The sequence below is a fragment of the Centruroides sculpturatus genome, unplaced genomic scaffold, assembly GCF_000671375.1.
Source record: "Centruroides sculpturatus isolate CEXI.00-Female unplaced genomic scaffold, Cexi_2.0 scaffold744, whole genome shotgun sequence".
NCBI lineage: Eukaryota > Metazoa > Arthropoda > Arachnida > Scorpiones > Buthidae > Centruroides > Centruroides sculpturatus.
Window position 1 is genome coordinate 224,357 of NW_019385145.1, and position 72,089 is coordinate 296,445.

The 72,089-nt window shown below is 33.5% G+C and overlaps 2 protein-coding genes across 3 annotated transcripts; both read right to left on the reverse strand.

Moving 5' to 3' along the window:
• Nucleotides 1-4,468: 4,468 nt before the first annotated feature.
• Nucleotides 4,469-39,686, reverse strand: LOC111635389 (3-hydroxy-3-methylglutaryl-coenzyme A reductase-like). The gene is made up of 10 exons (XM_023380343.1): nucleotides 39,533-39,686; nucleotides 33,188-33,362; nucleotides 28,314-28,425; nucleotides 27,989-28,076; nucleotides 24,496-24,580; nucleotides 20,234-20,339; nucleotides 16,187-16,293; nucleotides 12,423-12,542; nucleotides 8,191-8,345; nucleotides 4,469-4,718 (listed from the first exon to the last, which is right to left on the reverse strand). Exons 2-10 carry the CDS (start codon nucleotides 33,347-33,349, stop codon nucleotides 4,484-4,486), a joined length of 1,170 nt encoding a protein of 389 aa, XP_023236111.1. The 5' UTR covers nucleotides 33,350-33,362; nucleotides 39,533-39,686; the 3' UTR covers nucleotides 4,469-4,483.
• Nucleotides 39,687-47,162: 7,476 nt separating this feature from the next.
• Nucleotides 47,163-50,997, reverse strand: LOC111635391. 2 transcript variants are annotated; one of them, XM_023380345.1, is made up of 4 exons: nucleotides 50,764-50,997; nucleotides 49,592-50,237; nucleotides 49,067-49,152; nucleotides 47,163-47,535 (listed from the first exon to the last, which is right to left on the reverse strand). In XM_023380345.1, the coding sequence occupies exons 2-4, from the start codon at nucleotides 50,140-50,142 to the stop codon at nucleotides 47,297-47,299; spliced, it is 876 nt and encodes a 291-aa protein (XP_023236113.1). In that variant the 5' UTR covers nucleotides 50,143-50,237; nucleotides 50,764-50,997; the 3' UTR covers nucleotides 47,163-47,296. The 2 variants fall into 2 exon arrangements, with proteins under 2 accessions (XP_023236113.1, XP_023236114.1); XM_023380346.1 differs by lacking the exon at nucleotides 50,764-50,997 and adding an exon at nucleotides 50,317-50,737.
• Between the last annotated feature and the right edge of the window lie 21,092 nt (nucleotides 50,998-72,089).

The window sequence follows — 72,089 nt, forward strand, 5'->3', positions numbered from 1 at the left end:
AACTACTGTTCCCCTAGAGATTTGTATTAACACAAGTTGACTGTATATATGCCTATCATCATTTTTAAATTCTCAAAACTAATTAACCTAACTCATTAAATATTTTACTAGTAATTAATAAGAATTAAATTCAAATACAAAATTATCAAAAATTACAGAATCATATGCCACAATACCTTTTATAAATTACTAAATAAAATTTAAGCTGTACCAAATTAATTTTCTACTAACAAAAAAAATAGCAAACAATAATTTTTTGCATTGTTCCAAACAATACAAAAAAATAATAATGATGATGAATATCTCAATATAGGAAATATATTTTAAAGAGCTAAAGATGAGTGGAGCAAGTGCACCTCAATTCCAAAGTTTGAAAGTTTCAACTAATGAAGCAGAACAAAAATTAGCTGATTTCAAAAATAGTTACCGGAATAACTCACCTGTTCTATAGCGAAAATTACTAGGGTTACCGTAACAGTTGAAGGCAAAATACAAACATATTAACATTAAAAGTACTCAGACGGCGAGGCAAAATAAATGGAATTTATTCATATTTTTCAATTTAGTAAATGTATGCATATAATATAAAGTTTCAATTTCACTTTCCTTAGAAGCAGAGAATGCAATTTTAAATATAAGAAAACTATTTACAACTTAGACAACAAGTACTATTGAATTAAAAAAACCATTAAGAACATGCACATGTTCTCTAATAGATAGAGTAGTTGTTTGCTTGTACTGTAGTTTTGCAAAATGACCAGCTTGCAGTTCTATCCAGGAAAGACCAGGAAATAAAATATTTCCATATGGTAAAAACCAGCATGCTGGTTCAAGTGAATGTATACATTCATCTCTAGAGGGTGCATTCAAAAAAATTAACATTTTACGTTGCATAAAAAAAATAAGTGTTTTTATTCTAAAATTGTAAAACTGTCTGCATTACATTGAAAATCATGATTATGGGTTTAATTTCTTCATTTTGTCTTCTTTCTAACAATGTAAAACACTCTTGGAATTCCAAAAGTGCTTTTTTTTAATGTGTATTTTATTGTTATTTGATTCAAAAATACAAAAATAAACATATTAAATTAAAGCAGCTGTAAATTATCTCAGCTTACACCAATTAACATCTGTTTTGTGTGAGATCTGAAAGGAAGGTGTTATTTTTAAGGTTGGAGTGGATAATCAGTGTAATTTACACTAACTAACTAATACTATTACTACTGTCAATAAGTCATTTTAATTGTTGTCCTGTAAACAAAAACTCTCTTCTTGATTTTAAGTTGGTCAAATTACAATATTATTATTTTATAGTACTCAAAAAAATGTTTTCTTTAACATTTAATTAACAACTAGTTTTGTTAGATCTGATCAATTTTATATTTTAGTTGCAGTTTAACCAGCATGCCAGTAACCTCAGGGCTTCTGGAATGCTGGTCTCCCCCATTTTTATGCAGCATACCAGTCATTCCACAAAAATACAATAAAATGTTGCCATGTAGCCAACAAATGCAATAGTAATCATCAAAAATTTAGCACCTTTTGTCAGATTTAAATCTAAGTGGTTATGATTTAACTAATAACTGCACCATTGGTTGAAAAGTATGTACATTTTGTTTATTTTCTCTAAGTACAATATGGACATGGACAGATTCTTTAAAGTATGGACATATGGTAACCCTACTACAGTAGAGCATCGATTATCCGACTCAATTGGAGACTCAGGTTGATCGGATAACTGAAAAAATCAGATAACCGAAAAGAAGGGAAAATATACATTATTAGTATAGTATATTAGGATATTAGTATATCCCATGTAATTAGTTTATTAGTATATCGCTATTAACCAACTTCGCGTTGAATTTTCGTCGATGTTTAGCCTAACAAATTTTTTTAAAAATAGTAATCGTCGCTATTGTATCGTTAAAAATTATTTTTAAATTATTTTATTGTTCACGAAACAAACAACCACTCATAATTAGAAAATTAAGTCTCGTTTAAATATTGGTCTCTCTTCAATGGTCGAGCCGTTGATGTCAGCTAAAACACGCAAAAATTTAACAAAAATAATATTGAAGTAGCCAAGACATAGCTAAATATTGTAGTGCCACATCACTAGCAGACATTTGAAATTTGCCAACTAGAACAGTCGGTTAACCGATGTGACAATTAATCGGGGGTCGGATAATCGATGCTCTACTGTATTACTAAAGGAAGACAGCAAGGAAATTTTTTAAAAGACAATTGCACGTTTATTCAGAAAGTAATGTAAAAAAGCAAGATTTTAATATTTTTTTAATATAAAAACCTAAATTAATTTGTGTGTTCTCTATAACACCTATTTTTTTGTAATATTCCAGCCAAAATTTTGTTTTGCTGCTCTTTATGTTACAACAGATAATATTTCTACAAATTTAGTAGTTTATACTATCATCTCTTCTTAAATTTCTTTAAAATCTCTACTTTCTTATAAAAAGTATTCCATCATGCTTGACACGGAAATTTCTAGTTTTGATATTTACAAAAATTGGGTTTATGAAGTGGTTATGTATATATTTTTCTTGTTTCCATATTCTGTGTATTTTTTCCTGGTCTCGTGTTTTTTTCAAATTTCTTGTACAGTCGACCCCTCTATAACACTGTTGATAATTCCGTTTTATATGAATTCCATGTTGTACGAGTCACTTAGATTTTACAAATATGTGTGCCGGGCTGTGAACGGCTCACGTATTTTTAAAATCTAAGTGACTTTATTTTGTTTATTAAATATTTCTTGTTATATCCTTTAAAAAATGGCCTCATTCTTGACTGAATCAAAAGGAGATTCCCTTCTCTCAATTTTAACGCACCTTCTCCATAAAAATAATTAGAAGTAATCGCGTGATAGTCCGCAAAATTCACTATCTGGTGTCAACAATCTGACATGGATCTAGACCTAACCATCCAGATCTTTAACAATTTCTTTAAAGCCCTCCCAAATAAAGTGAGCCAATCTAACGATTGTGTGTCAGTAAGTGACATAGAACAATTCTATGCCCTTGGCTTCTCACAGATACCTCACATCTTTTTTCTTTTCCAATATCCATATTAAATCAGAGACCAAGATTTTTTAAAACACAGCTATTTTATTTTTTTCATTTATAAACTGCAATACATTTTGGATTAAATTTTTCTTAATCCCTCCTAGGGCTTCTGATAAATTGGTCATCCAACTTATTTTCTCCATTATTGGGAAAGAAAAAAAATGTGAGGTTTCAATAGTTTTGTTTTACAACTGAATTTTTAAATTTTTTTTTTAAAAAAATCATTTTTATTTACAAATATTTTTGGTCATTTTGTGGTTGATATTTTTCTTACATAGCCGTTTGCTAGGACTTAAAACAAATACAAAGGGTGTAAAATACAAATTTAAATAGATTTCTTAAGTTTTGGATAGAGTTTAGAATAAAAAATAACACTAAAATTCACATCAAAAACATTAAAGTAAATTCATAATTTTCCAACAGCCAGAGCAATGTTTCATTGATATTATAACCTTTGTATACTTTAATTAACAACATGGGATGGCTGAAAATATGTTAAATTATATTTTTATTTAGAAATGTGATTTTTTTCAAAAAATGAAGGTTTTGCTATTTGATTTATTTTAGTTATTCCTTCTGTTTCATTTTCTTTCATTCAATAAAGAATAAATATATAAATGCATTTTTCATAAAGCCGATCTTATAATGAAACAGATTATTGGAACAATTCAGAATATGCATGAGAACTTGTGCTGACTTTTCCTTTTGTTTTGTAATTAATCTGGAACTATCATTCATAATCAATGTGTCCAAAACATGGATTTATTCTAAACTTTTTAATTTAATTCTGAAGTTGCACTTATTTACTAGAACATTAAACATTCTTTGTTCATTATATGCTGGAATTCACAGTTAGACGTCTAGTAGTTGTATATTTACTAGCCTATTAAAGTCTAAAAAAATTTTGACAAATATAAATTACTCATAAAATTTTATAATATATTCAATACTATAAATTATTATAATAATTTGTCTGTTATTTAGAACAAATATGACAGTTTATCTATTTTTTGTCTGCAATCAATTTAACAATTTTTTTAAATAAGTATCTTCACATTCAAGCATATTTTATTTCACAATGCTTTGCCACTTTTATCATCTTTCTTTCATTATAATTATTAAAAGTTGTATTGTTTTATTTTAAAAAAATCACTTTTAGGATTTTATAAAATTACAGTAAATTTGATCCTCATCAAAACAATAATACTTTTTGAATAAAAATATCGCTTTTCAATTAAATACTTTTTCATCAAAGAAAGAATTGTAAATATAACTGATTTCAATAGGCATTTTAATAACTAGTTATTATTTATCTGTTAAATTAATAGTTAATGCATTAAAAATGTATGGTTATGAAATTATTTACCAATAAACATGTTTCAAAACTACATTAACTTATACTAAGAATTACCTTTTCGAATGGGAGAAAATGGTTGATATTCTAATTTTGAAGGATAGTCATTTATTGAAAACATTGTTTGGTTGTTTTGGTTTCGAATATTCCTATTTGACGAAGTTACTGCCGATGACGAAAGATGTTCTAATAATTCGTGATTTTCAAAAAATACATATTTCACAGCTAAGGCACCAGCAATTATTACCATAACCATTTGTTCAGGACTGACAGATAACCATCTATATTAAAAAAATCATCATAATTTTAAATTAATACACACTAATATAGAAATCATTCATATATATACCTCTATACCACAAAACATATAAATATAATTTGAAAAATATCATGTATAGTCATTGTTTAGTTAATGTTAAGGACAAAAATCAGTGTTAACAATTATATCAGTCTGTTAAATTGATGCTTTTTCCTATTGAGCACTATTGCCAATAACATTTTTGTAATCTAAGGAAATCACAAGGTTTACTTTAGTATAAATTTGTTAAAATAAATCATTATGCATTAGAAATAAACACCAAGTTTAAAAGCCAAAGGTAATTTTAGAATACACGTGTCTTCCAAAATTTCAGATTTTTATATTGTACAAATTATAAGAAGATTTAATACAATGCAAAAACTTATTGACAATTTTTACTTTCTAAATGCAGATGAGTTCTTAATATTTAGTAATAAAATCCTAAAATGTACAGATAATCTACAAAAAATATATAAGATTAAGAATAAAAATTGTTCAATAAAAGTACACACTAATACCTGTAATCCAGTTAAAAGGAACCACTTTATTATAAGAACAAACATAATGAACACCTCAAGAATGGGTATATATCATCTAACAATAACCAGTACACCAAATCAGTTAAACAAACACCAAAAATATTTAATATAACAAATGTTTTCATCTGTATGAATTGGACACTTTTAAGTTACATAAGCTTAAAGAACACGATACCAAATCAAATACAAAACACCAACTGAATTTTTAAGCAGCCAAGATTTGAGCATGTGTCTTATAAGGAAACTATCCTTTGTATGATGAACATTATTCAATAACCCCTAAAAAAGGAGGGTAACAAACACATCACATAAAAACCATGGTGTTGTCATAGCCAGTAAGATTATTTTCATTTCATTATTATTTTTACTTTATTTTTAATTGTAGCCCTTATATCTTTGCTAGCAATTCAGAATGTAATTGCGATATGAAAAATACATTTAGAAGTTTATGGTTTTTACTGGCTTATCAAACAAACGAATATGAATGGACCCTACACCATCACGCACAATTAACTGATTGCCCCTGGAAGTTGGCTTCTTACAGAAACACAGCTTCCCTATCATCAAATGTCACAGCATGCCACTGCTCTGTACCATTCTTTATAACATTCCACATGCAAACCCATGCAGTGGTGACAAGTGATCATGTATAACATTGTATTTGAGTACTTGAACAATGTTTGAACATCAGTGTTAATGAGTATTGTGGTGTACAACACTCCATACTCACACTAGTCTCAACCTGATTGTCATACAGACTGCATTAAATGTCATTAAAGTCACTTAGTGTCTTCCAACTGTAATTTGCAATCTCCTTCCCTATTTGGCAAGGGACTTTTTATCTACACTGTATAAGAAATTTTCTTAAGTACTAAATATTTGAACACACTTTTTTGATTAAAATAATCTTATTTGATTAATNTCCCAATTGTGTCCACCATTCAGAGGTTATACTGTATATATGAGGTCTGATGACTGGACCTTTGTCTTAGTACATAAACCATCAAACTTATCAAACTCTTGATTTTCATTTCATTATTATTTTTACTTTATTTTTAATTGTATTCTATTTTCTTTTTTATATTTAAATGTATTTTATTTTGTTATAATTTTTTGGTTATATTGGATAATCAAAACACATGTTATGATTTAAAAAGCATAATTTATGTCGAAGAATATTTTATTCCAAAAATAAAAGACCATTACTTTTAACAGGGTTCTCTATGGTTAGCCAACATTAGTATTGCATTTAAGAGAAGTTCAGCAGTTTTTTACTTGTTGACTGATAAAAAGACACACAATCAATCTTTACGAACTGGCATTTACGAACTGGCATTTACACGATTCCTATTTTTGATAATAAGGTAAATCAACAATATGAGTACCGTACATTGGAGTTTACTGCAGGAAACTGAATATTAGACTCAAGGAACATTAATTACCACACAGTTTGTGCACGACTGCCCTTGCAGCCTTTGCTTACGACAATGACATCCAACTGGCTTTTGATAATACACATCTCACACATAGCATGTCTGTTCCTGCACAGCTCAAGTATCTCAAACCTTCAAATTTACAAAGTGATTAAGAAAGATTTCACAATTAATTTTAAGGACACATCTTCAATATTGCATGCTTGAAAAGCTATTTTTATTTTTTTTTAATATTTATTACTTTTATTTATATGTACTTTATTTAACTCTTGTTTCACTGTTTCATAATTTATTTTAATTTTTCTTTACCATTCTTCCACGTATGCAACCACCATCATGAATTTAAAGAAATCCATTTTATTTAAATTTTGTTTTATGTAAGACTGTAACCTGATGATGATGCTAAAGACATTTGAAAATGTTTGTTATAATAAATTGGTTCCTTTTAACTGGTTTACAGATATTGATGTGTGCTTTTATTGTAATCTCATCCATCTTTGTGGTATCTTTTTAAAAATTCATTTCAACTTTTACAAATTGTGAAAAATAGTTTTATGAAATTGCAAATACATACAATAAAAACAATTTTGCCAATGAAAATTTGCCAAATTATTAATCATAAAATTGAATAATTTATTGTGCAATTTTCCTGGACTTTTATATTTAACTTTGCTAATGATGGTGGCAACAATAGAAATGTCTTTTAGTAACTTAAAAATTATTAAAACTACTTATGAAATTTAATATACCACACACATTTGTATTATCTATCTTTAATTGCAATTGAAGAAGAAGCTGAAAAATTAGATAGAATAGAGTTAATTAAAATTTTTGAGGTTGAAATAGTAGAAAATATTTTTGAAATTTTAATTTGGTGGATGTGGAACATATATTTATTATTTATCTATTAATCTAATTATTTAATCAAAATATTGGCTGTAATCTTATGCAACTGCTGCGATTATTTTTGTAATTTATTTGTGTTTTTGTTTTTGCAAATTTATAATTTTTATTATCTTTCTTACTTTTTGTTATAACTAATAATTTATATTTTGGTTATAGATCTTTTCTTGATTACCTTTGAAATGTTTTTCCTTTTTTTGTTTGATTTTAAATTTATTTACAACAGAAGAAAGTTTCAATGTAATTACCTACTGGATAATATTTTGTTACAGTTTGACATTTTAAAATTGGTAACTTTCCTAAATTAAGTAAACTTCCTATACCATCATAAATGTAGAAGGACTAGGCCCAAAGCATCAAAAACCCCTTTAGTATATTTTGTTAAGAAGACTAAAATTTCTAGTTACATCATTGCATATAATTCAGTCACTTTATTTAACACTTTAAATTAGAACAGAATCAAAAACAAAAAATTTATTGTAATAAATATAAGGAAAATATTAAATAAATGCAATAATCATGAAACACATAAATAATGATTAAAGATCTTTAAAACAGTGCAAATTTTAAAAAAAAGTACCTGTAAAAAAAGAAACACCAGCTTGATAAATCCTGAAACGAATTTACATCTTTCTCTGACGACGTAGATAATGAAGAAGGTGATTCAAAACCCGCTCCAGTGTCTATAGTTACAGTCCACCTGCTATGAGCATGCACGATTACTAAACCAGCAGACTGGAAAAAAAAAATCATTTACTTAAACATTCAATATCTATAAAGGCGTAAGGTAATTAGAATGACTGTTTTTATCATATCATGTATACCAGCAGAGAATCAAATCGCCTTCGTAAATAAACAAATTCTCACCACCTAATTTGTCCACCCTTCTTGTTCATAACAATAGTTTCATATTTTTTCATTACTTCAGCTCGGGTTGTTTTTGATGAATTAATAATTAATCAACATTTATGTTCCACTTAAAGTATGCTGTTCACTATTTAGAATTCAATTAAAATGTGATTTTTACAGCTGAAAAGATAAATAACATACTGTATATACATTTTAATTACATATGCTATGTATACTTTTCAGTATTTTAACATTCCTTATGCAAATTTGATGTTTTCATAATCCATCGTATTCTTTACTGTATAATGACTGCATTAAAATACTGTATGGCTGCCAACATCTACGGTACCTCCCAATAGTGGAAACCTCTAAATAGCATACAAACTTCTCGGTCCCAATTGTGTCCACCATTCAGAGGTTATACTGTATATATGAGGTCTGATGACTGGACCTTTGTCTTAGTACATAAACCATCAAACTTATCAAACTCTGGCAAGTGGTGCCACGTGGCCAAAAACTTTTGCAACATAATGCCACTTAACACATTGTAGTACTCTGATTGACTGACAATCTAGAGTTGTCAAAGTAAACATGTGCAGTGACCACTCTATGAAGTGAAGATAAAAGCCTAAGGAGTAACATGTTTGGGTGAAATTTTGTTTTAAGACCAGCAAAACTTTTACTGAAACATGGGCTTCAATTTGGAAGGCCTAAGAAGACTGAGTTGTTCGTAGTGTCATGAGTGGTTTATAAATTGTGCAGAATATTGATTGAGGAAGATTCAAGATCAGGATGATTGATGTTAATTATTTTGTTACTATAGAGGTATAATCCATTATGAGTTTATGCCACAAGGTCGGACACTGTTAACGAGGAGTTCTACATAGAAGTTTTAAGGTGTTTGAGAGAAGATGTGGGCCAGAAAAGAACTGAGCTGTGGGAAAAGAAGAGCTAAGTACTGCATCACAACATGTCACATATCCCTGCTTGTCGGCCAATTTTTGGCCACTAAGAACATGGCCATCTTTCCCATAAGGGCAAGACACTTTTATTTGAGGTGGAGAGTATATATTTTAAATTAAAAAATTATTAAAGATATGATTAAAAATTGCAGCCCAGCATTGTGGCAATATCATAATAAATAATTGTTTTAAATTTAGAATATTGTGGAAGAAAAGAATTGGCCTACAGTGGAGTGGGACTCTAACCCATAAATTCCACTTATGCTATCAGGACTTCTGTCCAATCTACACTTCTGTAACTATTAATTAATTTAGATGTCACATAAAGCACAGATATGGCTTAGTACCTATGGTCTTCTGTGGCTCTCAGCCAGCTTATGAAGAATAAGTCAGCCAAGTGAAAAACTTTAGATCTACAGTTTTAATCTAACCAATGTTCAAAGTTTTCTCCATTGTGTGTGATGCCATGTTGAATTTTTGTCAATGTTAAGCCTAATGAAAATTACACATGTTTGAAAAGATTAATTGTGGCTATTGTATCAGCTAAAATTATATTTTTATTCTGTACAAACAAAATAGATATAATATAAATGTAATAACCAAAAAAATATATTTTCTTTACATCTAGTTTCAAAAACAATCTGATGCTAAAACAAGATATCTCGGGTCAACCGGTCGAGGTCAGAGGTCATAACCCTCAGATATGTCAGGAATAACACAGAACAGGTTAAAGAAAAATTATAATTTGTTGCTCACATCATAATCTTACATAATCCACTTTTACATAAAATTTCCATAACACTCAATGTCTTTAATGTTTTAGCCAAATCTCTTATCAAAACAGTGTCATGTTAATTTTTACTACAGAAAGGTTGTTTATACCTGGAATATAATAAAAGTCTTTAACTATTGAAAGGTAATTACATCAATATGATCATATTCAAATTTTAATATTTAAATCATAATAATTTTGTTCTAATATTTCATTTATTTATTTACATTTGCAAGGTAATGCTATATAGCATGCAATAACTATCACCAACAAAACAAATAATTTTCCCATAAAAATGTAAATAACAAAAGACATTGAAATAATAAAATCCTTGTAAATAGTTAAAAATTTAAGAGTAAAATATAAAATTTACAAAATGCATAAAAGTTTATTAATTAAAACATTAAAAAATATTAAATATTTTTTAATGTTCAGTTCAAATCATTCAATAATCATTCAAACAATTTTTTAAAATAAATGTGTATCAAAACACAAGGATAAGTACAATTCACCTCCAAAAAAACAACCAGGGCTGTGGAGTTGCGTAAAAATCTACCTACTCCAACTAAGACTTTTCCTTACCATCCGACTCTGACCAGGAGCGAACTTGTTACTGAAAGAGACCCGGAAATTCTGATGTCATCACGTGACCTCAAAATAAAAGATTCAATAAATAGACTTCTAATAATGATAGAACATAGAAACTTTTTATTCCAAAGCTATAAGACTCTAAGTAATATATAAATATGTATTCGATAATTTTTACTTTTTCGGCTGTTATATTTAACAGAGGAAAAGTGTAGCGCTGGGTCAAAAAATAACCCCTTCCAAATTTTTACATTTTTGGATTCAGGACACCTTGAAATTTCGAGATATGCAAAAGATTCAAGGGTTTTTTTCTATATGTGTGGATGTTAGACTGTGTGTGGGGGGCATGATTTTTGTTCACCCTGTTTGAAGCCTAATAATTTCTGTGGTCAGAGTGGACAGAATCGGAGTCAGATGGTTTAACACAGAAGTTAGTTATTAAGCATCAAAGTGGTTGAACTAAATCGTGTCCCCATGCACATTCTAACATCTTAGGCGAGAACATCTTAACGGGTTTTACTCTACTATTATAAAATGCCAAAAAAAAAGCTTACTTTGAGGGTAGAGATGAGTTTTAGTTTTTTTTAAATTTTGAACGCTAATAACGAGTAAAATATTGATTAAAAACCTACTACTGTGAGGTAGGAATAAGGACTTATCACACCAGTGATAATAAGCACAAACACTCAAAATATCAATGGGATACATTTAATAAAACGAGAATGGGTGTACATTACAAACTATTAAATTAATAATTGACATGAAATAACCAAAATGCATTTCGGACTATCGGAATAGTCCCTCTTCAGTTGGTATACATATATAAAAAAGGTGAGATACTTAGAATTATACAAGACAAAGAAACCGTTATAAAAGTATGATTATTGAGTAATAATTGGGTGTAGAGGAACAGGCTTAAGGTGGCTTCATTATGTTAAATGGTAGCTTGACGTGAGGGATACTATTATGAACAGTATTAAAAATTAGTGAGATAATATGATGATTGTTTTACAAAATAAGTTAAATCTACATACCATAACAGTAGTAAGCTGGAGTTTGAAGGTGGTATTGCTACAAGATGTAGAACAGTTATGAGAGAGGTGCCATATTTTGTTTCTTAAACTTTACCCATTCTGAGATATTATTTAATATCTCAGAACAGAAAATAAAGAAATTAAACAAATTAGACGCCAACACACACGGGCACAAATTTTTCCCCTTTTATTGACTTTTTTGAGGGGTTCAAGAGGTCTCCAAACATGTAGATTTGCAAAAGAAACTTGGAGGGTCAAATTTGACACGATTCCAATACTTTTCCATTTTATATATATTACAAGTCGGGAAGTAAAAAGGAGTCAGAGTCGGCAGATTTTTTGATGACTTTGACTCATGCTAAAGCACCAAAACTCCACGACTCCAACTCCGACTCCACAGCCCTGAAAACAACTAATACTTATTAAAATTTAAAACTTGCCAAATTTTATAAAAAATGTATTTAAAATCAGATTTCTATCTTTGTGTTTATTTAATACTAACATTTAGTTTTAAGCATTAATTATCTCATTTGGAACAGCGAGCATGATAAAATCTTTTGCTCACATAAAAATGATAAGAGTTTATTTTTTACAATAATTTTCTTACCATTATAACTTTAACTCTCTGAAGTACAGGATTAGGTTTCTGTTCCTCCTCTTGTTGAAGTACTTTAGTCAAAGAACTGAGATGCCAAACTGGTCTACTTTCTTGTCTATCTCTTGATAACTATAACAAAAAGACAAATTAATAATAATATCAAACTCTACAACAAATCCTAAGTATTTTACTATAATTATATTTGGTTCAATGAATTCTATGTTATGTAAACAAATAATGTGAAAATGACGAAGGTCGGACATCCAAGCAGTTAAGATGTTGACCTGCCACTATTGAGAAACTGGGAACCGAATCCAGATGGGTCGAAAAACCCTGGAAATTTTTCTGAGGGTAGCCAGTCTTGGATATGTTGGATTTTGTCCCTCACCACCTAACCTTTCCCATTGTGGTGTGTCTTGTCTTTAGTATTGGCAACACCCCTGTCTGGTCTAAGTGGAAGAACCTGTGGAGGACAACCCTCATGTTCTCAGGAGTGGAAAACTCCCAAAGATATGAGGGTGAAGGGAAGTGTGTGGAGGACTGGGAGCTTTAGGTTTTTGTGGAGTCCACATGGTAAAAAAATGGAGGATAGTGCTGCAGACTGGAATCAAAAATAGTAGCCAAAGTATGTTCAAACTAGTATCCACTCTCAGTGAGGCAGTAGTAAAGCCTGTGCTCAAATGATAAAATCATTTAAGTCAAGATTTCATTTGAGAACACAGGCTTTACCAGTGCATTACTAAGAACAGATACCAGTTTGAAGTTGTAATGATATTTAAACCTGTAATCTGTACTCTATCTTATTAAATTCTTGCCATTTGTATTACCCTTTAATTACTGTTTAACTTTGTTTCATTTTTCAATTGTCAACACTGAATTCTGGTATTAACAAATTAACTGATAGGTTTGCTCTATTCATACAACAAAACCCACTCCCTGATCACATGTGGCAAGAACTTTCCAGCATTGCTCTCCTGTGGACAGTTATTTTTGGCACTGTGTGTGTGTAAATCAAGTCTTTGCTAAACCCTGTTTTGTTCAACATTGTTTTACTATAATGTTATCAAGAAAAGATACAAATATATTTATAATCATTTACACTCATTGCTATTGAACAGTTTTTATAAACAGTAAAATTAATTCTGTAACGTGGTAAATAAATGACAGAAGTTGAAAACATGATACAATTAGAATAATATTAACTAAATTGTATCTTGTTTATACAATTTAGCCTAGAGTAAAATTTTCTTCCTTGCCCTTGCTTTTCTATCAACCAGGCCATTGTCATCGTCAGATTTTAGCCTTTAAGACTGTCACTGTGTTTTGATTTTATATAAACTTAGTATATTTTAAATAAACTTACCTAAAAATGTTTAAACTTTGTATTTAGTAAAGTGTTATTTTTTTAACTGTGGGTAAATAATCATTCATAAAAACTGACAAACAAAATACAGTAGTATGTCATACTCAAACTGTTTCCAACTCAAACAATTCAGTATTCAAACACAAGTTCTTAAAAAAATTGCTCGGTCCTGAACTGAATAAATGTGACTCTCTAGAACAACATTTGTTGATTAACAACATATTTTTATTTTGTTGTCCATAAAAATTTTTTTAATATGAAAATGTTATTAATATTTCTGATCGAGATTGATAAAAAGGCTCAGGAGACAACAATACTTTGTAAAAAGAAAATGCCCTCATTAACAAAAATTAATATTAATGCATAATATAATATTTTTCATTGTGTTAGCTAATTCTTGATTGAAAATTATCGATTGCTTTAATAAATGTAATAAAAAACAATAGTATACTTTTATTAACTTTTGGAACCTAACCCTGTTTTGCACTAGTCCCTTGTTTCATATAGCACAGATTCATATAACATGGCACTTTTTCAAAATGTAACTACAATGTTATATAAAAAATAAAAAGATACCTGTTATATATAAAATAATAAGCTTGAAATTGACATGATACATTTTTCATCATAAAAAGTAGCACCAGGAATCTACAAACCTTTACAAAATTTTTGAATAAGTGAGTGAAGTGAGCAGAATTGAGTGAAGTAAAGGGGGAACAAAGCAAGGTAGGGAGGTTGGACTGAGATGGGAGCAAAGATAGTGGATGACAAGAGTTGGGGCCAACTGTTTCATGGGATATAAAGCCAAGGGAGTGGAGTGAGGGAAGAAGCAAAGCAAGTGCAAGATGGTCCAAGCAGGGTTGGTCCCTCATGGGAGGTTGAACTGTCACAAATTTTTTGTTATGAACAATCTATAAGTAACAGATAAATGTATATGTTTATGGTCTGTTTTTTATATATTTTTAAAAAAAAATCAATCCTTTAATAAAAGCTAACGGATGTAATCCTTAGCAGTTTTGTCTCTGATAAAATGCAGTTATAGATAAAAAACGATGGTTGTCTTCTGCATTAACTTTGAAGTTTTTTAATCTTTTAAGAAGTTTTTTAAAAGATTGATTTTTTTAAATTGTGAGGATCCGAATCCAGACTTTCCATGTGTTTACATCATTTGTTCATAACATCACATCGTAACTATAAACTTGATACATAACTGTCAACTTTTACACCTGGGAGCTAAACATCTGTTAAGTTCTCAGGCCTGACAACGACGCTTTCTCATCACCTCTCGACCTAATAACTCAATTTCATCGGTTCAACAGTGAAAAAATCAAGAAATTAAGGCAGTCGTCGCCTTTCCCTCTTGGATTAAAGTCATCGAAATTTTCTGTGTATCAGTGACAATTTCTGTGCTCAATCAGTACCCCGTCGGATTTTTCCCATTACTTTCCATTGTGCCTAGAAGAACTTTCTTGATCCAGACCAAGCCAGCGATCAAAATCCTCACCCTCAAGATCCTAATCTCAACCCCAAGTCAAGAATCTCAATCAAGATATCATAAAAGGTATTTATTGCCATGCGCAACTTCTGTAAACTCTCTCTCTCAGGAATCACAAAAACGTTAATATCTGACATATATATCTAATATCTATCAATCATAGAAATGTATCTAAAAGCTAGCATATTTAAAATTGAAATGTTGTATGACCTATTGTTACCCATTAATTAAATAGTTGTTACATTAACCCGTCTTTAAGTGAGTCACTTCTGATGCACTGTCTCTCCCTCCATCCCGAATCCGTTCGCTCACACACATGATCGTTCGCACGAGAACATAAGGATTTCTGTGTCTGTCCATAAAGACACAGTGGTGTCAGCCCTGACAGAACTTGTCATTGCAATCTTCACTGATGTGATGTCGACCCTTCGGTCACGTGGTGTCAAAGTATAGGGAGGCCCTTCAGCACTGTCAGAAAATGAATAATCTATACTGAGAACAAATGGGCAAAGCCCAGGGACAAGTGAGAATAACAAATCCCGTAACCACAGAACTGGAACATTTTTTGATGGGACATTCTAACGTATTGTGACATTTGCTGATTTGAAATAAAAAATTTTTTTAATTCTGTAATCTAAAAGTTGGTCTATGTTCAATTTTGATGCAGAAAACCTGAAAGTTTATGCAATTTATATAATAACTGTGATTTTCCAACTAATTTGAGTGTGGAGATGCATTTCAAAGAAAATCTGAACTTAGTTTACATTACAAAATCCTTACTCAGAATTAGACAGATGAAGATATACTTATTGAAATTTTTGTTAAAAATAATCTATATTAGGAACAAATGGGCAAAGCCCCTAGTTCCATTATAAAAATTATACTTTTATTTAATAAATTGATGTATCAACTTACCTCTAATACAAGAGATAAACATGCAGGAAAAAATGTCATAAACACAATATAATTAACCACAGCTGATAAACATGCAAAGCAGCACATTTCTTCTAATCTTTTCACCCCTATAAAATTATGGTAATTTGTTTAATAAGATAAAACAAGAATATAACTTTTCAAAAATATAGTACATTTATACATACAAATTCTATCACATAAAATATTAAAAATATATAGATTTAAAAGTTAAAGATATTCTGTCTCTTTGGATTACTTTAAAGTATATGTATCTTGCAATGTTTTGTTTTTATAAAGTTTCTTTTTTTTTATCATCACATACAAAGGTTATGAATATTTATTATTTTAAGTTACATTATTTACAGAAATAATTTTGACATTCACTAGAATTAAGATCTATCTTAATTTCCTCACACACCAGGTTGAATATAAAAACGACTTACTTAAACCAAATAACTGGAGCATTTATGTTCTATTATTCCCAGAAGGGGAGTCAAAAACGTTTGCAATAATAGAACATAAACGCTCCAGTTATTTGGTTTAAGAAAATCGTTTTTATATTAAGATCTATCATTGAATTGACAGTTTTATTATTTTTTTTTACCTTTTATTATTTTATTCTTTTGGTTTAAAAGTTTTTCATTTTAACAAGTAAAACAGCAAGGCCGTATTTGGGACAAGACTATGTCTCAGAGACTCACAACTAAGCGGGATCACTGACGCTCAAGGTGGGTCTCGTTTTCATTATCAAATCTTCTTTGGTATCGCTGGTTTTGAGCATAATCATTCAAACTTTGCTGGCCTCAGCCAGAAGGTCACCCACAATGCATTTTCGGTAAAATCAACCTATCCAATTTCGAAATTTCTCTCCATAGCGTGTTGCCCGGGTAGAACTTTTGTCAATGCCTAACAAAAATTTCCCGTTTTTGAAAATAATAATCCTGGTTATTGTATCATCCAAAATTATTTTTTTATTTTGCACAAACAATATATATGTTATATATATTAATAAATGTAAAAAGAAAAATATATTTCGGAAGTTAGTTTTAATATAAAATTATAACTAACGCACCATCTAGTTTCAAAAATGTTCAGATGATGAAATGAGATATGTCTGGTCAACCGGTCAAGGTTAGCATGTGGAGACCAGATATGTGAGGAATAACACAGGACAGGTAAATGGGTTTTTTCAAAGATTTGTTTGTCAAAATTTGATTTATCAACATTTGCTTTTCGCAACATTCAAACTTCCCAATGCATGCGTTTTTCAAAATTTGATTTCACAGTGTTCGTATTTCCAACTTCCCAAAGAGCAACACATGTGCTCTTTGGGACATAACAAATATCACACTACTGCCTGTATGTAGAGTGTCCCCATTTTATATTTTATTTTGACTTGGTTCTTGGTCCCGAGTGCCTACAAGTCTGGTTTTTTATGCATGCATGATTTGGGCACTAATACTCTGTGCCAAATTGCAACTCCTGATATGTACTCCTTCATACCTCTAAGCTGGTAACTCAGTTCGCACTGCAATTTTATAAACTAGACATAGTCTTGTCAAATAACAATAATTATTATTACAACTATTATTAGCTATTATAATAACATAATAATTGCTTTAAAAATTTTAATTTATAATTTGATTTTATTGTACTATAATTGCTTGACTAATTTGGTAATTATTTTTGATTGAGGTGATATTTGAACTAAATATTCCAAAACTTTGAGTATATCGTAGAATTTATATTTCAATATATACTCAGATTCTTTAAATACTATGACACACACACACGATTGCAAGATAAGGTGTATTAGTAAGTTTTCTGATACACACTCTTTATATCTTGTTGAAATATCAAATATATCAAAAATGTAACAAATAGTATAAATATGTTAAATTAAACTAATTAAAATAAATGGAATAAAATAAAATACAAATATACTAACACAATATACATAATTATATTCAGTGGTGATATTCGAAATATTTAACAAAGGGTTCGCTAACAGAAAATTTTTCCTTAACAATTTTTTTTCGCTCAAATGGTGCATTAGCAACATTAGCGCAAAAACTGACCTTAATTTGATAATGGACAGCACGCTAATCGTTTATTACAAAAACTTTAAAAATTTTGTATTCAAAAAAGGTTCTAATGACCTGAAGAAGACAAAAGTGTATATCGTCGAAAGCGCTCGTCAATTTAGTGACATAGGTGTCTAATTTAACGCTTATATGTTAAAAGTTTTTGTAAAACTGACCTTAAGATATCCATATAAATAAAAAAGATGCGTTCGCAAAATTAAGTCAGTTAAAATTTAACATTGTTTATGCCAGAACTATATATTTTTTTTTGATAAATAATAAAAAAGTGTGTTCAAAATGGTTTATTTTGTACATATTTTAATATTTTTCATTCAAAATATTTTATAAACATAAAAATTGGCTTTTTTTAATCAGAAAAAGTCATAGGGAAAGCAGTTAAACAAGAAAAACTTTTCTAAATCATTTATTTTATCGTTAGGTATTATTATAAAAATAGACAGATGTCATCGTCTCTCGAAATACAATATCTTTCTTACTTCGCTGTTGATAGCCCGACACGTGCTCCGCAGCCATCTTGTATTTTCTCGCGCGCGTGGGATTGTGGGATCTCTTATGACTGGATCTAGTTTCGAGAATTCTCTCGAGTCGATCACGATTGAACCTCGTTTTTAGTTGAGATTGAAACGGTCGATGGAGGTTGCACTAGGCGAACAGGGTATAAGGCTCTAGTTTAGTAGTGTTACAGAGTATAATACGTATATTTTAATATATTTTTTAAAAGAAACAAAATCACTGAGAAATGTTACATGTGTTTAAAACGGGTTCGAAAAACTTTGAAAATGTTAACAACGGGTTCAGCCGAACCTGTGCAAACCCGCTGAATATCACCACTGATTATATTGCCCAAGTGCACATTACGTATTATATTTTACTGTGTTATTTTTTTATCATAAATTTCCATGCTGATGGTAATCCTGTGGCATCTTGTGGTTTAAACACTTGCCAGTAAGGCTGGATCTATATATTTCAAACTTTTCTACAGTCATTGCTAAAGACGGTAAATGCACCAGTTTAACAATCCTAGCCTCATTCCATTCAACAACCGAACCCTCTGTGCTACTCTGGATAGTGCCATAGTATAGTGCCCTTTGTTTACATTGCATATGTGCTCTTTAAGTCTTTTGATGAAATGTCTGGTGGTGACACCTATATATTCTTTGTTCAGGCCTAATTGATCATTTTTATATGGTATCTTGTATACATCAGATTGTTCCTCCTTTTTGATCGTATCTTTGTCATTCTAAGCAAATTATAAACCATGGGAGCCCTTTTGTATAATAATCTTGTATTCTTGTAGGCTGCAATTTCTTTCATGATATTATATTATCATGTTGTTCTTTCATGATATAGTTCAATTTAACATATATATACTATTTGTTACATTTTTGATATATTTGATATTTCAAGATGTTTGAAACAGTTATAAAAAATTTGAATTTCTTTCACATAATCATTCGAACCTGGAACAAATACAAAAAACGTTCCAGAGAATTCAAAATATCTGATGATGGCCTGTACTATACATCAGGTTGAAAACATTTGTAAAACAATAAATATTAGTTCTCAGAGGCATAAGGTGTATGTGTCATTGTAGAATTTAAAAAAATGTCATGATTTTAAGATAAAATTGTTTAGAAAATTCTTAAAATAATTTACACTTTGAAAGAACTGTTTTTTAATTTTGTGGAACTTAAAACAACAAATCAAGTATTTCTTTTGTAATAGAAAAATCACGCAAGTGTCAGTGTATTCATAGGATTATAAATTATAAATACGAACTTATTAACAAAAAATATAATGCTAGTTTAATTATCTTTCTATTCAATTTCAAAACTTTAAACTTACAATTTGTGTGTGACCAAGCAAAATTTGATAAAATATAAAAACTCTATTATTATTCTCAAACTTAAAGCAACTTGATAATATTTATTTTATAATTTACCTGATAAAGTTCCAACACCAATGACCAATGTTTCTACAATTGTATCTAATGTTATTGTAGGTCCAAGAATTGCCATTCCCTGTGCAATATTTTCTTGTACTTCAGCCTGAAATGCAAAATATCAATTATTGTTAATGAAGAAAAACTAATAATTAACTATAGAAGTGTGTTATAAAAATGACAAAAAACTAAATATTCAATTGGAATTTCATATAAATTTTTAAAATTTCACATTATATAAAAAGTCTTTACAACTAACTACAGTGAAAGCACGATATTACAGACTTTGTGTTATTACAGATGGCAGTCAAGCCAAAAGTATAAAAAATTATGAGAAAATTAATTTGTCATAACAGACTACTGCTATTACATATTATTTTTCAGGTTCCACAGACAACCATCCTCCTGTTGTTATGAACTTTTTAGTTTCTGTTTTATTTTGTCAGTCATCATTTTATTTATTTTGTCATAGTTGTCATCATATTTACTTTATTTGCAAAAAAATAAATACAAAAGTAATATAAAACTTACATTTTAATCATTTTTTCAGCATAGACTTTCAATTATATTTAGTTTTTGCTTTATTTCTGATCAACTACTTTTGTTCAGTTTTGGTTCTGTTTTCTCTATAAGCAATGATTATTGTATTTTTTGTGTAAAGCAAAGCCATAGATCATAAAACAAAATGAAAAGAAGCTGTAAAGTAGTAACCTTTTAGCACAGCGGGGACAAAGGGGGTACGGCTTTGTTAATTGGACCCACCTGCAGTGAGACGGTAGTACAATTGCCATATTGTAAACGAACGAACATAAACAAGTGGCGGACGTTTGTGTGAGCTTCACTCTCGTCGGGTGACGGCGGACCCGAGTGTAAGCTGTTCGGGCAAAGAAAAGGGATTGTGATTGGTCGGAAGTCCCCGTCCAAAAACCCTTAAATTGCGGGCCGAACGAGAGGAAAGCAGAGAAGGGCAAGAGACTGGTACACGGTAGTCTCAGGCACTTGGGAAGCCCGCTGAGCGTAAAGAGAGAGTGTTCTCCTCTGTTAATCTTCTCAGGGACGGGTTAGTGCTGAGACCGGACCGACCGTGCAGTTGAGCCGACTCCGAAAGCTGACTGAGGTCTCTCCCAAGAGTATTAGTTTCCAGACGCCAATCTGGCACGTGAATTCACCACGCATGATCTTCCTGTACATATGCTACGTTTATAACTTGTACAACTGTAAATAAACTATATATATATTCAATTTGAGTGTGGAGGTGTACTTTCCGATGAACCTGATTCACTACATCGAGTCGTGATATACAAGAAACCAACTCAACGAGGCGGAGTTGGGAAGGAACATTTTTCCATAAGATCTTCACTGAAGCTTTAGATTTATATTTTAGATTTACTGATAGATTGATATATTCTCTTTACAAGTTTAATAAAAATCTGATTCACATGTGTAACAACCCAAATCAGATGTCAGACATGATCAGATGTCGAGAAATGGATGAATAATTTCCAGTTTGTGCAACCTATCCATGATTTCCAAGATGGTCAGGTGACATTCTGATTTGATGATGTTCTTCAATTCTGATTTTTGAGATTTGTATTCCCAGAATGAAATTTTTTAAACCAATGCCTGGTAGTGTGCTCACTCACAGAACCTTCACCAAAAGTTTTATTGGTATTTCGGTTTTCTTCAGCTGTATTACGTCACTGCTTATATTTGTAAAAGAAATTTATTCAATTTCCTTTTTATCCTATGATGTCAGAAAAAAGTACTCTTAAACATGTGGAACTCACAACATAAATGAGATTACATTTTTAAATTCATAAGTTATATGTGTGCTCTTCCATTTGCAAACAATACAACACTGTTCACAAAGCTAAACTACAAGGCTGAAAAATTTAAATTTTAAAAAATGGCCATTTCATTTGCAATGACCTAATAATTGAATGCTGTGAAAGAATAAAGTACGTATCTGATTTTTGTGAACATGTTAGCAAGTCTCTTTCGTTTGCTAATATTCTTCTTAAATTAAGTTATGGTTGAATTAGTTAAGAATATAAATAAATTTATGAAACAAATAATTAATCTTAATGCTATGTTTCTTAAGAATAAAAGAATAAATAAAAAATAATATATATACTATTTTTTATTTATATATATAATATATAAGGTAAATATGACTTAATTATAATTTATTATTATGATTTAATAAGAAATCTAGAGAAAAAATGCATTAATCACATATGTCTGTGAATAAAATCAAATTTATTCTTCAAGTAATCTGTGACAACCGAGGCTGATTTAATGCAAAGTAATCCTTTCTTCCAAAATTCAGTTCTTAACATTTTTGTGCTAAAATCACAATATTTTGCTTTAAAAAAAACTGGATGTTCATTCATATTATTGTATTTCTGCAATTCTAAGATGCACTTTTTTAACCTTAAAATACTAACCACAAGTAAAATTTACTCACTTCATCTAATTTCCCTTTGGTACTCCTTTACCCCACTTTCCAGATTTCCATTTACACAGGCTGTTGTGCTTTTGTAAAAGAAACACATCTGTCACCAACTCCTGGTGTTTTAGTGGCAACCTAATATAACTAAATGAGTACATTTTACTTGTGCTTAGTGTCTGTAGCTGTTTGGCCTTAGTTTCCGATTAGGTACACATATAACAACTCTTATATTTGAAACAAAAAACATGATTGTCTGATGATTAATATATTCTTCAATGTCTATATGAATAGATGAAAAAGCAAACAATAATAGAAATAATGATGTTATTAACAGATTTTTGGAGATTCTGATTATAGTCATTTATATCATGATTATTACAAGTGATGATGAGCATTGGCAAATTGAAGAAATCTAGTGAATTGAGAAAAAGGAAGAGTCCTCATGTCCAAAAAATAAGAAGAAAAAAACAAAGGGTTGTGCAAGAGAGAAAGCCATATACAGCATCCAGAGGAAAAAAACAAGTAGTTGTTCCCTATATTTTAGTCCCTGAAGTTGAGAAAATGTAGGGAAGAAAAGGATATTTCCAAATAACAAAAAGAAATGAAACAATGCAAAAATAAATGCAGAGAAAACAGACAAATAAGAATATTCATTAAAATTTTCAAGAAATTTTAAAATTGTGTTTGAATTATCAGACATACAGATGGCATTTATAAAGTATAACATTAATTCTTGTCATCTCAAAATAAAAAATGAAACATGATATAGATTTCTGATGACATCATGAAAATGGGCCTTGAAACATTAGTTTGAACATATGATGTTTTATACTTCAAAAAGATTCACAAAGCTTCACTGAACTTAACTTTTAAACTTTTCTTTTAATAATAACTTTTAATAATTTGAAGCATTTGATATAAATAAACTCGTAATTACAAACAAATTTTTAAATAGATTTTTTATTAAATCAAAAACATATAAATGGAAACTGAATGGTCATTAATACTTTCAAATAACATTCAGAAAAATTAAGTTATAGTGATTTGAAAGTGTTTTTATTATTTTTTCATATAAATATATCATCAATCTATAGTGAAATCTTAATTAGTATGGCTAGGAAATATCTACTTAAGAGGTAACCAATTATGTAAAGGAAATTGAAACTGATAAAAAAAATACGGGAGTTTTGATAAGGAAAAAAAATTTTGTATTTGCTTAAAATATTTTGATTTACCAATTACAATTATTTTATTTTATAAATTCTTGTTTATGTTACTTTTTCATTTTTCAATTAAACAATTAAAGATTATCATCTTAATATTTAAACTCTATTTTAAATTAAATATGAATGTCAACTTTATTACTTTAAAATATCTTTGAAATTAAAAATTTATCATCCTAGGAAAACTATTTAAATGTGTTCAAATGACAAATTTTTGAGTTTATTAAAATATTTATTGTATTTTATAAATCAGAGAATAGTAGATGTGATCATCTACCCATGATTGATTTCTTACTTCTATGAACAAAATTATCATCTTAGCAATTATTATTCAACAAAATGATTGAATTTGCTTTTGTTAAGCTGTAGTTGTGACATTCAGTTTTAATCATCATCATAATATTAATCTTAATTTCATTTGTTAATGTGGCTTTAAAAGTTCTTTTTCTTCTCCAAAATTACAATGGAGATAGTTTATTACTGTGACAACAATAAATTTTAGTAATTATAAATAAATAACAGAATCTTATAAATTAAAATATAATCAGACTTCATAACCATAGAGAAAATGTTGATTATTATTTTACCTGTGAAACAGAGCTGAGTGCAAATTGTGTCAGAAGACCAGCTTTTGAAAAATCGATTAAAAGTAGAAATACTGGAAGGGCTTCACTATAAATAAATATTTTATTTAAGAATTGCTAAGTTTGTATTTTAAATACCTTATCAGAGTAATAAATATATGACAAAACAATTTTAACAATCATAAAGAAAAAAATTAATTGATAAATTATTTAATTTTCTATATCTACTGAGATTCAAATTTGATAGGTAAAATTATATACAGTAATTCCTCATGAACACAATTAATGATCCCACTAAAAGTGGATGCTAATCAAAATAACAGAAAATCCAATACCATTTATTTAATCCAAGACTTTCAAACTCTTATTAACTTTTCAGTCATGTAAGAACAGGTAACTAGTGAAAATACAAATTTTATTTGATAACACATGTTATCAAATATCTGAGTAGCTTTTTATAGCTATGCTTTTTTTGGCTTTACTATTAATTGAATTATTATTTAAATTAATAAATTTAAAAATTTGTTTTTCTAAAAAAATATGGAATTCCCTTACACAATAAAGAAAAATATGGAATTAGACCCTTGAGCTTAATTTTTATGTGAATATCCTTCATAACCCAATTTAATAAATTAAATCTAAATGATCTGTTGAATTACAGTGGTACCTCAGGTTACAAACGCCCTAGCATACGAAATTTTCAGGATACAATATGAAATTCGAACATATTTTTGCTCCACGATACGAACAAAAACTCACCATACGACGTTACATTAGTTCGCATTTTTCATTTGTTTTTCTTACTACAGTTATTTTTTTAAATGTATTACTTGGCTTTAATTTGAGTATGTTTTTCGCGTTGGAACGAATTATTTGGTTTTACATGTAATCGTATGGGAAAAGATGATCCACCTTACGACATTTTCATGATACAATCTCAGTTTCGGAACGGATTAATTTCGTATCCTGAGGTACCACTGTATCAAGCTATTTTTAAGCTAATTTAATAATTGTTACTAATTATTAATTTTATTATTAATTATTTAATCTAGTAAATTATAAAATATTAATTTATCATAAAAATATTGGAAAAAATTTATTACTATAAAAACATGAAATTACAAAAATATGATAATTTTACCAAGTATGATCAAAATTCTGTCATGTTTGGCCACAGCAATAAAATTTTTTTATAGCCAATTAATTTTCCTTATAACTAGTTTAAGAGAAATTTGGTCATAAACTCAGCCTGATAGCAACCCTGTTCATTATGCAAGTATTCAAATCAAATGCCATGCTTGAACATGTAAATCTACTTTCAAAAAATAACAGTGTTAATTAAATTTTTTCCTGTGCTATTTGAAACTTGTTAATTTCTGAAACATGTTATTCAAAAAATGCACTAATCAAATGTGTGTTAAGTGAGCAATTACTGTATTAAACTTTATCAATAAAACAGTAATAAAGCTTACATACTGAAACAAAAAACTTAATACGTTTTCATAATTAAACTACATAAAATCACTTTCAGTCATAGATATATTGCACATTCTTAAATACATAAGACAACTGCCTAATTTCCATATGTAATATATACCATATTTTATGGCTTATAAAATGTAAGTTTTGTTAACTAAAGGAGAAATCAAAAATTCCCATCGTACCATATATATGAAATTTCAATCTCTCATAGGCTAATAAATTCCCCAAATGGCTTTCAATAGGCTACAGGTACCTCTACCTAACTCAAACCTTTGAAAAAATTATAACTATAATATGTTTAATTAAACAATATTATTTGTAATAATAATGAAAAAATGGGTAGTCTGTATTTATGTGATATGTTTGTTATGCTTAACAACAAAGATCTTCGTAAAATCTTTAAAAAAAGGGAAACATTTAAATAATTCTCGACGTGACGTAGAAGATTTGACGTTCGGAGCTAGTGATCACGTGATTCCTTTCTATCTTTCAATATTTAAAAATCGTTCCAAAAGAATGTTTTTTCGTATTTAATAACGTTTCAAACGATTTTTTATCTGAAGGACCCAGGAGGGGTCTGAAAACGTTTGTAGTATTAAATTTTATTTTATTTCGCATTGGTTAAAGGTTTTTCTAAGGTACGTGATGTTTAATTATTTGTTTTTTGTTATAGCTAAAAGCTGCTTTTGATTGTATTCATGTTGAATATTTTAACAGTAAATGACTTTTACTATTAAAATATTCAAAATGAATACAATCAAAAGCAGCTTTTGCGGGATGACTTAAATACATTAAATACTTTTTCCTAAATAATTTGTGCCAAAATGAAAGTGCATCTTATATGCCATAAAATATGGTATATGAAAAAGTAATATTATTATTCTAAAAGTGATCTTGCAGTTATTGAACGTATTTAATGTTTTACTACAACTAACAAAAACCTATGTTAATTATTAATCCAAATTATGTTAACATACTAAAAACAAACTACAAATGCACAAAAAATATAAAATTTGAGTACAGTAATACCCTGAACTTACACGATAGGTGGGACCGAGTGATAACCGCATAAGTCAAATTCGCGTAAGTCAGAGTATAATTTCGCATATAAATACATACAAATAATTTTTAATTGGGACTGAAGACTAAAGTAAAATATAATTCAGAAAAAAGTGATTAATAAAATCTTAGATAATACATGTGTAGCCTATAACAAATTATATTATTATACAATTTTTCACATTTACTTGATTATCACACCATAATTTTAACATTGTTTCCATCTCAGCGATAATACTGTGACGTTTACGAATGATGCTTGAATTTAAAGATTGAGCATTTTTTACAGCTTCGTGAATTCTTTCTTTATCTTTTATAATTGTTCTAACCGTCGATTCCGGTAAATCAAACTTCTTTGCCAATTCACAAATTTTCATTTTTGTATTGAAGTCTTTAATAATTTTAACTTTACATCCCAAAGATAAAGTTTTTCTTTTCTTGTCTGATGCAGGAGAATCAGTTCTACTTTGTTTGGATGACATAGTAGAGTTTCTCGAGTCTCCGTAGATATAACAAACACAGAAATAAATAACACAAAATAAATTGTAGCTATATGTGGATTCCGCGCGACACGTCCGAACATGTAAGCCAAACAATAGTGTGGAAAGAGTGAGTAATCGAGAGTTGCATGGTGCTCAAATTCGATGAGATTTGAAAATCACATAACTCCAGGTTTGCGTAAGTCGGGGTATTACTGTATTGTAAATCAGTAATTATGAATATTCTTTCAGTAAAGCTTCTCTTTGCTGAAATTCTAAAATAGCAAGCATTTTTTTTCATTTTATTATAAAAAAAAATTTCAGCTTTTTGTATCATATAAGCTAAACCTAGAAGAATAAAAATCATTAATCTTCAAAGCAAACAAAACAAAAATGATGATTTAATCAAAGAATCTCTCACTTAACTGAAAATTTGCACTCAAGTGTCTAATTATAAAATATTGAAATTAATATACCTCAGTTCTGCAAAATTTCCACGAAAAAAATTTACAACACTACTGCTGAAGACAAAACTGGAAAAGACAGTAAAAAGTCCTGCTATACCTGCAAAACAAATTTCAGAATTAAATTACTACATTTAAAAAAATATATAAAAATTTTGAATATCCATTGCTACCAAATATGATTTAATTAAAAACAAGTTTAACAAAAAAAATATATAAAACTTTAATAAAATTCTATGGTATAAAATTGTTAGGTATCACTTGTCTCATTAATGTATTGTTCTAAAATTTAAAATAATCAGATTTTAATAAAAAAAATATATCTATAAATATTTACCTATTAAATATTTGGATCCAAGTTTATAAAGATTTCTAAATTGATGATAAATATATAACAAAGCCATACAACGAGTAATTGTCAAAGATATTACTTCAATTCCTTTTTCCTCCTAAAAATATTTTGCAATTAACATTAATTATTATTTAATATTATATTTAATTTTAATTATAATATCTAATTTTATTTAATATAAATAGTTAAAATTATAAATTAAATACAGCATATTAATAAATTTAAATATTATATTTGTTAGCTATTTAATATTATTTTTCATTTTTTGAATGCTTCAAGTTAGATCTTTTCCATAACTGCACAAAATATTTATAACTTAAAAAAAATTAAGCCACTATAAGATCACTAAAACAGAAGATCAAGCAACAAATACAGTAGAGCATCGATTATCTGAATGCCGATCAACCGAAACATTGGTAACCAAAAGTGTTCCAGTCAGCAAATTCAAATTTCCACTAGTGCTGTGGCGCTGCAATATTTGGCTATGTCTTGGGCTACTCCAATATTATTTTTGTTGGTGTGCGTGTTTTAGCTGGCAACACTGGCACGACTATATTGTATCATTAAAAATTATTTCTTTATCTTACACAAACAAAATAAATATATTGAAAAATATAAAACAAAAAAATTACATTTTGGAAGTTAATCTATTATTAAAAACGTTCCGATTCAGCACGACACACATCAAGAGGGTACTTAAGGACGCGCCAGAATTTAAACGAGGCTTTTTTCCCCATCGTGAGTGGTGTGTTTTGCTTCAGCTCATCAGAGAATATAGCCCAAGCAGCCGACATCTCCAGATAAACCCAAGAAAGAGTTTTGCTTGTTTTGTGTGGTGTTTTTCTGAAAACTGTGTGCCGGGACATGTGTCATGCTGAATTGGAACGTTTTTGATACTAGATTAACTTCTGAAATATAATTTTTTTGTTTTTATATTTTTCAATATATTTATTTCGTTTGTGCAAAATGAAGAAATAATTTTTAACGATACAATAACCACAATTATTATTTTAAAAAAATTTTTGTTAGGCTTAACATTGATAAAAATTCAACACAAAGCGACATGCAATGGAGAAAAATTTCAACATGGGATAGGTTAATATATTTTTTCATACATGATCAGTTATCTGAACAACCTCAGTCCTGAATTGTTCTGGATAATCGATGCTCTACTGTAATTATATTAAATCTACAATACAAATTAATAACTACATTCAATAAAATTTTCATAATCTTTGTGAAATCCAATATCATCTTGTGTGTTTCTGGCTTCATATTTTATCTATATTAAATGTTAATCTCAAGTAACCAACTATTTAACATTATCATAAAAAAATGTTTTTGTCATGTTTTTGGACAGCTTCAGCTTCCTAACAATATAAATCACTGTTTAAACCAAATTTGTACTTTTATACCATTTTTAATGATCGAACTATATTTAAAACTACACATTTGTATTCCAAGTTGTTAAAACAAACTACATATATGCACATTATTAACTTCACTTTCCAGTTCAGTCAAAAGTATTAAATTTGAACATTTTTCTTATATCAAACTATGTCCTATATTATTCTGTCCCGCATGCATTTAACTACATTCCTCCAATCTCTTATTTCTAGTATTCCAGTCCATCTAACATCCAGTTTTCTTAAGTCCTGTGCATTAGTGATGTTCGTAATGCTTTTTTAATATGTAAATGAAATATTGCTCCAGAATTCTGATGTTCTTAATGTTATACCAGCCTCTAAAAACCATGGGTTTTTCAAAGTCCATATCAAGTTAGACATAATACTATATATATTGTCAGATGGCATTAAAATCCTTTTTATAACTTAAGTACTTTCAATGTTGTTACAAAATCGTTATCATCAGGCTAACAAATTTAGAATGGAATGTCACTACATGCAGTAGGCCTGTAACAATTTAAATATTCTAAACATTAAACTTTGAGATTTCAGGCTTGTAAATAGGAGAAAGAACAAAATTTAAAATAAAACACAAATGAAAAGGCACAACAAAACTCTCAATTTTTACGGCATGAACAGAAGTTTGTTTCCAACAAACTTCTGTTTGTTTCCATACAACAGAAGTTTGTTTCCAACAAACTTCTGTTCATGCCATAAAAATTGAGAGTTTTGTCATGCCAAAAAAATTTCATTAAAATCATGCCATTCATGGGGATATCAGATAATGAATTCAAAATGCTCTTTGACACTGAAATTCATAGATCTGTAGACCATACATAGAAAAATTTGTTATTCCATTTTCTTAAGGGCCTAGATGTCCGCTGTCTAGTTATGACTTATTAAATTCCATTAAAAATAGTATATAAGATTGCTTTTACTTGAACATAATAAATAAGTTACACACACAAACATTTTCATTGTTTATAGATATGAAACACAAAATTTTTACAGATATATTTTTCACTGAACCTAGCATAAGCATAAAAAACAAGACCAGGTTGTAATTAATGCAGTTTGTATGCAAAGGTTCTGCAAAAAGTGATACAGAACTGGTTAATTATATATAAATTAGTTACTGTATATATAATTATATATTAATTTATTTTAACTTTATTATAATTATATATATACTTTCCGCCATCCAGCGCCACACTACGGAGAGTTTAGGCGAGTAACTTGAGTTTACTATCGTCTGTACAGTATGTAAATTAGGTACCGTAAGTCTAATACAGCACTAATTTTATACATTTCTTGTGAAAGAAAGAAAGATTTCTTATTCAACGGCCATAAAAATTATTTATATTAATGATGTCTCCAAAATTCAACAAAGTTCTCGCAGAAANTAATGAGACTAAAGAAGAAACCAAGAACGTAGTATATGAAATCCCATGTACTTGTAAAGATACTAATATTTATACAGGTGAAACCAAACGAAAATTAAACATAAAATTAAAACAACACATTGCTGATATGAAATATCACAGATTAAATTCAGTTTTTCATGAGCATTGCCTATTAAACAACTGTAACATAGATGAAACTAATACAAAAATCTTATATAAAGAAAAGAATACGTATACAGTAGAACCCCCAATAACGCTTAGATACGTTCCACTTAATTTTACGTTGTAGGAATGATTAAATACATGAGCCAATCGCAGCCCGATAGGTGGAAGTTTACGGACTAAGGATGTTCGAAAAATTTTCTTCTATAAAATTAACCGATTCTGGACTAATTCCACTCAACATTTCCAAAACACGTATAATTTTTTGGGAATAATCCGTATAAACTATGCTATAAACAAAAAATTATAGGATTACTTACCGAGTGTGCACCGTTCGACTACGCCGTTGCTCAAAGCTTGTTTTCGTCGCGGAACAGCACACGAAACGACGGCCGCGATTTCTGATAACGAATTTTTTGCAGAAAAATAACTTGATCTTTGGAGACATCATTAAAATAAATTGTTTTTATGGCCGTTGAATAAGAAGTGTTTCTTTCACAAGAAATGTATAAAATTAGTGCTGTATTAGACTTACGGTACCTAATTTACATACTGTACAGACGATAATAAACTCAACTTACTAGCCTAAAATCTCCGTAGCGTGTTGCCAGGCGGCAGAAAGCATATATATAATTATAATAAAGTTACAATAAATTAAGTTAATATATAATTATATATACAGTACCTAATTTATATATAATTAATATATAATTATATGTACAGTACCTAATTTATATATAATTTTGTACAGACGATAGCAAACTCAATTTAGCCGCTCCGTAGCGTGGCGCAGGGCGGAGGAAAGTAGTTCGGCTGCTCATCTACTATTGGTCCAGATTCTATCAATCTTGTCGCGAAACGATGTTATAGGAGGTACTTTATACGAATGTTGCTACAATTTTTTCGCTACATTATAGGAATTGTCGTTATAGGAACAAGCGTTATGGGGGGGGTCGACTGTATATAATTTAATCACAAGAAATAAGAATATAGAAAAATAAAGAAGCTGGACTAGATAAAGATACATACTGTGATTATTTATTTATTTATGAAGTCCAGTTTTGTGAACTATTTGCTTTTCAATCAATTACTAAATACTTTATTGGAAAATGCATTTTTAGCATTTTAATGCTTTTTTTGAAAACCACCATATATATTTATCTATAAAATTCAGTTAATCTCTATATATAAAAAAGTTATTCCAAAAAAATCTTAGAATGTTTATATGAATTTTTAAAAAAATACATAAAATTAAACTTCTAGCTTGGATTTTTATGCCAATTTAGTAACAAGTTACAAATTCCTTGAGGACAAAAAAACAATTTTACTATTTTGTTTTGTTTGGTTCAATGTCATGACTTGGTGAATTTATTGACACTTAACAAATATTTTCATCATCAACTTTTAATCCTATATATAGATACACATTTCGAGCTTTCGCCCCTCTTCAGTCTGTTACATAGATAGGTTGTATCTTGTGTACATCTGTCAGGCACCTTCTGCAGGGACAAAAGCCCGAAACGTGTATCTATATGGATTAAAAGTTGATGATAAAAAATATTTGCCAAGTATCAATAAATTCACCAAGTTGTGACATTGAACCAAACAAAACAAAAAGACACAGTTTTAACAAATAAATAAAACAATTTTACTATTTATTAAAAGAATATAATGTTTTTTTAATAAAATGAATTTCTTATTTAGTAAACATACAATAATACTTGATAACACACACAAAAAAACAATGAATAAGAAAATTATTGAAATCTATAAAAAACTATCAAAATCATTAATATTTCTATAAAGTATAATTAAATTTTATCTAAAAATTAACCCTATACTAAACATCTCATGCATACATAAAATGTATAGACTAAACCAAAGTTACCTGCATCATAGATGCTTTGCAGTTCCAGTCCATTTTATGATGATTAAATACAGCACCATCCATAAATAACATACTAATTGTAACAGTTATAAAAGCAAGTATGACTTCCCAAGGATGTGAAGCACACATGTGGCCATGAGAATAAAATATATGAGAAAGCATACTGATGTTTCTACTGTAAAAAAAGAAAAAATCTATGTATATATGCATTTTTACACAACAATCATTTTAAAACATCATTGCATAATATAATGTTTAAAAATGATATACTGTATAATATGATGAACATTCAATCTCAAATGAGTTTTAAGTTATAAATTATCATGTTAGCGAAATCAGAATAATTTATTCTAAAAATAAAATAGGCCTATGAGACTTTTGTATGGATATTGTAATCAATGAAAGAGGTAGCTAGGTGTAGACCAGGAGTAGCCAAAGTGGTCGATATAACATTATTGGGGGGAGTTGATGAAAAGACTAAAACTTACAAATTTTGAACCGAATATTGCTAAGGATCATCAAGCTTATCTGTCTCATTGATTGTCAGTTACAAAAATTATTATTAACATATATACAATAAATGTAAAATTAAAAGATATATATTAAAATACTAAGAACTTTTTTTGCATGTAACACAAACTTTTTGGTGGGGGGTCGATGCAAGTTTCGAAAAGTTGTAGGGGTTGACGATCAGAAAAGTTTGGCGACCCCTGGTATAGACAGTACAGTATATTGAGGCCTGAACTAGGACAAAACATGCATGATTAGTAAGACCTTGGCAAAAGACATCATTTTTAGATATTTCATACAGAAGATATGAATATATACCTATATATACATATCATGTTTTTGTATTAATAAATAATTTGATAAATTGTTTTTAAATACATATAACCTGCAAGTTATAAGTGTTTTAAAATAATTTGAAATGAAATGTGCAAGTTATGCAATGAGGCAGGTCATACACTAATTTTAAATTTTAATTACAAACAAATATATAACCACAGTACCTTTATCGGGTCCAGCAACTTTATTTCTCTATAAAACAAACATTTTTGATCTTCTCCTAAGATCTTCCCTGGGTAAGCATTTGTTTTATATAAAAATAAAGTTGCTGACTAGATAAAGGTACTGTGGTTAGATATTTGTTTTATCATCCAGTTTTGTGAAGTATTTGCTTTTTAATTACAAACTTGAATCTCTGGAGCAATGGCTGTTCCCATAGGTGCAGCACAGGATATATGATGGAGTGAGTTTCATAAAGGTTTATTTTTCATCCTAGCAATTTATTATGAGGTATACACAAAAATACAATAGATTGTAGTCTTGTGCTGCACACACCTTTGGGAACAGCCATTGCTCCAGAGGTGCAAGTTCATAATTAAAAAGCAGTATTGTCCAAAAACTTGAAAACACTTAACTGAATGCATAAATCTACTACAGAGAAATGCTTCCCTGGATTTTATTTTATTATAAATTTATTTTACTATTCATTTATAAATTCTACATAAAATTTGTAAATGAATAACAAAGAATAATCGATCATGACTGCAACAGAATTTATAATAATAATTCTCTAACTTTATATATGTAATAAAATCAAATATTAAAAACCAATATTGCAGATTTAAATTAAATTAAAATTTGTAATTAAGAAGTCGAATCCAACAAATAATACTTTTAATTTATAAAATTTTTGAGCATATGCTCTGGGTTCAATTATTTTGAATTATTCCAAGAAAATTTATAAAAATGAACAATCATTTTCATTTTAATTTCAATTATTATCCAATTTTTATATAATTCTATTATATAAGAATTTCCATTAGCCTTCTGATTTTGTTAATAATCATTAAAAACAATTAATGATTAAACAATAATCAATACCATCAATAAATTTAAAATATTTTTAAATTAAAGTACCAAAACATTACAACTAAAGTTTAATAGGTGAGTGAATGATTATTTATTTATTGTAATAACAATCTCTCTCCATTTTATCCAAAAGAGGAAGTGTCCATCTCTTAAAGTGTATCTTTATTAATAGTTCTTAGATTTTATAAATAATTTGCCAAATATTGCTCCCTAAGAGACATCATAACATTACTAAATTGACCATAAAGTAAGTCATAACAGGATTGTCTACTGTAATTTTTTGTCTACTGCTTCAATGAATTCAAGTAATTTTAAACCAAATATTAATTACTGATATACATATAAATTATTTTTTTAAAATAAACAATTTTATTCATTAATTTAAAAAGTACAACAGTTAATAGAGTTAAAAAAAAGTCATTCAACTAGTAAATGATCTGATAACTAAGGACTGTTACCTTGTCAGAACTTGTAATCAATGTCCTTAAATCTAGAACTGCTATATATAAAAAAGCAAGACTAAATAAAAAAATTTAGTTTTTATACACAACCCTTCACTGTTCATATAAAAACTTCAAAATATTTAGTTAAACCTTTCACAAAACAATCTAAAAATGCTATTCAAGAGTAGTTAAAAATTTGAGTAGTGTTCTTCCTAGTTATGTTGACCTACTACATCATATGTGACCTATATTATTTAATGGTTATTACCACTATCCTCTTTCCTTGTTTTGCAGTGCTTCACATTATTAATTCTGTAAATGTTTAAATGAATAGTAATTTAAAATTTCTAAATTTTACAAAACTTTTACAATTCCATCAATCAATGACTAGAATTATAAAAATTTGAAATTATGATGATACGCAAAAGTACGTTATTTATTTGCCTGTTTAAGAAAATAAAAATAAAAATTTATTTCAGGAACATTTTTGGCCTGGTTGGCTTTGGCTAACAAAATACACAACTAAAACAAAAACCATACCTGTCCTTACCAGACCTGAAACACACTTAACTTATAATACATTAACAAAGATGAAAATATTCTCATTGTAAAAAAGCTGTAGAAAAACGTGCATATGCTATTTTTTGTAGAGTGATCAGTCATAAATATTAAAGATTTTTTGGTGCACCCGACACAATGTCTAAATACAGAGAAAAAAATGCACCATCTCTCGGCATTACATTAACTTATTAACAAGTAGAAAAAAACAAATACAAATACTTTCGATAAATTTATTGACACCTTCTTTGGGCAAAATTCTATTTAGAACACAGAATAACCATATGCAGACTAAAAAACAATAAAAAAATTTTCAAATGCGCGTAATTATACATAATGCAGTTGCAAATCTAAAATTTGGAATCATATACAACAACTATTAAGTAAAAATATATTAGGGTTTAGTTAAAAATATATCAGCTGACACTTAATGTAAATTAGCTACTTATTGCAGGCACTTTATAGATAAGTCCATTTGAAAATGAGTTTACAGTTTTCAGTTTGAACAGTTATTCTGTGTTGTAAATAGAATTTTTACTCAAAGACAACGATAAATCAAAGTACTTACATTTGTTTTTCTACTCATAAATAAATAAGCATAATGCCAAGAGATGGTGCATTTTTCTTCTATACATCACAAACATTTTGTAAATATTTCAAAAAGAATATTGCAGAAGCAAAAGTTCTATAACAACTTCAAATGTAAACATGTCAAACTAACATTTCCAGTTATCACATTTAGTTTATAAATTGCAAGATAATCTCAAATGTATGCAGATCTCACTAAAATGCAAAATTAGTTTTAGAATAGTCTATATTTAAAATATAAAAAATTTCATTAATAACTGCATCAAATTTATGAAAAATTACAATACTATTCTCTAATTTATAAGTCCAAAGGCTTTTTTAAAGTAAATATAAATTAATAATCTATTTTAAAACAACTTATATATACATAAAAGATAAATATAGAATGGCCATGATGTTACAAATTTATTTTCTGTTCCAAACATTTTTGGCACAACAAGTAATTCATTATAAACTTAATTCATTGTCAAAAATAACCTTTTCAATCTAAGGAATACGGAAATTTAAAGTATTTTTACAGACTAAATATTTCACATTTCGCTATCGATTCACCATCGTTACTCCATTGAATATAACAGTGATATGCAACCTTTTTCTACTTGTGGCACACCCATGACTCAACACAGCACACCAAAATGTTATTCCCCTCAATCACATATGATATGATACTATTAATAGAATTATGTAATGTTACTAACTTATTATTGTTGTTATTAAACAGAATCAACACCTGTGAGCAAATTTATTTTACATATAATTTCTTAGAATACATAAAAATGCATGGATTGTAATAAAGAATAAACAAACATTATCTTGTTTTATCAATGCTGCGGCAGAGAATGAAATACAAGCATAAGAAACACAACAACTGTGATAAAAATATATAAATAAAACTTGAAATTAACAGAATATGTAAAAGTTCACGTCACATCCTTTACCATGTGACGGCACACCAGTGTGCCGCGGCATACCGATTGTGGAACACTAGAATATAAAATCTCACTATTTTGAAATATAAATGTAATATTCATACAAAAATATCAAGTTGTCAATAAATCGGCGTACAGTATATATATAAGATTAAAATATATCCGTATAATAATTTATGACGAGTGACATCTTTTAAAAGAAGTAAAATCATATAACATTACAAAATGTATTTTTAAGGAATGAAATTTTAAATAGTTGTTTATCCAAAATGACAAATGAATGATTCTTTTACAAAAATATCAAGTTAATGATTATTTTATAACAGTTAATACAATATTGTTGTATTAACTGTTATAACTGTAATAAATTACTATAGTGTAAAGTTCTGCAGAACTTATTTTAATTAAATTTTTATACCATTCACTATCTGTTTTGATATTTCAAAAAAAATTTTAACATTAGAAAAACAAAAGGTACAAAACCAATCGTATAAAGGAATTACATATATAATCAAACATTTTTGGGCCCAAAGCATTCGACTATCCAGATCGAAGACGAACTTCCTCGAATGCGAGTTCGTCAAGATAACTCTTCCTTCTTTAATAATCGGTAGAATCATTTATTACGCCACATCTATCAGAACAAAGACAATTCTTCTCCTTTCGTTCGACAGACCGACGTTCCAGAGAGTCCGTTCACCGGCTCCAATAAAAACGTATCCTCCGGACCAAGAACTTATTCGAAATCCAAAAGACTATTTGCCAGAAAGAATTTTTATATTATTAGAATAAGCCATTTCTTTTTGTAGCCTACTTACATGCAAACAATACGCTAATTCTAAAAGTAGAATTATTGTAGCTTTTTTCCTTAAATATTGGTATTATATACAAAGTATCTTTTAAAAAGAGAAAACAGTTTTAGATTACACTTCAATTTTTTACTTTAATAATTTGCATTAGCTTTTGCAAATTATTCAGCACTACGGGAAGGAAATTTCGAAGGGTCGCACCACATCCGGCCAAAAATCATTTCGAAAGTCACAGTTGTTTTCGACATTTCACCGGCATAGAGACAACCGTCACCGCACGGAGCACCAAAAAGGCCCGGCCGAGAAAAAAATCTTTCCCCGTTCCACCGGTATTTGTCGAATAACACTTCGTATTCAAGCATTAAAATAGCCTTAGACGGTTCTAAAACATTTAAAGTTTGTCAAAATCTGCCACTTTATTTCTTTTTATTTAAGCCATTCGAAAGATCTGCGCTCTCTCCGACAACCGTAATGGGCCGTCAACGGCCGGCCCGCGACCACAGCACGATCCGGAGGAGCGGAGGCGGCCAGCTCTCCGCTCCTCTGGAGTCCAAAGGATGGATCCCGTCCCGAGTCCTCGACGGAACGGAGGAGGGCTTCCTCTTCCAAGAGCGCGGCGACGGCGGAGAAACGGACCAGTCCGAATCGGGAACGGCGGGAGAATACAAACGGAAACGGTGGAAAATAAAATCTTTTCTCGCGACCCGTTAGAGGACGTTCTTTAAAATCCGGGTCGATTCCCTCGTCTACGTAAACTGTTCGGGGCAATTCCCGAACGAATGCGGAGCAAATAGGTTGGGTCGACGAAAGATTTTCCGCCAACGAGGCGGAGGCGGAAACGGAGAGCGAAGAACACGTACAGACGGAAAGCATCGGGACGTTTAGAGTCTTTGGGAATGGTTAAAGAGCGAGGTAAAGGTTAGCCCGAGGTCGTTCGATAACCGTAACCGAACTGGAAAATCTAGAACGCGGTTGCGTCGAGCGATGGAACGGTTCGTCGAAGCCGGGACGGAGATTCGTCCAACGGACCGCTCTCCGCCCGGAAACAGAGACCGGCGGCCAAGGACGTCGAAAAGGACGAGAAGCCCGATTCCATCCGCTCGCCACCTTTCGAAATCCTTTTCCAGAAACCGTTTAACTTACTTTTCTGTCGATGCCGCTGGCCACCGACCGACTCTGTTTACTTCCTGTCGGTCCGACGTTTTCGAGGTCGAAAATAGCGCCACCTGCCGCTTTATATACTGGAAGGAAAATTCCCCGGGAAACCGTGGGATTTCCCGGGATATAAGTGACGTTTTTGTTTCGGTTTCGAATAATTTCTACCATTCAGAGCGGAAAGGACGGAAAAATTTTCCAGTTACGCAAGCTATGGTTTTAACGAGATACGTCTATCGCCGCGCAAATAAATATACCTAGACTCTAATATAACTGCCCATCTTAGACTCGTCCGTCTCCTGGACGACTAAAACGAAAGGAAGGGCAGGAAATTAGACGGGAAATAGCCCCCGGAATTTAAATTTTCAAGCTGCTTTCCCTCATAGAAGCGACCCACGAGTAGAGTCTGCGAGAGAGAAGTCGGGACGAAAATAAAATTCGAGTTAAGGAAGTTCGACTTATTCGGAGTCTACTATAAAACAGTTTTGAAATACGGTTTATTTCCCACGAGATTTAAATAATTTTTTCTCGACACAAAATTTAAGGTAACGGAAATAAAAAGTACAGTCGAGTGCGAAGTCGTCCTAAATTATACAAATCGAAACCGAAACTGAAACTACGTTTACGCTCTCGTAAATTCTTTTCGGTATTATAGGGTATTCTTTTATGTATTTTGCTATAAATTCATTTAATCGAACTTTTTCTTATATAATTTGAGAATCGCCACAGATTCCACGTCGGAACTTCGTCGAAGAGATGACCGCGATGACTCCACGTCGTGTTCGAATTCCTTTCGGATTTTCGTAATTTTTCGAAAGTAATGGAAAGAAGGTTCCGCCTCGCGATTCGACTTAGCCTACTCTGTGGTAAATTGGATCGTATGTCGGCCCGTAGGCGTATCCGTTTGCCTATGTCTGGAAATCGATCGAATTAACAGGAACGAAATATTCTTTAAAATTTCGAACAATGAATGATGCTTAATTAAAAACTTTTTTAGTCTTAAATTTTTCGCCCCGTAGGCATTACGCAGGCATTTTAATAAAACTCGTCGTTCATATCTCCTGGCCTACAGTGGGACATCCGGATGATGGAGCCCGACGTATCCGGCACCGGCGGCCTATGAAATCCCGGATCGGTAATCCCCCGAAATGATAAAGGCCGACGCTTTTTCCGGTGCTGTTTTATCTATTAGGCACGGTGTCTTGGACCTACGAAATTAAAAATTGAGAAAATATAAATTAAGAGAATTAAAATAAAACATTAAATTTTTGCTTAACAATTTATTTTATGAAGATTTTTCCACACTTTTGCGCGCAAAATCTTTAATAATTTCCTCAACCGACAACTTGTTAATAGTTCACTTTCTATCATGGTGATATTCAGCGGGTTCGCGCAGGTTCGGCCGAACCCGTTGTTAACATTTTCAAAGTTTTTCGAACCTTGTTAAACATACGTAACATATCTCAGTGGTTTTGTTTCTTTTAAAAATATATATTAAAATATACGTACTGTAGTATACTCTGTAACACTACTAGACTATAGCCTTATACCCCGTTCGCCTAGCGGCCGGATGGCTGAGATTATTTCTTTTTTTATTTGTCTTTTCCGCTTTGCGGGCACTAAGGAGTTTTCTGTCCCGTGTCTATCACAAGTTCGTCCAGACTCACAATGAAGAAAGGTGAGTGATGAGGAACGGAGCCGACATATCCGGATGGACCACCATCAGAAATATTCCTGAAGTTTTTCGACACGTTAAGATGCGATCACGGATCCCTAGAGCTGTATGCTTTACCTTAGCCGCTCGGTAATTCGAGCGTTGAACTAGAATGTTTAAACCGAAAAGAATTACTTTCGAAGAAATAATTTCAGCATTAAACTACTGAGAATTAATACTGAAATCGTGAATAACAAAAGAAAGAAAAATCAATGACAAAATCTGCTTTGATGGGCTTAGTTAAAAATTGCTACAATAAATCCAAATCTCGCACAACACATACCACTTCCTTCTTCACTCTTCTCTGAAAATCTTTATAGACTTAAATGGTCTTAGCACAATTTATTTGCTGTTAAAGAACACTTTCGATATTTTTTTTTACTTTTTCCGTCGTGTGGGCACTAAGAGTACCACTTTTAGCAAGCCCATTATGGGTTCGGCTAGGCTCACAATGGGACGGCCGGGTGGAGAGGGACGGGACCCGACATATTCCGACGGACCACCCCCGAAAAATTTCTGGGGATTTTTCTGCCCGTCCGGACTTACTCCCGGGTTTCCACCTTGATAGGCTGCCACCTTGACGGCTCGGCCATCCGGCCGTCACACTCTCGATGTTAGGAAGGAATATTACAAAATAAATCTCTAATTGTAACATAAAACAACCGAAATATATTCTTAGATTCTTCTGATTGTCCATCTTCATCAAAGTATATGGTGATATGATTATTATTATTCTGTGGGTTTCGGTTTATTTATTTATTTGGTTACGGCAACTCCGATACGTGGGCGATCTGCCGAGAGGGAATGCCTACCCCGAGGAATTTCTGTGGATAGTAGACACTAGCGAGATTGTGGCCGAAGTTTTACAGACCAAAATTTCGGCCACCACCTGGCTACTATCTAGGTGTAACTTGAAGAAAATGTGGAAAACCACGTGGCCAATCCACTGATGAGGCGCGAACCAATTACCAGTGTTCGTTGGTTTTCTTCTGCTCGGCCACTGATGAACACTCCGTATTGTGGATACTAAGAGGGCCTTTTATCACGCCCACAGTGAAATGGCCTTACGGTGAAAGACGGACCCTGACGTAGTCGGGAGAATCATCTCCCGAAAACTTCTTGGGGTTTGTAGGCCTACCGGATCATCCGATCTCGGGTTCCCCAGAGCCGTAGGCCAATACCTTAACCGTTCGATCATCCGGCCGACGATAGATTTTATATGGTGAGATGGTACGAAAGCTAAAAACGGATGTTGAAACATCGCCAATGAGCGCAACCGAATGTGAAAGAGGTTTCATAGAATGAATTTAATTTTCACAGAATTGAAAACTCTATTACTTCTCGAAAATATTGACGCGCGCATGCTCATGGTATTAAATAAGCCAGAACTTAACGCAATACCGTACGTCAAAGCACAACTAAGATTAGAAAATTGTTTGGCAACCGCTTGGAAGTCTGCCCATTAAAAAGTACGTCGCTACATATAAAAAATAGAAGGTTATTTTAAAGATATTCTCCAAAGTTGCGTAAATTGTTGTTTTAAATTAAATTAAATTGAAATAAAAAAAATCACATACACTTCGCACATTTTTATCTTAGATCGATTTTATTACAAATGGCCCGGAAAAGTCGGACCACCGTTGCTCCGAAAGTATAATTTCAATGCCGATGGCGAGAGTCGAATTTAATTAATCGGCGACGAGTCCTTTCACTTCGGCGAAAGACAACGACATTTTGGCAATATTTTAAGACCATTAATACGCTGTGTGCTAAAGACCAACCCCAAAACAATTACATGGTAAGAAAAATAGTAAATACATAACGTTGGGAATAATAAGCAAAACTGTTAATTCATTGGATTAATAAATACAGAAATGTTATTTTTAAATAAATATAATACAACAATTATTTAAACCATCACTTGCCGCTGAGAGAGGTAGACTGCTACTTTTTTTTCCATCTGTCGGAGCTTCTCTCTACCCGAAGCACTTCTTGTGTAACCAGAATTCAGGCGTTCCATTTTCTTGTCTCCCGCTTCGCGTTTGCTTTGCGAGGAATTTTATCGTTATAAATCGCGCTCATTACCGCAGCACAAAGTTTTCCCGACAATCTTAATTAATTTTCCGTTTTTGCATTATAAAATTTAAGTACAGTACATTAGTACAATTACACTAAACAATATATTTAATCATTATATTCTATTTTTATAGCAGTTCCTAATAAATTCACTAAAGTATTTATATAAACTGGCATTTCTTATGAGGCTACTTTTACTTATTGGCCATGTGTAACCTTCCTTAATGCCAATCATCCATACTTCATTTCTCAATTGTTCATATCACATGCATTCGTACAGTATGTGTGTGGGTGTTTCCCTGTAGCGGCAGAACTCGCAGTTGCCGTCACTACCGTGTCTGAATCTATTATTATAGTCGGCGAAATCGCCATGTCCAGTCATAAATCTTGTTTATTTATAGTTTATAATTAAGTGTTTATTATTCAATCGTTGGTTGACATCCGGTAAATAATCAAACAGCTCTCTTCCTTTTGTGGACTGTTCCGATCTTCTTTGTCATGTTATAATATATCTATTCTTTATTTCGGTCTTAATGCTTTAAGCACTGCCTCACTGTCCGTACAGATAGTGATCTCCATATTTTTCTTCTTTTACTAATCCACACTACTGCTTGGTTTATTGCCACCAACTCCGCCTGGAAGTTACTGCACCTCCTATTTAATTTGATTTTTCTATTATATTGTTCCTTAGTCCTGCAGTAGTACACATATGATGCTTCAACTCCTTCAGAGCTTCTTCATCCATGAGTGTAGATCCTATTCTTGTCCTCATGACTATATTCCTTTATGTCCATTTTCTCCCCCTCATATCTTCGCAGTTTTTGATACCGTTTCATCTCTCTCTCCAATTCATCACGATTCAGTAATTCATCCATTTTATTTCCTTTTAAGATACTCCTTATACCTCTTCTTTGTTTGATTTCTTTGTTTTAGAAATCAAACAAAGTAAGATCCGAGAGTAAGGTCCACCATCACACAGAGTGTAATGGTGGACCTTACTCTCCAAAAGATCATTCAAGATAAAGGACCAAAAGACAGGTCCTGAACAGGAGCCTTGTGGGCATCCCATTGACATCTTTTTATATCAGCGTACTCAATAAATGCCCTTCTGTTCGTTAGGTAATCGCATATCAAGCAATAGAGATTATTTGGGCAATTTGTCTCCTCCAGCCTCGCATATAGGAGCAAGTATTGTCGAACGACCTCTGGATGTCGAGGCTAAGGGCAACCGACTAACCATTTCTCTTCTTTCCTTCTTCTATATCATTAATTACTTTTACTCAGCTTTCAATTATTTTTACTTCGGCTTTTAAAAGCGTCCTCTGCTGATCGGCCCTTTTGAAAACCGAACTGATTTTTATTAAACCAATTTTTTGAGTTCATTCAAGTAGTCAATCGATAGACCATCAACTTGTCCAACACTTTCCCCATAACGGGGAGGAGAGAGATTGCTATAGCTCTTCACTCTTATCCTTGTTCTTTCTTTTATAAAATCTTTATAAATAGGTAGTATTTTTGCCACCTTCCATGCGGCTGGGAATATGGCGTACTTCAGACAAGCATTATATAGCTCAAACAGAAGCTCTGGATCTGTTTGGTTTAATTGTGCTTCCATTTCCAGTGTTATCAGGTCTTTTTATTTTAAAACTCTTTCCGCCCGGTGAGCACTAAGAGGGTTTCTTTTTAGCAAGCCCATTATGGGTTCGGCCAGGCCCACAATGGGGGAGGCCGGGTGGTGAGGGACGGGGCCCGACATATCCGAACGGACCACTCCCCGATAAAATTCCTGAAGATTTTTCGACCCCTCCGGATTCGATCCCGGGTCCCCCAGAGCGGTAGGCTGCCACCTTGACCGCTCGGCCATCCGGCCGTCATTTTTATCAGGTCAGTAGAAAGTTTGCGGCCGTCGTTTTCAGTCAAAAACGTGAACGTCGGACGTCGAGGGCCGCCACTTGGCAATTCTAGAAGGTTGATAATGGCGTTCGCTACGTCTAGCATGGCGAGTAGAAGATAGGTTTAAACTTCTTCATTTTCTTGTGTTTGGGGTTTAAATTATGACGTATTTTATTAAAATAATGATTATTTAAACATTTACGAATAACATTATAAAGAAACAGACGATTTTAATACAGAAATTATTTAATTAATCAAGTTTTTTGCAAGTGATGCGAGGTGCCTATAGAATTCACATTTACAGTATTTGTCTTCATAATAGCTTATAATTCTATAGAAGTAGGTTTGTTCTTTCACGGCATCTTCTATTATCAACGGCATAATAGATTTGTAAATTTTTTAAAAGTAATTTCCCGAGCTGCTTTCGGATTTACATAAGCCACTACTTCCCTCGACCAAAGTGTGAAGTAGTCCTATCGTCCTATCGTATGGTAGGAGACACGACGCTGATTAAAAATAATTATTTAGTGTTATTAAACACCCTATCTGCCTAGTATGTCTAATTAAATAAATAAATAAATAAATATTAAACACCCTATAAATACTTTAAAATAGTTTAATTTGTTTATTTACCTTGGCTGGCAACATTCGTCGTTATTAAACGTTTCCGCCATTTTTCAACAATATCCCACGAGTCAGTGCGAGATGTTCACGTCGCGCACTGACTCATGAGATATTGCTGTGAACGTGAACCGCAAAGTATTTTGGAGTTTAAACGTCAAACGTGAACTTCTGCTTGCCGTACAAGTTTAACGTTTGAACTTCGGCCGCAACCTGCATTACCTGGGCTTTCCCGTTCTTAAAGTTCGAAATCACCCAGGACATTTCTTCTTTTGTAAGTTTTGGAACGTTTTCGCCACTTGTTTAAAATTGTATACTTCTGAACTAGAGGGGGGCAACTCATAGTTTCTTCGAATGCAAGAATAAAAGCGAACAGCGAAAAAGTTCTAGAATTTCGCGACAGATGGCTCTAGGCTAGTCACAATATTCATTATTCAAACTGATACTAAATTGATACGTATGTGTTGTGTGTCAATTACTACACTTTAATTTTTCTTCTAGGGGCTGCCCCTCGCTGGGTACGCCCTCGATTTATAGGTCTATATATTTTTTTTTTTCAAATTTTAGCCCAATAACTTCAATAACTAACGGGGTGCGGGAGGGAGCCAAATGCAGGGTATTGTAATGATTAAACAATTATTTATTGTGTGACTCGTTACAAATGTTTACTGAATTTTTTGAAAAATTCAAAGTTTATTTTCAGAACATTACCAAAGAAAAAGAAAATATAGAGAATCGGCACTGGACGTTTTCCGAATCCATTTAACTCCGTGCACTGGGAGATACAATTTTTGAATTTGGAATTACTTCGTGTTAATATCCGTTACATAGTTGACGTAGTATGTTTTAAAATGTGGAATTTTAGCGCGATTTCATTTACGGACGACTTCAGAGTCAAAAAGAGAATAAATCGCCTTAAAATTGGTTTTCGTCGTCCCTTAATTACAAGATCGAAACGCAATTTTCTGTAGTTATGCATAGAAGTCGGCCTATCGAAGCTTTGTTATTAAGGTTACGACTAAAACCAATTTTATAAACTTTCACTATATTGTAATTGGCAAACTCTGTCGAAATGGCAAATTTTTCATCAAAGCAGAATCATTTCGAAAACGTCCGAGTGGCTAATTTTTCCGAATTTTCGGACGTTCGAACTCTCGTCTCCCATTCCAAATGTTTTACGGTGTTCGCTTCAACTTCGTCCAGGATTTGCCGTGGGCAGAATTTACCCTGGGCAAAACGGCCGCGCAAAACCGCGAGATTCTCGCAGCGATTTAGGAAGGTCACTTAAAGCGTTAAAAGACGAAGGAAAAAGGATTCGTTTCCGGAGTATAGACGCGTCAATAAGGAACTTTTAATTTCAGAATTGAAAAATGACAAAATTTACAAGGTTTTATTCGACGACTATTTACAAATGTCACTAAAACGTCTTTCCGTCCTCCGACGCCGGTTCAGACCAGAGTGGAGAGTTCGGCCACGTGCGGGCCCGAATCGGGAGGGAGACTGGCTTCTCTGATTCGACTCAATCTACTCTCGATCAGGGCTCGACTGGCGTCGGTCTTGTGTCCCTGCCACAGATACACGTCGTGAACCGAGGCCACCCCGCAGAAGACGATGCCCGCTCCCACCGCCGCTCCCGTCACCGCCGCCGGTAGCTCCTGGAAGTGGACGAAGCCGAACAGGATGATGCCTGCAACGAGAAAGACAACGTTAAATCGGGGTCTCCTTTCGTTCCAGCGAAACTCCGACCGCGCGTAAGTACGGCCGCCACGATTTAAATATCGAACGCACTTTTAGTAGGCCCTACTTTGTGGGCTGCAATTTGAAAAAAATTGTAGACTTATAAATTCCTACTGTCGTCCGTCCGTCCGTTTTTTCTTAATCTAGAGAACGGAGTTAGATAGACGAAAGTCGAGACCAGATACGGAAAGCTTAGGGGCGGGAGGCCCCGATTAACTATATACGAATTTCCGATGCAAACCGGAAGCCAAGTTATTTCAATTAAGAAATTTTCCCCGAAAGGTGCTAGATAGACGACCGTCACGACTCTATCGCTAATGGGACAAGTATAATGTACAGCCACTACTAATTTGAGGTGGAGAGCACATACTTTAAATTAAATAAATGAAAACTAGGATTAAAAATTGCAGTCCGGCGTCGTGACTACGTCGCGATATATAATTACCGGTTAAAATTAAGTCTATCTTCTATTTTATAGTATTTACGGTGGTACGGTACGTAACCGTTTCCAAATAGCAGCAGACGTAAGATATAAATATTTTCGATTTAATTTATATTTCGGCAAAGGAAATCGATTTATATTCCTTCGAAATCTAAATTACGTCGTAACGGTAAACGATATTTTTGGAAGTAAGACGTTGGTTACGACAGTAAAAAAACCCCTAAAGATTAGGGTAATTACCCGGCACGGGTGGCCGGCCATTTAAAACGTAAAGAAACGGTGACGACGCGCCAGTAAATCCATTTATCGTCGCTTAAAATTAATTTATTAAATAGAGGCGAGAGGATTAAAGATTTCCCTTCGCCTTTAGCGTGGGAGAAAGAAGCCAAAGAAGAAAGAGGAAGCCTACTCTACGCTTAATGCCATTATAGACTTTTCTTAGGTACGGAAACCGCCACATTCTATGCCGTTCTTCTTCCGTTTCTTTTTTCGAATCTATAACTCGTCTCAGAACTTTTAAAACCAGCGGCCAAGTCACCCGTTCCTTTACTATTCCCGTAGCTGCCATTAAAAGTAGCGACGGACTTTGGCGGATATCCGTACTCTGTATATTTCCGAGTTTAGACGTCGGAAACTTTTTAAATCCGTTCGAAACAAATGGAATTTAAATCTAAGACGGAGGCGGAGGAATCTTACGTAAATTCGTAAACCTTCTCGGTTTTAGAAAAGACGGGTCGGACGTAATTACGTGAACGTAACGCGAGAACCGGCGTCGACATCGACAGCGAGAAGTTATTCTTTGCCGTAAAAATAAGGTCTATAACTGCGCTAAACAATACAATTAACTTACTGGTTAGAGTTAACCGGGGTGGAGTACCAGCGCGTTGGGTTCGTAGAAGACGTTTCCTCAAAAAGGAGGAATTAAAAGAATCCTTTTTCGTTTCGCCTCGGACGGAATCAGAACCGCCGTAAAGGAACCGATATAAAGGGCCTAACTAGCGGAGAAATTTTTAAAAAGGAGGCGGCGGGGACGACTTACCGGTGAAGAAGAGGGGAATGGATAAGAAGAAGCCTCCGATGGCCAGCAGACGGGTGTGGGAACTTCTCTTCAGGAACCTGTCCGTCCTGCGGAAGAAAATCACCGATTAGCCGAAAAAAAACATAAAAAGGCCCGAATCCACGCGCCATTCCGCGTTTCGAGCACGAAAATTCCAAGAACACCGCCGACCGAAAATCGACGGGATCGACGTCTTACGTTAGAAACGGAAACGGGAGAAGACACTACGACCCTCGGCATTATCGGCGGAAAATACGGAAACCGTTCAACCGACATCGAAAATTACGGAACCGGACGACGACGGGAGAAATTGGCGTCCGTATTCCGACGCGTAAATTTGTAAACGCCTCTCGCGCCCTTCCGCTTCCGGGCCAGAAAGAAAAAGCAAACTTTCGCCCCAACCGACACCGGGTTCCGTAAACGAAAGAGCGTTTTGTCTTTCGTCCCGAGGGAAGGGACGGATCTCGGAACGTGGGTAGGAAAGAGGTAGCGGAGAAGTTTACTCACCTGTCCACTCCGCGCGGAGTCTGCAGCAGTTTGAGAGCGAAGAGGAACTGCAGGCAGCAGACGAAGAGGCAACACAGATCCAGGCACACGGTCAGGGTACCCAGGGCCACCGACACCTGGTGGACGGTGGCGCCGTCACGGCCCGAAACGGTGGCTTCCTCGCCGTCCGGGGAAGGGGCCGGGCCGGCCCTCTGCAGGAAGAAGAGGGCCAGGAAAGACAGGGGCAGAGACAGCAGACACAGCAGGGCCAGCGAGGCCAGAGTCCGGTACACGCCCCGTTCCTCCTCCTCCTCGGATTCGGGTCGGCCGCCCGATCCCGGTCTTCCTCCGGTCCAGCGAGGGGGATAAAGCCCGGCCACGGACAGGTCCAGCAGGGGACGGCAGGAGCCGTCGTGAGGGGGCCCGGCGTCGAAAGTGCCGGTGCCCAGGCTGTACTTGGAGGCGCCCAGAGACCCGACGTTCAGGTCGGATCGATGCGGGAGACCTCCGTTCATCTTGTGCGAGGGGGGAGTGGGCGAGACCGAAGCCTCCAGACTGACGCTGCTCGACATCTCGGCCGAGGCGCTGCCGGGTCTTCCTACCACGCGCTCGTCCTCCGGCCGGCGTCCGATCCTTTCCGCCCGAAATCTTTCATTCTTCCGTCGATCTGCAAAAGAAATTTCCCGTTTTATTCTAAAAGGAGAAAAGTGGAGAAAGGAACCCGCCGCCGGAAGTTTAGAGTTTACCTCTTCCGGTAGCGATCCTAAAGAACGTTATCGGGCGGTGCGACCAAGGATTTGATGAAATTAACCGACTCCGAGACTGGCGGACGACGAATCGAACGCGCCGGATACGAGTCCGCGAAACGGAGAATCGTTTCCGGTTCTAGGATCCGACGCGTCGCGTTTGATAAACGTATCATTTTGCGCGTAAAACGGGAACGGCGCGCGGAGGTACGTCGACGGTCGGGTCGAAAAGCCGGAGTTTCGGTTCCGGTGACCCCGGGCGGGCGACGCGAAGGGAGAGAAAGAACCGCCGGATTTAAAAACGGGTGTCCGTGACTTTCCCGACTCTTCCACCCGAGTTTAACGAAAGGCGAAGGAAAGCTCCCGTCGACCCGGCTTCCTTCGGGGGGAAGGGAGCGGGGAAAGTGCGCTGGGGAGAAAGTCCGAAGAAAGAGAGAAAGGGCTCACCTGAGGTCCTTTTAAAGGGACGAGGGGACAGCGCCAGACCACCGCGCGCGAGCTCCGTACCGCCGACGACCGTTGAAACGGTGGCCGCCGGCCACCACGTGACCGGATCCGCCAATGGCGGGAGGACGCCTCTCCGGGCTCCAACGGACGCCGAAACTGGAAGCCGGCGTACGTTAGGGGCGCGACCTCCGCTCCGGGTAGAGGCCGCGACGTAGCGACGCGACGTAACCGGTTTCGTCGGGCGCTACCGGAAAAACGGCGGCTGGCCCACGGAGGAGAAGTCGTCGGGGTAATTTACGGGAGGCGGCGCGCCGGAAGGGCTTTTTTAGACCAATGGGACGCGCGTCGACCAGAATTTAAACCAGAGTCGGCCGGTCGAAGACGACACCCGTCCCAACCGACGACGGGAACGAGGCAAATCGGGCGAAGAGCGAAAAAGTGTAACAACTTCGGACGTCTCTTTTCGCTCTTCGACTAAAAAAGGATCTTCGGTCGTTTGCCTTTATCGTTGGTCGAGGGGCGCGATTTCTTCCGAAAGAGAGAAGGTGAAAACGATTGTCCGCTTCCCACTACGAGCGACCACCCGCGACCCGCACGGCTGCAGTTTTACGCTTCTTCGGCTCGTTCGTTTTTCCCGAATTTAGCCGATCGGACCGGAAGGGACAATCTCCGTCCTTATCGGCTGTCCGTTTTCCTACAGATAGGAAAATGTTCGATTTTTTCACAAATCTGCCGACTTTTTGGATAAAACCGTGGCTAAACGTCGGGGAAAATACGACCACGAAACGATTGGAATATAACTTTCTACCGTTAAATTAAAAGTTCGCATAAATAAACTTAGTGCCACCTAGTTAAATAAATATTCGTTCGGCCGGCTGCTCGTTACTTACGTTTTTCTTCTACGTTTGTATCCGTGTGGTGGGTCTGGGGCCTCCGAGCGTTTAAAACGACTGGCGCGTGCGGTGCCGGACGAAACTTGGCGGACGGGCAACGAGTCCACCTAAACAATTTTATTCGAATTATTCGTTTTGTCGGGATCGTATTCTTTAAAAAAGTTCAATAGCGAAACTACCGAAAGGCTAATTTAAGTCGACGAAACTTTAAACACCACCGAAAATACGACCGCAAATGTTTACATAAATGTAAATAATTAAGGATGCGCGCTTGCGTAAAGTGATTGGGCTGCAATTTGGAAATTTGTAGATCTATAAATTCCTTACTGTCGTCCGTCCGTCCGTCTGTCTTTCCTTAATCTCGAGAACGGAGTTAGATAGACCAAAGTCGAGACCAGTCGCGGAAAGCTTAGAAGTGGGAGGCCCCGATTAACTGTAAACGAACGTCCGATGCAAACCGGAAGTCGCATTATTTCGGTTCGAAACGTCCCCCGAAAGCAGTTAATAGACGACTGGCACGACTCTATTGTTCAAAGAAAAGTATGACGTACGGAGCGAAATATTACAGTACTAATTCGAGGTAGAGAGTATATACTTTAAGTTGAATAAATTAAAAATATGATTAAAAATTGTAGCCCGGCACGGTGATCGCGTCACAATAAATAATTGCTCGTTGCTGGCCTGCATATATTTATTTACGATAAAATTTGTTAAAATGGGAAAAGGGATTGATCTGACAGAGAAAGAATATGGACAAATTGACATTTTATGATGGCGCCGTAGCTGTCCAAATGGGAAGGAGTCGCGCTGTTACGTACAGTTATATTAAAAAAAATGATAAATACAACTCAAAAAACTACGGTGAAAAACTTACTAAATTGAGTGCGAGAGACAAGAGGCGAATTTCGAGGGTTGCGAACAACGGTGCGACGTCCGCATCGAAAATTGCCAACCAATTAGAGTAAATTAAATAAAGGCTTGTCCCGGTACTGTTGAGAATGATAAAATCATTACCTATCCGACGAAGGTAAAACCGGAAGAATGTCTTACGCGCGCCTGGGATGCAGATCGGTAACGGGGTATTTTTTCTAATGAAAATAATAGTTCGGTCCCGACGGTCCGAATCATTATTTTCATGTTTTGCGCAAGGAACAGAGGATTTTATCTCTACGACAGATGGTTGGTGGTTCCGTTACGGTGTGGAATGTCATTTCTTGCCAGGTAAACTCACCTATTGCATAAATGGACGAATGGATTCGAAAAATTATCGGGAGCCGATCGAAAATATTTTACAGAAAATTATATTTTTTATGCCAGACGATGTACCCGTCTATTCGTCAGAAAAAGTCAAACCGTCGGGGTGACGTCAGCCAGCAAATTTGAGAGCTAGCGAGAATAGGCGACGACCTTTCTCGCTCTCGTTAAGTATAATATGATTAGGGTGCGACTATGCAGACGCGAGCGAGCGAATTTTCCGAGCAAGCGAGAATATGTGGCGAGAAGAGGCGAGACGCGATAAATATCAAAACCTGTCAGATATGTGCGAGAATCAGAAATTCGCTCTCTCCAGCGTTATTTCTCGCTTCTCGTTTGTGCATGGTTTTCCTTTGAGAAAATTAAATCGCTCGCAACCTCTCGCTCGCTCTAAATTCGTGTCTGCATAGTCGCACCCTTACGCCGACGCGAGCAAAATTGGCGCAGAGACGACGACGTCGCGCGTTGGCGTCGAACTCGTCGCAGGGAAGCCTGAATTATTGCACGGTAAGGAAGTATCAAACTGGTTCTACTACGCTTACTACTTGCCAGGAAAAATTTTCGTTATAGAATTACTTCGTAAGGAACACATAAAAAGGAGAAACAAAAACACGGAGTTCCTCCTCTCTGGAAACAGCGAAAGGATAAAGACTTTATTATAATCCGTTAATAAAACAGACTTTTTATATGACTTTAAGTATATCTGTAGTTAGAAAAAACAAATATACAAGTCGACCCACCTATAAGATCATAGATACGTTTCATTTTTTAGGAATCCGATTTCTTACGAGTCGTTCCAATCACAGCCCGACACGTGTGAAGTTTATGGACTACGGCTGATTGAAAGGTTTTCTTCCATAAAATTAATCGATTCTAGACTAATCCGACTCAACATCGATTAGTTTACAAAAAGATTACAAACAAATTAAAATAATTGTTTGTAATAATTGTACGTATATTTTTTGGGGAATAATCCGTATAACCAACGCTATAAACAAAAAATTGTAGGATTACTTACCGAGTGTACACCATTCGACATCGCCATTGCTCAAGCTTGTTTTCGTCGCGGAACAGCTCAGCAAACCGCGACCGATTTCTAATAACTTATTTTCCTGCGAAAAATTCGCTGAACTTTGGAGACATCATTAATATAAATAATTTTAATCGCCATTGAATAAGAAATGTTCTTTCACAAGAAATGTATAAAATTACAGTACTGTATTAGACTTACGGTACCTAATTTACATACTGTACAGACGATAGTTAGCCTAAACTCTCCGTAGGGTGGCGCTACGCGGCGGAAAATATATATATAATTATAATAAAGTTACAATAAATTAAGTTAATATATAATTATATATACAGTATCTAATTTATATATAATGAATATATAATTATATGTACAGTACCTAATTTATATATAATTTATATATAATACTGTCCAGACGATAGTAATCTCTCTGTAGCGTGGCACTTGACGGCGGAAAATACGTGCCCGATGACGTTTTACGTAATTATAGGAGTTTTTTTTACCGTTTTTTACGGATACTGTCGGAATTTTTTCGCAGTTTTATAGGAATCGTAATTATAGGAACCCATTTTATAGGGGGGTCTACTGTATACAGAAGACCAAAGATTCGAGAAGTCGTGGCGCAGTATTCATCGCGATAAATATCAAACCCCGTCAGATACGCGTGTCAAAAATTTCCCTCCGGCCGGCGAGATTTCTCGTTTCTCGCTCGTGCATGGTTTTCCTCGACGAGAACTATATCGCAGGCTACTAAATTCGCTTCCGCATAGCGCATCCTTAGATCGTTCACCGCCGTGCAGATAAGCTGGGGTGCGCTGTCAAGGACTGTATATGCTGACAGCAAACGATACAGTTCAGTAAAAGACTTAAAAGTTGCAACTAAAAAGCGTTGTACACTATACTAACCGTCACACTCGGAACATTTATTACGAGTATTTCGGATCGCATTTTTGAGGATATGCAAAAAAAGAGGAGGGTCCGCGAGATTTTACATCTCTTATTTACGGTCAATTTTACTTTCTCGGCTGTTATATATATAATGAAGGGAAAGATGGCTCTCGGTCAAAAAACCAGATTTTTACATTTTTGGATTCCGGACATCTCGAAACGTCGAGGAATGCAACGTGTGGGGGGGATTCCTGTACGTATGGATTTTACTGTATGGAGAACACGATTTTCTTCGCTCACTTTCGGGCTTAATCACTCTCGCGTATTTCGTCGAAAATTTCTGAAATTTTACCAAGAGGTTTGGATATTGGGGGCATCGATGCTATTCAATTTTAGGAGTTAAAAATTGAGGGGATGGGAAGTCACGAATCGTGTCTCCCGCGGGATAGGACTTAACCAAGGTTTTACTCGTTATTAACACTTAAAGTTTTGTTATAAAACTCACTTCTACCCTCGAATTTAAGCTTTCTGCCACTTTATAATCAGACAAAAGTTTCTAAAATGAAATCTCGTAACGGATTGAACCACACAATTTTAACTTTATCGCGAGAAAGATTACGTAAACGTTGCTGCGTGATTTTCAGTCGTCTTTAAAGTTTTGTCAACTGAAATTAGCCGTTTTTTTACTGTTTGGAAGAACCCTTCTAACAGTCTTCTTTCGTACGAGCCCGACGGAACCAATTATTGTAATAAAATTGTTTAGGTGGACTCGTCGCTCGTCTTTAAAGTTTTGTCGGGCACCGTACTTCACGCGCGATAGAAAAAAGTCTTAAGGAAATCGAAAGATCGCATCAAAGGATCATTAGGATTAACTATTTGCTTTTTTCGTACACGATACGAAGAAAGGAAGCCGAGTACAGCGTCCAATTTAGGAGTTTCTAGCGGGAAAAAATTGCCCCGCGAATAATTTTTCGCTAAAATAATTGTTTGACGCTTTTTGTTTCTCTTCTTGGCGTTAATTAAAAAGCCTCTTTACTTTCAATTTCCTCGAGAATTTTTAATATTGATATTAAAATATCATTCTTAAAATAAACGAAAAATGGTTACGTCGGTGATCGACTTATTTATAAGTAAAACATCCTTCTGTCGTGGACCAAAGTTCAGAATGAAAAATAATTCGTTTAGTAAATATTTTTTAATTCCGAAAAAAATTTCGGCTTCTGCGGCTTTGTTAACATTTGAATGTTTTCGGTAATGCAGTAGATTCCACTATAACACGGTAGATACGTTCCGTGTTATATGAATTCTGTGCTGTACGAGTCACTTAGATTTTACAAATACGTGTGCCGGGCTGTGAACGGCTCACGTATTTGTAAAATGCAAGTGACCCACTCAAGGACCCGGGATTGAATCCGGACGGGACAAGGAATCCTCAGAAATTATTCGGGGGTGGTCCGTTCGGATATGTGGGGCCCCCTCTTTCACCATCCGGTTGCCCCATTGTAGGCCTGGCCGAACCCACAAGGCGGAAAGAGTATAAAAATGTAATATTTGTAAAAAACAATAAAACGGTAAAAATATTTATGATAAAGATAGTTTAAAAACGTTTTTAAAATGTAAAAAACAAAACAGCTAAAATGTATTAGATCCGTGTTTCGACTTTCTCGTGTCTCCTCCATCTCTTTCGTCCGCCGTAGATCCTACCGACTCGAGTCTACTCTTTTGTCTACAGAGAACTTCAACGAACGTCATCTCACCTGACCGAAACGTCAGCGCTTCGTCTCCCGCGCCATATTTGTGCCGTGCCGTTCGTAGAAGTGTGTATAGTTTTGCTTGTGTTTGAACGTTTATTACGTGTAGATGGCAAAATATGCATTTAGGTTATTTAACGACTCTTACTGATCGAGACGCCGACTGGTAAAAAAGTAAAATCGTATGGTGGAATTAATCCGAAAGATTACTTGAATTCCTTCTTAGAGAATCATGCCGTACTTCGTGGCCAAAGACAGAATATGGCAACACTTATCTTAATAATCCAACTTTGAACTCTTAACCACGCGAAAGAGTATAAATCACTCGAAACTCATAATTTTGTAACGAGTGGCCGAATCGATCCGAAGATTTTGGTAAAGAGTTCTTCGGAATCAACGAGCTATAATATACTACATAGAGTGGCCGAAGCGACGCCATATTCGAAAATTGAATGCACGTCCGCCATTTGACTTTTTGTCGAGGGGCGTGTCATTTCTGTCGCGTAAAGGCAACCAGCTAGATTATTCCAACTCGTATAAATGTGGCAGTGCCCGCGTTGCCACCAAGAGCGCTATACAAGGGCGGATCTAGGATTTTCGGGGCCTAGGACTTATCGAAGTGCAATGGGCATAGTATATTCGTCGACAGTTTCCGTAACGTTTCTGCATTTTTAGCCAAACTCTTTAAATGGCAATAGATTCGATAACTACGAAAAAGATTTGTCTTTACGATTAAATGGAAGATTCGCCATCCGAAACAGAGAGATTGTCTCATTCGACGTAAAAGCGAAGGTTATTCTCGGGAGTCGCGTCTCTAAATACAGTGTTCGATCAAAGTTTTACTTGAAAAAATTGCAGGAAGACGATTTTGGAAGCCCCAAAGAAGGTTCGATATCTCCCTATCGAAAAAGTATCGTCAGCGTCACGCGCCACGCCGTCCAATTTTCTGTTTTCGTTAAGTAGTTTTAGCCCAATTGCTAGAAATAATTCGATACTTAAGAAATAGAAAAATCTCGTGTATACGTGTTAAAGAAGTATGTATGCGTTTCCCAACACTTGGGAACCAAGTAGATTTTCTCTTATCGATTTGCCACTGTTTTTTTAAACGCTTTTCGCCCCGTGGGCACTAAGAGGGACTCTTTTAGCCAGCCCGCAATGGGACGGCCGGATGGTGAGGGACGGGATCCGACATATCCGAACGGACAACCCACGAAAAATTCCTAGGAATTTTTCCACCCGTTCGGATTCGATTCTGGGTTCACCAGGATTCTTATTAACAAAGGTCGACGACACCGACACTCGTATTCCGCCAATATACCAGAGACTTGTTCCGTATTTTATTTTTAATTCGACCGATCGTCCTTTCACCTACTGGACGAAATAATTATTAATAATAACCTCTCCATTTCCAAGTCGAATAGCGATAAGTTTTTTTTTGTATCTTCGTCGATATTTATTAACGACGGTTTTAAATTTACAATAAATTATCGAAGATATTTGAGAAAAATACACGTAGTAAATAATTTTTTTTTAATGCGAATTTTACATCTTTCGTAGCTGGCAACATTGCGAAAAGCGCTAGAGATCGTCGTCGGAGAGTTCACGTGTTCCCTGTCGAAAAGGTAATATAAAATTGGGATTAGAATTACGTTTGTAGACTGGAATGGTAAATAACGCGGTAGGCTTTAATTAATCGCATTCCGTACTAAATGTTTGGACGTGTTCCGGTAAGAAGGCGAGAGCTGTCGTGACGCGAAATAGGTGTTTAGTAATTCCCACGTCGTTACGATTATTAAATAAAATGTCAAGGATCCATTGCCTTAACGTCGGACGAAGGAACGTAGTAAGAATCTGACGAAGATCGTCTTCACGTGGCCGCTTTTTGAAATTGTTGCGTATCGATGTTTCCTATGTGTGACTCGTCTCGCACGTCACTGTTGCAGTTTGCCGACTGCCAGTGTGTTTGTTTTTTTTTTCCTGTTTGCCCGTGACTGCAAACTGGATTGTTGCTGACTGGAAAAAATTGTCACTTTAGTGGCGAATCGGGATTCGTAAGATTTTGTTGCGACGTTTGCGGACGTGAGGGTGGGGAAGGTTCCTGGAGATCGAAAGGCAACGTCAGACGCCATAAACCGAATATAGATAGCTAGATAAGTGATATTAAACGTTTTTAATGGTACGTAAGAAATTGTTCGTAAAAATGATGAACGAAATATGGCGTTATCTCGGTATTCGAACCGTTTCCGACTCGAATGCAAATTTTGGAAAATATCGCTTGGTCCTCGACCAAATGAACGTGTTCCTCTAGAACAAATTTTGATTAATAATGAATTTTTACTTTGTCGTCCATAAAAATGTTTTTATGATAAAAAATAAAAATATGAACCACGTCATTTTACCAAACCACCTAAATTTTGCTGAGCATAAACATTTCTATTTTGTTAACATTTTAAACGTAGGTCATCCTCAGGTGGCTTTAGAATGCAATATAAATGTTTCAGAATAGAATGTACCCTTTTTCGAATTTATAACATTTTTAAATTTAAAATGTAGTTTAAAACAAATTAGAAGAACTGCATATACTAAAATGAATAAATAAAATAAACAAATAAAAACATAGTAAACAATGTTAACCATAACAAATACATGATTTAAGGGTTTTTAAGTCCCATTCTTTTTTCTATTATATATTTCCACACTGTTGGGAGTGCATTGGCATCCCTAGCATTTAGGCAATAGATTTTTTATTTTGCTTTTGTAAATTTTTACCTTTTTCATATCCAATGCAATGGATGATGAGTGTACTGTCTTAATGACGTTCGCTTCCTCCCAGTTTATGACGGCCCCTCCGGTCCGTGCCTTAATCGCTAAGATTGTGTTGTTGTGTCCTTTTTCGAAGTTGTATCTATGTTCTGGCAGATGTACTGTAAGGTTTCTTCTAGTCACACCCACATGATCCTTTGCGATTCATAACTGTTGGTTCTCAAACAGTATTTTATATACTGTCTTTATCATTGCATAGTGAACTATAAATATTGGGTGCTCTTTTATAAATCATTCTAGAGTTTTTATACTAGGATAATGTATTGAAAATAAGTTGAAACATTAGTGAAATAAAAAGATTTATGCTTGACAAAATTTAGGTGGTTTGTTGAAATAATGTAGTTTAATCTTATCTGCTGAGAAAGCTGTAAATAATAAAAAATGTGAAAATGATGCCAATATTTCTGATGGAGACCGACAAAAAACTCAGAAAATGACGATACTTTGTAAAAACAAAATGCCCTCATTAACTAAAATTAATATCAATGCATAACATATTAATATAATTGTGATTGTTAATCAATTATTGATTGGAAGTAAATCATCAATTTCTTTAATAAACATATGTCTGTTAGTAACAAAAATATACTCTTCTTTTTTGTTACTAACTTTTGGAACCTAACTCCATGTTTTGCGCTAGTCTTTTGTTTTGTATAGCACAGATTTGCATAATATGGCATTTTTTCGGAATGTAACTACCAAACATATTATACGAGGAATACCTGTACTGAAACATTGTCCTGTCGTGATAGAATTGAGATGGGTATATCCTTATGCTTCGTTTGTTTTTTGTATTTATTTTACGCTAGGTACATGCAATGCCGTTTTTTATTTTTCTTCCCTAAATTCCATTAGGTGAGTCTGATCGTGTTGTGGTGGCCTGGTTGAAATAAATGGAAAGTGGCAAGATTTTATCAAACTTGACCTGTCAAATTTTGAAATTGAATGTGATATTGTAAGCCTTGTAGAAGAGGCTTCGCTAATATAAATATTAATTAAATTCAGATATTAAATTCAAATATAATCTGATTGCTCATTTTAATTCTGGTTATTTTGTGTTTTATAGATGATTGAGATGTTGATGTATTTGTGTTGGTATTCTGATTCAAATACTGTAGTGGTATGTTTTAAACAGATTAATTGATTATAAAAGATGATGAGTGATGTGAGAAAAACAAAAACTGATTTTGAATTTAAATGTTAGAGACTTTTGTTATTCCAAATTTTCCATTCTTCTCAAATGAAATTTAAAAAAAAATACTGATGTCTTTTAGATATGTTTATTTTGATGGGCAAAAAATGGTAAGGGTAGAAAATTTTTTGCCGAGACCCTATTGGTTTCTTATTGGGCTTATGTAAGGTTGTTTATTATTTTAGTAAAATTTTAAATAATTTTGATATCTTACAGAAATATGGCAAAGAGTTTAAGAAGTAAATGGAAGCGCAAAATGAAAAAGATCAAACGAGAGAGATATGCACAGAAGGAATTGGTGGCTCTGAAGAAAGTTCTAAGTTTGCAAGAAACGAGAGACACTTTGATGAAAGATATTGATTCAGGTACTGCTTTTCATATATTCAAAAGTTATCATACTTTAGTATGAATCAGGTAAAGTTTTGAAAATTGCTAAAAACTGAACCAGAACTTTTGGATGACTCATACAAGTACAATAGAATCTTGTTTTAATGAATTGCTCAGGCTGCCAAAAATCATCCATTATTCTAAGAATCTGTTATATTGCATGGCTTCTCCTCAATTCTATTAGTCTTCCAACTCTATACAATTCTTCAATTGTACAGTACATAACCTAGATGAAACAAGTACTTCATTGAACTCTGCAAATTCCCAGAAAATCCAAATATTAACTAAACATTGATAAAAAAAGAAAAAAGTGAAGTTTACAATAAATGAGACTAGGGAAAAAATCTGTTATTCCAAGAAAATTCATTGTTCCACAATCTGTTAAATCAAGATACTATTTATATACTTCACATCTCTGAAGAGATTGAAAACATGGTATTTATCAGTGTGCAATTTAAAAGATATCTTCTCAATTTTTTTTTTCTTTGATGTAATTATAAAATATGCAAAATGGAGCAAATTGAAACAAAATTTTTGGTTCAAAATTGTTAATTCAAAAGCATATTGTGATAATATGCTTTTGAATTATCAGAAAATATATACTGAAAAGAAAAAAAAGTTAACTAGAAAGAAATAGGTAAGAAACTAAAGATGAACAAAGGAATTTGAACAAAAGAAAAACTATTTAAGTAGGGGTAAAGTGGAGCTTTGGCACCACTCCTATAGAAAAAGTTGCCCTTACCAAATATTCATAGTGCAGGCATAGAAAATTTTGTATAAACATATGTGATCTGTTCCTTCATTTAAGACCCATAAAAAAAGCATAGCAAGTTGTCCTAACACTTGTTTTCCACAAAAACATTTTCAACCTATATTCATAGGTCTTCCTCAGGTATATAATTTAAGTCTTAGAACATCTGAGTTTGTAATTTTGTGTTTCTTCTAATTTTATTTTTAAAATGGTACTTTGTGTTCTTTGCACTATTCCTAACTGAGGAAGACCTATGAATTGGTCGAAAACGTTTTTATTTTAGTAAAATACTGCTGGAAATAAAAAGGTGTGTTTCGTTATATAATAGTTTTGCATTCCAGTATATCTTGAGATTATTTTGACTGTGAATGTATTTATATAATAAACATGAAACTTGCTTTATAAAACAAAACACAAAATCCATCATCATCATATCAAATGCAAAAAATTGCAGGTGAAATCATGTGGAATTGTATCCATTAACATTCTGAATGTATGCATTTTTTTTTACCAGTTTTCATTTTTTCTAAACTTTCCAAATGCAAAACACACTTCATTTACATGACAAATAGTAACTGCCATTTTACATTTATGATTATGAATATGACAATCTTCATTTAATTCCAATGAAATCTGTCTTGAACAAGTTCTTTTTAGTCTTTTAATTAATGTTGACTCTTTCTTTTTTGGTATACAGGCTTTTTTAACACAGTTCTTCATTTCTTTGTTATCCTTTCTGCAGTGGTTTATTTCGATTTTGACTTCATCCCAGTCAAAATAGTCAAAATGTTGCTTATTGAAATTATTACAGTAATACCCTGAGTGATGTAACACGTGACTTACGTAAATTCGTAGTTACGTAAAATGTAAATCTCAAAAATTGGAAAAAAATCCGAGTAACCTAATTTTACAAAGAATTATTTTTACAAAAGTTGCTTCTAGCCCTTGGTATAATTATATTAATTAAATTATCAACAACTGTGAGTCAGATAATAGTGAAGGCTGGGCACCAACACTCAGGGATCAATGTGAAACAATTTAATAAACACAATAAAACATTACTACATAAGTATGGAAACAAAAACCTAAAATGCATTTCGGACTATTTTTCCGATAGAAAATAGTCCCTCATCAGTTGGTATTAACTATCAGAAAAATAGTCCGAAATGCATTTTTGGTTTTTGTTTCCATACTTATATAGTAATGTTTTATTGTGTTTATTAAATTGTTTTCACTTTGATCCCTGAGCGTTTGTGCCCATCATTGGTCTGATAAGACCTCACTGTTATCTGCCTCACGGTTGTTGATAATTTAATTAATATAAAGAATTACTCTATTTCAAACATTCGTTCATTCATTCTCTCTCTCTCTTTCTTTCTTTCTTTTGCACTTTACCAATTACTTTATTGCTTCTCTAATCCTTTACTTTTCAGTCTAATTGTAAGCACATAGTCAAGCATACTGGACACTCTTTCTTGTAAACAATTCTTTTATACAAAAAAATAATAAATAATATATGTACAGTTGGTACTGACAAATCCATTCTATTAACTGTTGTTAATACGCTGGATTTGATTGTTTTTTTATTTTTGTAAAAATGATAATACAGGTACTCCTCATTTTACGACCAAGTTCCGTTCTTACGACTACATTGTTAAGCAAATTGGTTGATAAGCAAGGAGCTTGCAGCCAGGAATATAGGATTGTTGTAAAATTATAAAAATTATGCAACAAACTTCAAATTTATTCATAAAATGACATGCATATGTACATATTATCATTTGTTTATCTGGATCTGTAGAGGTTTTTTCCAGGTAAAGGAGATGACAATGAAATAAATGTTGTACCTTCAAGGGTGGAGGTCTTGGATGTAACAGTTGAAAATAAATTCGTAACTGTGGTTTGCGTTGTAATCTTCTTTTTTTCTTGATAAATTTCTCTATAGAACTTCAAAAGTTCACTCATCCCACGTTCAACTTTATGTCAAAACGTTCAGTATTAGGATCCATAGCCTCAAGTTCTAACATAGCTGCATTAATTTTGGAGAACACACCATCTAACCCATGTACTGTGAATTTCTTTTTCACTTCTTCAGTTCTTTCCCTTTGACACTGGCACTGTCAAATAAACAGGCCAAAATACACCTCAGCAAACTTAACCAATCCAAGTTTTTATTCTAATAGTGAGCTTAAACCTTGATTTATTTATTAAAGATTATGTGCATTTAAAAGGAGACATTCGGATTTGAAGAAACTGAAAATTCCAAAAACATTTATTTTAGTTATCTGGCTTCTTAATTTGCACTAAGTGTTCCTTTGGACTTTAATAAATAATAAATATTTTTAATTATTTAATATTTGAAATTTAAATAAATATCATTTGGGATTAATGTATTGTATGATTCCATAGAGAACAATGGTTACAGCCTGATATTTATAACAATAGTCTATTGAATAGCTAGAAATTACAGATTATTTTCATGCTGTAATTCAGATTACTTATTAAACAATTTCATATTAAAGCATTATTGCCATTTTGTAGTAAATTTAATGATTAGAATATAAGTAATTACATAATTAATAATAATTAATTTCCACTTTTTGATTATTATATATTATGATAAAACTATATATGGCAACCTCAGAGTGATTCAAGTCCAGTTTTTGAAGTATAAGATTAGCATGTGGAGTTTGCTTAAAAACAACTGTTTTACCTAAAGCAATACAGACAGATCGAGTCAAATTTGTTATATCCCAGACCCAAAAAGAAGAAAATTGGGAAATATTGTATAAAAGGTTTTGTTAATTATCTCAAAATTAGGATTTACTGACATGAATTATTCTTGCTCTGAAGTCATCATATATTATGAATGACATTGCAAAAATCAAAATATTAATTGGTAATATTGCAAGCATACAAATACATCTATATATACTCCTCAAAAGTAAATTGCAACACTACAAAGGAATGCATGTAGCCATATACACATTACAGGACCAGTAGAGGTGACAGAGATATGCAAATGATTAAAAGAAGAAAGATATGCAACAGACACCTATTTATTCAGTAATGAATATGATTCCCATGGGCAGCTATATGGCAAGGATACTCTCAATGAGGCAATTAATGGTTGCATGAGTTATCCCTTGCCAGACTGAGTCCACTGTGGCATGCATGTTGCCTATGGTATATTGTGGTAGTCTCTGGTGCACCTACATGTTGGATGAGGGTCACCAGGGACTACTGCTTATGGGTGTTTGATGAGAGAGAGGTCTGGCCAGGGAAGGATGTGAATTCTGTTCGGACTGGTGAAAATTTGCTGCGCAACATGCTGTCGGCATTGTCTTGCTGGAACACCATGTTGAGTGCGGCCTACACAGTGGCCAAATCACAGGCCTCACAATTTGTGTGATGTACATGTGACTGCAGGGTTGGCATTCTTTGGCGCCCTGTCAGGATGACACCACTGTGTCTTGTAACAGACACAGAAAATTTTTATCGGCCGTTTATTTGGTTACGCAAATGGTCGCATTTGTGGACTTTTAGTTCCGGGATGGAGGTGTAACGAGAGAATCAGAGGAATTACACTCTACATAATCTATACATAATGCCCATTTATTGTTCGAATTAAGCTCTATACAATTGGTTCAGTTAACATATCTATTTTCTTCCCGGTTACCCGTATTCCTGAGAGAGAGAGAGAGAGCTCACATGTATTTCACGCGAGGATAAATACCTTGTTATAAATTTTCTATTAGTCGTTTCGTCTTCAAGTCTCTAGACTTCACAAAGTTCTTTCGAACGTTGATATGCTTTTTCCCAGTTGTACAAAGTTCTTTCGAACGTTGTTAGTTGGTTTAGGCGTAGTCCTGAACAGCGGCGATTGATTATTTCCGGGTAGCGGCTAATCCGTTCACGTAAAATTCACAGTGCACCAAGCTCCGGAGACTGACTCTTACGCATCGACCCCTCCTTTTTATAAAGGGGGTCTCGTTGGGTTTTTTCCACTGCCTTATTAGGACTGTTTTTTTCACCACTGACCAATAGTCTTTTCGAGATTTTGGGTGACACATTCGATGTATCATACTTGACAAGGAACTAAGTTCGTGGGAAAAGATTTTTATGTTCTTTTTTTATATCGGGTTATTGTTTATTTCTTTAAACTTTTCCTCCCTCAACAAAAAAATTTATTTATCAATTTATTCCCTAAATTCGACTCTCACATACAGTACAGTACTAGTCTGCTGTCTCAGAGTACTGGAAATGTGCACCAGGGCTGTCTGCCAACAGAACATGATGCCTCCCCAAACTGATACCCAGTGTGAGGCCTGTGTGATGCTTGGTGAAAAGGGTAGGTATGTAGTGTTCCTGGGGATACTGCCACACCCACTAATGGCTGTCATTCCTCCACAGACGGAAGCAGTATTCATCCATAAACAATACCTAATGACATTTGGTGGTCCAGTTGTGACGGTGATGACTCCACACCAGATGTGCAGCCCCTGTCGAGCAGTTAATGACACCCTGTTGCTGGTTACCGTGCATGCACCCCGACTTTGTGCATCCCATTGCGAATGGTTTGGGTGTACACAGATTCACCTGTTGACAGTGACGAGTGGCTTTGGACATCACGTGCCGTGGCCAATGGGTCCCGACGGGCCATTTGGCAAATCTGCCAGTCTGTGCACTGGTGCAATCCACTTTGGATTCCTCTTTAGTGCATTTGCAGACATTCCTGCATCCATTGTGTCACACATTGCTAGATGGTAATCGTGTCATGCTCAACACACATGGCAACTGTGTGCATCAACAAACCGAGGTCACACACCTCTGTATCCCGGAGCTGCATGACTTCAGTTAACTGAGTTTTCCAGACATTAATTGGTGGTATTCAGCTTGCTGTCATCTCCGAGGCATTTTCTATGCTTCTTCAAAAGTTTGACTGCTGCAAACCATCACTGATAGCATTTATGGTGTGTTCTGACTGCTGGTCTTTATAGCCCAAAACTGGGTACATGAGCAAACTTAATCATTTGCATATCTCTGTCACCTCTACTGGTCCCGTAATTTGCATATATCTACATGCATTCCTTCATGGTGTTGTAATTTCACTTTTGAGGAGTGTATTCATTGAAAAAGAGTTTCAATTTGACCAACTTATTTTGAGTAAATTGCTAGGGCTAAAAATACAGTTCAGGTATGAAATTGAAGCTTTTATCCTGTACATAATGCCACCAAAGAGATTTGGGAAAGGTGCAATGGTTCAGACATGACAAGGTGGCAAATGTACAATGTTAAGTCTATGAGATAATCATGTCGGGGTCCCACCTCTTGTTAACTTTAGCCCAAGCAATTTTTTATGTTTTGCAGTTAAATTATTGTAAATGAACGTTGTAGTTACTATGACCATTGTTTTTATCACCCCCTCCCAACTCAACCTGACCAACCCTCCACCCTCTCAAAAGTCCAAGCAACATCAGACATACATAGCTAGTTGTAATTTGAGAGAAGCTCAATGAAGTTTTCCCATTCATCTAGAATAAAAGTCTAGTTATGACTAATACTTAGACCATAATAAAGAATTTATTATTTATGATGAATTTTTAATAATGAAACAAATTTATTCATAAATTATTCAAAAATTTATTTTTAACTTTTATTTTAATTCATCGAGTTTATTATTATAAAAATATTTATAAAGAATAACTTTTCAGTGGCCATTTGGGATTAATGTATTGTATGATTCCATAGAGAACAATGGTTACAGCCTGATATTTATAACAATAGTCTATTGAGTAGCTAGAAATTACAGATTATTTTCATGCTGTAATTCAGATTACTTATTAAACAATTTCATATTAAAGCATTATTGCCATTTTGTAGTAAATTTAATGATTAGAATATAAGTAATTACATAATTAATAATAATTAATTTCCACTTTTTGATTATTATATATTATGATAAAACTATATATGGCAACCTCAGAGTGATTCAAGTCCAGTTTTTGAAGTATAAGATTAGCATGTGGAGTTTGCTTAAAAACAACTGTTTTACCTAAAGCAATACAGACAGATCGAGTCAAATTTGTTATATCCCAGACCCAAAAAGAAGAAAATTGGGAAATATTGTATAAAAGGTTTTGTTAATTATCTCAAAATTAGGATTTACTGACATGAATTATTCTTGCTCTGAAGTCATCATATATTATGAATGACATTGCAAAAATCAAAATATTAATTGGTAATATTGCAAGCATACAAATACATCTATATATACTCCTCAAAAGTAAATTGCAACACTACAAAGGAATGCATGTAGCCATATACACATTACAGGACCAGTAGAGGTGACAGAGATATGCAAATGATTAAAAGAAGAAAGATATGCAACAGACACCTATTTATTCAGTAATGAATATGATTCCCATGGGCAGCTATATGGCAAGGATACTCTCAATGAGGCAATTAATGGTTGCATGAGTTATCCCTTGCCAGACTGAGTCCACTGTGGCATGCATGTTGCCTATGGTATATTGTGGTAGTCTCTGGTGCACCTACATGTTGGATGAGGGTCACCAGGGACTACTGCTTATGGGTGTTTGATGAGAGAGAGGTCTGGCCAGGGAAGGATGTGAATTCTGTTCGGACTGGTGAAAATTTGCTGCGCAACATGCTGTCGGCATTGTCTTGCTGGAACACCATGTTGAGTGCAGCCTACACAGTGGCCAAATCACAGGCCTCACAATTTGTGTGATGTACATGTGACTGCAGGGTTGGCACTCTTTGGCGCCCTGTCAGGATGACACCACTGTGTCTTGTAACAGACACAGAAAATTTTTATCGGCCGTTTATTTGGTTACGCAAACGGTCGCATTTGTGGACTTTTAGTTCCGGGATGGAGGTGTAACGAGAGAATCAGAGGAATTACACTCTACATAATCTATACATAATGCCCATTTATTGTTCGAATTAAGCTCTATACAATTGGTTCAGTTAACATATCTATTTTCTTCCCGGTTACCCGTATTCCTGAGAGAGAGAGAGAGAGCTCACATGTATTTCACGCGAGGATAAATACCTTGTTATAAATTTTCTATTAGTCGTTTCGTCTTCAAGTCTCTAGACTTCACAAAGTTCTTTCGAACGTTGATATGCTTTTTCCCAGTTGTACAAAGTTCTTTCGAACATTGTTAGTCGGTTTAGGCGTAGTCCTTCTGAACAGCGGCGATTGATTATTTCCGGGTAGCGGCTAATCCGTTCACGTAAAATTCACAGTGCACCAAGCTCCGGAGACTGACTCTTACGCATCGACCCCTCCTTTTTATAAAGGGGGTCTCGTTGGGTTTTTTCCACTGCCTTATTAGGACTGTTTTTTTCACCACTGACCAATAGTCTTTTCGAGATTTTGGGTGACACATTCGATGTATCATACTTGACAAGGAACTAAGTTCGTGGGAANCCCGACTTACACGAATTCGACTTACGCAGTTACCGCTCGGTCCCACCTATCGCGTAAGTTCGGGGTATTACTATAGTACGTACTGGAAAAGTAACTTTTGTTACTTTTTACTTGTTTTATAACAGTTGAGGATCTTCCTTTTGGTGGTTTTCTGTGAATAATTTGTTTTGTGAATGAAAACAAAGTTGGAATGGCATTGTTTTAATTTCTTCTCATCAGCTCTCACTTTTCCCCACATTTGTGGTTCAAAATGAACTTCACACAAACAAGAATTATTTGTTGGTTTCCAATTTTCTCGGCACACTTTTTTGGCCCAGATTTTTCTCCAAATGGGATTTCTTGGAAAACATTTCACAATATATCCTTTTACAGAAGAATTATAACAACCAAAAGACAAACATCCAGGCATTATTTCAGTGATATCTGCATAATAAAATTAAAGGGTATACTAATATAACAAACAAACTGGATAAATATACTACTAATAAAACACACCTTTCATTTTTATTAGCTGGATTATTAAAGGTGTGTTTTATTAGTATTAAAGGGTATATTCTAAAACTGGATTCAAAATGACTTTTAAAACACCTTTAATGCATTCTGCAAAATAACAATACAAAAGTACTAGTATGTAAAAGAATCATTTGTGTAATGAATTTTTATATGCCTCCTAAATTGTATTAGCTTTACAAATGATATTTTAAATAATCACATATTACCAAATGCTGCCTTTCAATAAGGTCCAAATACTAGAGTGTCTTTGTATTGTTATTGTACCAGATGTATTAAAGACATCTTACAAGTAATAGAATTAAATTTGTTTTGAGCAGGATAACAAACTAATTTTTTAGGTATTACAGTACATGTAAATATTTAGTTTTATTACAAATAATACTTTTCTATAGCAATATTTTTATATGTTTAAGGTTTGTGACTATTTCTCTTTCATTTATATAATTTATTGTTAGAACAAAATTACAGTACAGCATAATTATTACAGTACTCCAGTCAGATAAAAATTAGTGTTCCAGCAAATTAAGCTTAAGTTATTCTAGCAAAAGAAACATGCAAAATATAACAATTTGTGCTTAAACACCAAAAGTTCTTTAAATGTACATATTCTTCGTGGATGGATGGTTTTCTAAGGAGCAATAATTTTGGAAAAATTAGTAGAAAATTAAATTTTGGTTATATTTTGCTACCTTACACTAATTTTTGTATTTATTTTTGTATGATACAAACAGTTTATATATTTTTTTTCGTTTTAATAACATCACTTAAGTGGATATGAGATCTAATGTAAACACCTATGCTAACTATCAATTTTTTTCATTTGTTGCCTTATATTAAAGCTTAAATATGAATGTAAACATAAAAATATAACAAATTTATGCCTACCTGTTGTCAAATGTGTTCAAAAACTTCTAGATTTCATTATAAACAACTTTAAAGAACACTTACCATTTGAAATATATAAAGCCATGTGCACTTTTTGTCAGAACATGGCGGATTTTAACTACGTGATATAACTAACCAATGGAAAATTTGACAACTCATTGCTGCTACTCTGATAATCTAGGTACTCTACACTGAAGACATCGGACATGTTCTCTGGCGGAAAAACCATGGCAGCAGCAATATTACAGTAACCACGAGGAAACAAAAAACAGGAATCATCTGTCCCTGGAAATTGGGGATGGACGATCACCCTAGCTACAGTAAGTGGTTTTAACTTTACGGCATTTAACTCGGCTACTTTTTATGATGCAAGCCGTGCCTTGTTGGAAATTTGAAGTTTTTGCAAACTATTTTACTTGTTGAACAATCTTTTGAAATAATCTTTAGTTTTTGAAGCACGATTTGAATGCCTTGTAGTAAAGTGACATTTCAATGTCCAAATATTGCCCATTTATATTCAAAAATAACTATTTAAAACAATGGAGTCAGATTAATTTTCAATTCTTACTTAATTGTATTATAGAAAAATACACAAAAAATAAAATTTTCTTTCCTTTCTGACTTATGGAGGGTAGATAACTTCCAAATTCTAAAACATTACATCAATAATGAAATAAAATTAAAGTTAAAAAAAGGTAAAAGCAAACCAACTTTGTAGAGAAAGAACTTTTTATTACTTTGGTACATCCCTCACCCAAATGCATTTCCCCAACAATATTAGGCCTCTTTAGTAGGATTTTCAGTATACAAATTAAACTCCCAACAATTTTTAATCATGGGTTTCCACCTATATATCTGACAAAGTTTCCCAGCAGGCAGCTGTCAACACACCTGTATTTAAATTAACTGTATTATTTTGCATAATTATGGCAAAATGCTCTTTGACTTTTTACTTTAGTTTTTTCTTTATAAACAATTTTTGCATTATTAACGTTAATTTCACAGTTATTAATACTACAATGATGAAAAATAGGAGAATTATTACAGTCGACCCTCCCTATAACACTGTTGATTATTCCGTTTTATATGAATTCCATGTTGTACGACTCACTTAGATTTTACAAATACATGTGCCGGGCTGTGAATGACTCACGTATTTGTAAAATCTAAGTGAGTTGTACAACATGGAATTCTTATAAAACGGAATTATCAACAGTGTTACAGGGGGGTCGACTGTAAATAAGAATTGATTGCCTATTTAATTTTCTTATTTTACTGCATTTAATTTTGTCTTCTGTATGAAATGCATTTGCAGCAATATTGCTACTACTAGTAGTACTCTCTCCACCATTTTTAATTTCCTCAAAATCATGTTTTCATTTAATAATAAATTTATCCACTGTATGCTTTGTGTTAAAATTTTTTTCTAAAATAATAAATTTTAAATACAAACAGGACATGGTGATTAATAAAATTATTTATTTAAAAAAGTGTACTACC

What these genes read in the sequence shown, in the direction of transcription:
- LOC111635389 (XM_023380343.1), bottom strand. Translation starts at nt 33,349, where the DNA reads ATGCTTTCTCATATATTTTATTCTCATGGCCACATGTGTGCTTCACAT. An exon ending in GCAAAGCATCTATGATGCAG is followed by an intron (nt 28,426 to 33,187) that starts GTAACTTTGGTT and finishes AAATATTTTTAG; the next exon opens with GAGGAAAAAGGAATTGAAGT. An exon ending in CACTCAGCTCTGTTTCACAG is followed by an intron (nt 20,340 to 24,495) that starts GTAAAATAATAA and finishes TTTGCATTTCAG; the next exon opens with GCTGAAGTACAAGAAAATAT.
- LOC111635391 (XM_023380345.1), bottom strand. Translation starts at nt 50,142, where the DNA reads ATGTCGAGCAGCGTCAGTCTGGAGGCTTCGGTCTCGCCCACTCCCCCC. An exon ending in ACTCCGCGCGGAGTGGACAG is followed by an intron (nt 49,153 to 49,591) that starts GTGAGTAAACTT and finishes TTTCTTCCGCAG; the next exon opens with GACGGACAGGTTCCTGAAGA. An exon ending in CATTCCCCTCTTCTTCACCG is followed by an intron (nt 47,536 to 49,066) that starts GTAAGTCGTCCC and finishes TTCTCGTTGCAG; the next exon opens with GCATCATCCTGTTCGGCTTC.